This window comes from Ruditapes philippinarum, unplaced genomic scaffold (genome assembly GCF_026571515.1).
Source record: "Ruditapes philippinarum isolate M1 unplaced genomic scaffold, ASM2657151v2 ctg11233_1_1_1_1, whole genome shotgun sequence".
Taxonomy (NCBI): Eukaryota; Metazoa; Mollusca; class Bivalvia; order Venerida; family Veneridae; genus Ruditapes; species Ruditapes philippinarum.
In genome coordinates this window covers 1-51,578 of record NW_026857133.1, presented here as the reverse complement: position 1 = coordinate 51,578, position 51,578 = coordinate 1, and the positions used below count along the sequence as shown (strand labels likewise).

At 32.9% G+C, this 51,578-nt stretch overlaps 2 protein-coding genes and 1 pseudogene across 2 annotated transcripts; 2 read left to right on the top strand and 1 right to left on the bottom strand.

Moving 5' to 3' along the window:
• The first annotated feature begins 9,566 nt into the window (after window positions 1-9,566).
• LOC132748875 (microfibril-associated glycoprotein 4-like) lies at window positions 9,567-14,769 on the top strand. The gene is made up of 5 exons (XM_060738536.1): window positions 9,567-9,942; window positions 12,700-12,836; window positions 13,289-13,385; window positions 13,643-13,789; window positions 14,519-14,769. The coding sequence occupies exons 1-5, from the start codon at window positions 9,624-9,626 to the stop codon at window positions 14,767-14,769; spliced, it is 951 nt and encodes a 316-aa protein (XP_060594519.1). The 5' UTR covers window positions 9,567-9,623.
• A 13,045-nt stretch (window positions 14,770-27,814) lies between these two features.
• LOC132748876 (dehydrogenase/reductase SDR family member 1-like) lies at window positions 27,815-32,996 on the bottom strand (annotated as a pseudogene).
• Window positions 32,997-38,773: 5,777 nt separating this feature from the next.
• LOC132748873 (uncharacterized) lies at window positions 38,774-42,635 on the top strand. Its single transcript, XM_060738535.1, has 4 exons — window positions 38,774-38,910; window positions 40,408-40,558; window positions 41,079-41,183; window positions 41,856-42,635. Exons 1-4 carry the CDS (start codon window positions 38,880-38,882, stop codon window positions 42,556-42,558), a joined length of 990 nt encoding a protein of 329 aa, XP_060594518.1. The 5' UTR covers window positions 38,774-38,879; the 3' UTR covers window positions 42,559-42,635.
• The last annotated feature ends 8,943 nt before the right edge of the window (window positions 42,636-51,578 follow it).

Here is a 51,578-nt window from a genome sequence, read left to right as displayed (position 1 = left end):
TAATGAAAACATGTTTTCCTGGCAATGTGTGTAAAAGCTCAATATTACAATTACTTAAAACTATTTAGATGAAGAATGACTTAGTTTGCTATAAATGCGTACATGAATTTAATGTTGCAATTATTTTAGGAATTCAGATGAAATTACGTTGTAATTAATGACTCTGTTTTCTATGAATGCGAGTAAGAAATAAATGTTGCATTATTTTGTATCTTTAGATGAAACAACGTTGGGATTAATGACATTTGTTCTATAAATGTGCGTCCAAGCTAACTATTACTATTATTTAGCAATTCAATGGGGTTTTTTAACCGGTGTAGCATGTAACAAGTATTCTATAGATTAATATGAAGAAACATGTTTGTCAATAACTTAGTTTTCTATAAATTTGTACAAGAACTAAATGTTGCAATTGTTTTAGGAAAGCAGATGAAATTACGTGATAATTAATGACTCTGTTTTCTGAATGGTTGTTTTGTGTAGAAATATGTTTCAATGAACTTTAATATTAAAATGAGATTTTGTTTAAATAAAAGAATTTTCTTCAACTGTGTACAATAACATGATAAAATCTGGTGAAATTAAAACATACATTGATATACTTCATACTTTCTATCTAGTTTGTCGTCATTTTATTCGACCAGCGTGCCATTCCGCATTCATAATTGTTCCGTGTGGCAAGTTGATGGCGTGAACCACTCTTTTGCCGCCCTTAAACTGTTTTTGCCATATCCTGGGTTATCCTGAATGGCTGTTTAAATAGAATTTGTATACTTCCATTTCATTAAGTCCTATTACTATAAAATAATTAGGTGTAACATCTGATTATAATATCTTTCTGTAAAGTATTGCCTGGCATTTTACATAGCACAAATACTATAAAGGTCATACGATTACGATTCATTTCAGAAGACAATTTTTCAATAAACTATGAATGAAATGCAAAAAATAAATTCAAATCCAAAGCATTAAACTCCAAATACCGATACGTAGCAATATTTTGTTGAACGAGCGAGGATATTCTTTGTCCTTAATTTCATGATTTTACAATCATATTCTTACCTCCATAAGTGTGTATGCCGTCAAAGAAGACATAAATGGCCTGACAACATTTATACATGAAGTAAAAAATGAATGGCATAAGTGTTCAAGAAGACGCAAAACATTAAAAGTATAGATAGTTCCAGATGTCCACAATATTTACCACCCTTGCCAAAAGTGGCAGCCATTGTCGGAGTCAATATACTATACAAAATTGAAAAACATAAAAAAAATCGATATAAACAGCTGATTCACTTGAATTGTCAAATTATTTTACACGTATGAAGCAAAATATGATAGTACCAAGATTTTTACAAAAAAAGAATACTGGACATATCAGGATACATATGTATACTTAACGATTCTGCACCTATATCAACGTTTTCAATGCAAACTATAGAGGAATATACAATATTCTAGTATTAAAATGTCAGGCATTTTACAGATCTGTCTTAACAAAGGATTTGTTTATCTTGTTAAAGAATTGTTAACATATTGTTTGCTCTTTGTTCCTTTGTTGTCTAAAAGTTGTATCCTTTTTTCCCCCTTTGAGATGGAGAAAATAATACGCTTGTTTGTGCACATTCCACTTATAGAAATTACTTTACAATACCAACTGCGTGAGTCACATCGAAGTCGAACTTTTTCTTTACTAATGAGAACAAAACAGAAAACACAGCAACTATTGTCTGTCGAAATTCGTCGAGTAAGAAAGCTTAACCACATTCTCAGACACCCTGAACCATTATTCCAAGACACCCTGAACCAGTCCTGAATATGGCACAAGCTTCAAATTACAATCGCTGATAAAACTTCTTCAGTTTTGACAACGCATTGCTCAAGCCTTAAAGATACTGTTCTGTCATTTTTTTTTCAACAACATAGATCACAGTTACATAAAAAGGATATACATATATAAAAATAACTGTTCAACAAATTAAAATATCATTTCATATAAGTAATAAATTAAATAAATTAAGTTAATGACTGAAATCAGATAAGGCATTCGATCAAATTATTAAAAATCCCAGTTCAGATTATGACTACAACAACTCAGAGACTTAATGATAAGCACAGTTATTGATAGACATAGATTTTAAGATATTATACGGGGGATAAAAAGTATCAGCGTTTATACAGGTATAGTATACACTAAAATAATAATAATAATAATAAAAATAAAATAATAATAATAAAATTTCAATACAATGGTTTCGTTAAAAGTGATTTATGGTTACAAGGATAGCCCATTAAGCTGGTGTGCTTATTTCCAATAGGGTCCTAAAAACCAAATAGATGGAAACAAGATGGAACCTGAGAGGCATTCATTTCTGAAATAAATAAAGACAATGAGATAAACTACGAAATAATCTTGGAATTTCTAGGAAGATTTTCATAACAGATTTAGTAGATGCAAGTGGAAAATATTCACTTGATTTCAGTATCTTAACACTTATATGTTAAAGTATGACAGTAGTTTTATATCGATCCGTCTCTTTGGGTTTCATAATCTAAAGGCATTTCAGAAATTCAACATGAGTCACAAGTTGTGAACCATTTTAGAAGATAATAGGATTTTTTTTACGACAGAAACTCTTTACTTATCGAACCTATCTATGCGTTCTGAAACCTACAATGAACTGCCCCCAAAAGATATTCGAACACAATTCAATTTTTTTTCACCGAAAGCCAGTCTCTTTAAGAGGTATTATTAATTCAGTTTTTTTTCCAGTTTGTTCCTATTTAAAACATCATCTTTAAGAAATCAAGAAAACCCTATAATTTGACGCAATGTATAGCTGAAATGTTTATACTTATCAAACATATTTTTAGGCTCTTTTTTAAAATTGCTTAAAAATTCAACATAGTTTTTTATTTTACACACAGTACTATATGACAGGTACATTTTGAATGTATGCTTGCGTGTACTTAGGTTAGGGAAATGAAAATTTACAATTATGTTCACTTCCACTTAAAACAGCCATAATTTCAAACCACGTGTTATGGAAGCCCATTGATGACACATATAAATTATTGTACCTAATTTGTTTCTAGTTTTAAAGAAAACAACTTATTTTGCTTTGTTTTTGAAAACAGCAAATAATGGAAAGCAAAATATATTCGCCAATAAGTCTATGATAAAAAACTGATCCCTCGGAAGCAAACTTTGAAACGTAAAGCTTCAAGGGAATTCATGTTTAACCTTCCATTTATCAAAAAGCTATGCACACGTCAAAACCATTTCTTCAATCACTAATTAGCAATTATTTATTTGTTTTCGTTGCTTTCTAATCACCTCCCGTTTTTCAAAGTTCTTTTTTAAAATACAAACGCAAATTTTTTGTCAGTTTCAGTATTACAATGAATCTAAAGTATTATACATACGGCTATAGTAAGTCTTATAATTAATACATAAGCCTCAAATGTAGTAGTCCTTAAAATTATCATGCAAATGACGTGCTTCAATAAAACTTTGATGCAGCACTCAAAATTTTCATAGTATTATAGTTTCGAAGTTGTCCCAGCATACCTATAACATTAAATGACAGGTACAGGTCTATTGCAAGTGGTGCAGGTATTTTCATAGTGTTTTTTACTGCATTCATTTATGTACCTGACATATACGGATTGCCGTTTGTGCCATCGCCTATGAATGTGTTGATCTGCAACGCGATAGTCGATAGTACGATGGTGACAACGCGAAATCACGAAACTACGATTATGAAAACGCGAAAGTACGATGATGAAAACGCGATAGTACGACGATGAAAAACGCGACAGTACGATACTACGATGATGAAAACGAGATAAACTATCGTGTTTTCACCATCCCACTGTCGCGTTTTCACCATCGTAGTTTCGTGATTTCGCGTTTTCATCATCGTACTGTCGAGTATCGCGTTTCAGATCAAACCATTCATAGGCGATGGCCCTAACGGCATTCCGGAATGCCAGGCGATACCTAAGAAAGGCTTTCACGGGTTAACAAAATTAGTTATAGTCTCTTTTTGATGACGATAATGACGATAATGATATAAAATATTTTCCATTGTCCAAATAATTTGAAATCAAAAGGAAACATTGTGCAATTTAATCATTATTCATTATTCAACATACTAGCATGAAGCTGAAATACGTTCAATAAAAACTGAAATATTATCGCAATTAAATTTTAATTTCTATTTGCTAGCAATTTTCTTCAAATGAATGAATATACAAAGATCTGGAACGATTCTAGTAAAACTAATTCTCGAGAAAAATAAACAGATGTGTGCCAGCTGTAAGGTCATTTTGCGTGACAACTGTGACATTGAAAGCAAAATCTAAATCTGTATTCACCCAGGCGTTATCAGAAAATAACCGGAGATCAAGACTGGCATCCATATTTTGTCATGAAAAAAAAAACGAAATATCATTAAATTTCCAAAAGTAAACTATCGACATATATAAGTCCTGTTTAATGTAAAGATTTTTGAGTAAAATGAGATGAAAAGGTTTAGATAGACCAATGGCCAAATCACAATGACAAACTGTTAATTGATACAAGGCTTCCTGTTTAAAACAGCGTATTCATGTTTATATAATTAACAATCGTATAATTATGTTTAAATAAAATCTTGATATATGTACTAGCTTTACAATGGCACACCTCTAAATCATTCGTCACAATTCAATTTTAAAGTTCTAAAACTTAATAAACATTTTTTTCTGTTGTTCAAAGCATGAAACGCAGACTTTACCAAATCATTGATAATACTTTCAGCTTGACAGTTCATTAAGATATTAAATTTATGAATATTTTCTTGGTAAATATGTTATTGTTAAATTGTCATAAGCACAATGTATACCCTCACAAAATGATACTTTGTTTTTATGTAACCTACCATAATTTACATTTACGCTTAAATCTCTCTTCATAATGTAATATTTCAAATGACAAACTATCGCATAGTTAAAAATAGGTAAAAATAGTATAATATTAAAGAATATAAATGACAATTGCCAAGTGAAGTGGGTAACAAAAGTTCGGTATTTGCATGACTCAGATGGTTTTGTGAAAATTTCTCGCGGAGCAATGACAATTGACATTTTGCCAATGCCCCTTATTCACAAAGCACGTAAAAATAGTTTTAATTTTCTTAAGAAGATTCTTTTAAAAATAACACTAACGCGTGTTACTTATCCTGCCTTTATTTTCAAGTATGACAAATACTTATTATATTTTACTAAACAACATTCACAATAATATTTTACTTAAAGATCCTGTAACACAATGTTTTATGGTTTTATATCATAAATATGATGCTCAAATTGAAGATTTATCAATATTGTAAGTTCCGAATAGCATAATTTATAAATAGATCACCGAATTTAACATTTCATGTAAATAAAGGGAGGTAAGAAAAAAATTATTTTCTGTAAAGTCTATGTCAAATGTTTCAATAAGAAATTAATGCATATATTTTAATGATTACATATAATATGTACAAATATTTGCAGTTCATATTTTACATATTCTTTGATGTTTGAAAATTGTTTTATAAGCATAATTATATACATATATAAAATTTCACTTAGATGTGTTAACAACCTCAATTACAACTTACACCATTCACAAATAAATTTATACATACGAAATGATAGTTTTGCCAAAGATACAAAGCTGTTTATTGTGAGAGAAAATATCAAATTATTGACATTAAACCGGGTATGAATAACATAAAAATGTCTTATTTAAAGGTATAATAACTGTTTCAAGTTTCTTCGGATGAGCGTACCGCATGCCTTTTTAACACACGTCACCAATATGTTTTAAACGGGACCATCAACTAAGACTGGAATCTCATTTTAACAGGAAGTGTCTGTTATGTATGATTGTCATAATATACTGGAAATGATGGGGATTACAACAAAAACGGTAGATTTTATAAGGTTTAATTCAGTAGTGTGTGCTACTGTGAAGTAAGTCACTAAGAAACATCGTTTTTTTTCTATAAGATGCCCTTGTTTTTTTTAATTAAATAGAGTAAACAAAGCAGAAAATCTTCAATGGCTAAATATCCACACAAAACGACATATAGAAATGTTTAATTTAAGATGCATACCACACAATATTTGAAAATATTTACTGTATGATTATAGTGGACACTGAAGACCAAGACGGCACGATTGACAGTGGTCTTCATTGGTTGCATGGTTGGATCTAGTTGCCGCTCAAAGTAGGCCAAGGGTTAAATAAAAACATGTACAAAGTATGCCACCAACTTTTTTCAGTTCTAAATGCTGTGGAAAGTAAAACAATTCGAAAATAACTACATTGTATGCGATTGTAAATAGTACACCTCTGTATCAATGATTGTTTCTATTAGTCTTTTATACTAAAATACTCTGCAAAGGACTGTACAATATATGTATTTGTTGAAAGAGCATCACTAAGACAGGGCATTATACGCCCAATGAAAAGTGTTTGATAATCAAAAATAAACTGTCAGTTAGGAAGAGGTCCATTCATGAAACTTGACCGATAAATGTTTTATCTTAATTATCATTCAGTGTGGGAGCATTTTTGATCCTAGGTGCATGATTCATAAAGCTTTTGTATTGGTCTACCTGGCAATGCTACATGCCAAATATATAAGCTCTGAGTATAGTGTTTCACAAAAAGATAAGATGTGTTTATATACCATTCTTCAAAGGCATGTGACCTTCAGGGTAGGGCCAAGTTTGACCTCAGGGTCATGGTTTGTATGACTCTTGTGGAAGACTATAATTTTATGCTTCATGCCAAATATCTTAGAGCTGGGCCTTTATAGTTTAGGTTTTAAAGCTATGTTATTATATTAGTAAACAATAGTGTGATGTAATTTTTTACCCCTGAACCATGATTTATGTATCTTTTGTAGAGGTCAACTTAGCAACACTACATGCCAAGTATCTAAGCTCTTGACATTGAAGTGTCATACGATATGACTAACATGATGTTCCAATCGTTTTAAAATATGAGCCGCGTCACGACAAAACCAACATAATGGGTTTGCGACCAGCATGGATCCAGACCAGCCTGCGCATCCGCACAGTCTGATCAGGATCCATGCTGTTCGTTTACCAACCCTATTACAAGTACAGAAACTGTTAGCGAACAGCATGGATCCTGATCAGACTACGCGGATGCGCAGGCTGGTCTGGATCCATGCTGGTCGCAAACGCACTATGTTGGTTTTGTCGTGACGCGGCTCATATAGTTCTTGTTTCATTTAATAAAGGGCAAACATGAGCTTTATAACATTAAAATAATGGTTTTAGAGCATGTTAGATGCTTATTACACGAAGAAAGTAAAGCTTAATGTGAAACTTAATGTGATAAAACTATATAAAAAAAGATGTAAACACAGTCGTAGTTTGACTTCCATAAAAATACTTAATTAAATTAGCGTGTCATTTATATCACAAATGTAAATATATTTTTTTACGACCGTTCATGCTCCGATAATGTACGCGCGATGGGGAAAAGGGGGACAGGAAGCCGTTGGACAAACCGCCACTATTTACCAAGGTGTCCATGAAGACTCGGTGTAGTATATGGACGGCGTCTCGAATGAATATATCAAGATTGACATTGCTGTTACAGAAAGACTACCTAGCGTGGATTCCTCGCGCAAAGAAAGTCAGTCACTTATGACCTGTTTACAGACTTATGACCTGTTTGCGTATGATAATCTGTTACACCCAGCAACAAAAACAGCCGATGGAAAGTATGTGCCAGATTTCAACTTTCGCTACATAAGAGAGGATGATTCCTATGGAATGATAGTGTCACGTCAAATAGCCGATTTCGTTGGAGTGGAAACACCAGTAATTGACGAAATAGTTTTGTGCGCGCAAGAAAAGCTAGTTAAAAAATCCTTATTCATAGAAAGCTATGTAAACTTGACCGGATCTACGATAGAATTCTAATGACCTATGGTATGCACGATCTAGGAATTTCTAAACGTCTTTTTTTCAAATATCAATATATAAAGTTCAGTATAGGTCCCTAACACATCACTTGGTCTGTTTTAATTTTTTTCTTTAGAATACTGAATATTTATATATATTGTTAACGACAAAGTATTTAAAACATTGTGAAAGCTGCAACCAGTTACTATCACAAGTATTTGAAGTATCAGAGAAATGTTAAATAGTGTTAATGACACTGACAAATACCACATGAATATGTGCTTTATTTTCTGCTAAGGTAACTAGATAACCACGTAGACTATAATACGTAGATTATCGCGTAGAAATTACTTCTTAACCTGAGATTATCGGCAGGCGTTTACCATTTATTTTGTTGATAGTGTATTCTTAAAAAAGAGATCTTATAATTACTATTACCCAATTGTTGTACATATTGTACTCACAACTGGAGAATTTAGTAAAAAACGCTATAGCTTTTAATGTTGACATTTCCATAATACATTAACCTTTTTATTTATATAACAATGTAATGACAATGATCTGGCGTATTTCTTCAAAAACATTTGACAATTGTTTTGTAATTCATTTTTATCATCAAACTCTATAAATCGTGTCATCCTAGTTTCAGATCATAGTTTTTCTAACTTTCGTATTGTTATGAAAAATCCACGTGATCGGAGAAAGCTCTAGGTATTTATTATTCTTATAAATATAAAAAGACAGAACTGTTGACAATATACGTACATCGGTGCATCATTTATAAACAATTCATATAATGTGTTATAACGTAACTTGACGTTTGAGCTGGAGACGTGTGACATACAAAAGGACTGATGATGCAAATAATTGCATTAACCGTTGGTATATTTGTTTCGTATGTTAGAAAGCCCATGAAGACTGTTCTACATTCAAAGCAAGGCAAATCAACGCATTTTACACTTGCTACTGGACTCTCCGTACTATTTGTTCTATAGTAAATCAGTCAAATTTGAGGCTTAATTCTGGATTCCACTGTTCTTGATGAATTATATACTGTCTTCAACTTTAATCATTAACACTATCTAAGTGAATGAGGCCCAAAATATAATAGGTTAGCCATCTACTTTTTTCAGAAATATCTTCATTCTGTTGTAACACTGTTTAAATTCACCACTTTAAAAACTCCTGACAGCTGGTGGGTAGTACATCTTTAATCCATCCGCCAACAAATGAGTTCCTGGAGAATACACAAAAAACAACTTTTAAAGTCATCATATAACACACAAAAACTACACACATGCAATAAATACACTTTAATTATGACCAATCTAACTAGAGATGACTTAAATTGGGCCATTTCAAAATTTTAAAGAACTACTTTCTACAATGGGTTGGGTCTTATTCCGTACCGGGTTGAGACCTACTGGAGTTTTTCAGCTTAAAGGTATTTCCTGATATTTCCGGTATATATGTATAATTTACAATCTTTGTCTAGACATGAGGACATCAAAGTTGAAAGCTAATTGTACAGCAGGACATATGAATAATTCAATTGTTTTCCCTCTGCAGATTCTAGGTTCCGTGCCATTGTATCATTAGTTGTTAAACTGTTCGTATCTTTTCTTCAGAAAATAATTTTAAAAACTATGGATTTTAGACAAAATATCATTTTGATTTCTTCTTTGACTTGCCTTGTACTTCAGATTATATCATCGAATGTTGTTCACTGGACAAAATACAACTATATGACTAATATACTTACATGCAAACCGAGCAAAATTCTTTTCTCTACAGAAAACGTTCATGATCCTTCAGAATGCACCAAGATGTGCTTTTTTCAACACAACTGCCTCGTTGTCACCTTCATACCGGAGCTTAATAAATGTGTTGGATGCCAAGAGTATAGGCACGCAGGAATATATCAGACGTCTGCAGAGATACAATATTCCATCAGACCAGCTCATGGTAGGTTAAGTTCTTTTGAAAATAATTGAGCTTTTTATGACAGATATAATTGGAAAAAAATAGTGTGTATTCTTTCTGTCTGTTACTTAAATTATTATTGTTTGTGCAAATTTTCCATTTTATACAATGTTAAATTTGATAATTATGAATTAGATCGGAAATCAATATTTTATATACCTTTATAAGTGAAATTATGCCCGTTTTTGGCTGTAAAGTTGAATTGAATTAGCTATGTATTTCAAAAGGTTGACTTGACAGAAAATTTTATTACAACAGATTTTAAGGGTGAAATACAAAAACTGTCTAAACAGTAAACAGTAATATACGTTCAACCAATTTTATCATTTGAACATTTCGCATACATACCGAAGGCTATTTCAGAAATTTCCGTAGGGCAAAGTCCAAAGTTTTTTACAATTATACTCACAATGGCCATAATGTTAAACAAATTATATCCGAAGTTTTTAATACAAATTTTTAATGCGCTAAGTTAAAAAAACACATCACAAACATCTTTTAAATAACAATCTGTAATCTTGCAACTTAAGAACATTTTTGGTCCTTTTATTTGTTTCTAATATTTCCTTTCATTTCCTTTCTTCAATGACTTTTCGCACAACTTTTTGGTATCCATTTTTTTAAGTAACACACTTTCCTTTTTATGATTTTTTGTTTAAGGATAGTGTACCCCTTGAGTAGTCCTATTTATACACATTTTCAACTTTAACATAAGCGTATATTATTGATTAGAGTTTCTGAAATATAAAAATCAAGTGTACAGAATACAGTGGGTTTTGCCATCTGAATGCCAGGTGAACTTACATTTATATGTGTTTTTAATTATCCAAATATCAAAAAGCTATATTTTTCAGTCATACCCTTTATTTTTTGTCCATATTTTGTGGCCATCCTTTCTATCATTCTTTTTGTCTAACTGTACACCTAAACAAGTATTGACATAACCTCTTAATATATTTTCTCTTTTTTCATTTACTAATAGTTCTTATAGTTACTATTATACGTGTTCATTTCACAAACTAAATTACAATAAATATCCCATAAACAATTTCTGCATATGTTACGTTATCAAACGTGCTTGGAATTAAGAACCATACGACGACACTTTTATTAGCATTTCCACTGGAAAAAAAACCTCCAACCTAATCTAAAGTCCATTTAAGCTTTTGTTTTGTGTTTACGTGTGATTTGTAAGAGACATATATCATACTTTTGTAAATTTAGCCACTTGAATACTTGTTTTCTTTTTAAATAATTTCCCAAACCTCTAATATCAGAAGTGCAAATTTCCATACTCATTTCAATGCAATGTGTAGGTTACGTACAAAATCGGTAGATGACCTGATATAAAATAACTTAAGAGAAAAAACATATTGTTGAATTCACAGATAATGATCCATCATGTTCAAAGAATATTTTTGCACAAACCAAACTTACAATCCAATGCATATACATGTATGTATATATTTATATGTGTATGTATTTAAGTAGAAAGTTTTACATTACATTAAGCACAAATTAAAAAAGAACAGTCTTTCTTCAAGGTACACAGTGAATAAAATTTACAGTCTTTACATTTTTCAGGATCTTATATGAACTATTTTAGGGAATGCCATCTACTGGTTGGATGTAAGGAAAATGATTATGTAATCATCCTTTATGTACTGATTTTTATGATCCGAATGTTTGTATATTATGATTGAATAATAAGAGAGAATAATAATTCATACAAATTCTACCTGTTACCTTGTGACTTTTTGTTGTTCACAAGGCTAAATGAAATCATGACAGGACGCCTGTTCGAATCTCTTTGCGCTTTTCCAACATCTTCTTCGTATATATTTGGTGGGCCGTTGTAAAAAAATCGGTTGAGGCAGATAGATCATAATTGAAATGGCTTAAATAAAGAAAATTGTAACATCATGAACATAACTTTAAAATACCCCATGCAATTCTAGACTACGAACATAATAAATGGTGCTCCTATGTGTTGAGTTTACACCGGAGTATGTTTTGTGAGACGCTACAAAATTAATCATGTACGGGGACAGGGAATAGCTTCGTCAGAAGATATTAAAAAATGTTAGCTATTTTAATATAATCAGACTTTGTTTCGAATAACATGCAACTATATACATGATATATGTAATACATTGCAAATTTCAACAGTTGTTTACATAACTGGACCCCTTTTGCAATGAAAGGTAAAAATGCTCTAACAATTTGAATGTAAACAATTCACGGTGAAAATTTTATTCATGAATCAATGAATAAATACAAAATTCATGTTCAAAGATTTAGTGATTGGAATTATCAAATTTATTAAGGTTGCATTTTGAATCAAGTGATAAAAAGTTTTGAAAGCAAGTCGTTTAGAATTTCTTTTCCTGATTACATGACCGGTGCAAGGAGCCTGAGATCGTAATAATAATAAAATGTAAACATCGTTACAAGATTGGGGAAATCCAGGTTAAAGAATGCCAGAAAGTCTAGAATCGGGATCTAATTCAACAAAAAACAGTTTTATTATGTCTCATAAAGTTTGATGTAATGAGATTTATAAGACAATGATAATATCTTGCAAGTAATATATGAAATTTACTTTACTTTACTCCACTTCATATATCCTAAGTTATTGACTAATATGTTTATTCACTTTCATATTGCAATTAATGCTAGACAAATAATATATGTAGTAAATGATAATTGTTTTTTTTCTATTTTTCCCGTATATACAAGACTATCACTTTAGTTGTAAGGAAGTATTGGAAGAAAACAGACAAGCAAAAAGTGGAGTTTATATAATTACACCAAACTTTACTGAGACCTCGGTAGATGCGTTCTGTGATATGACAACAGATGGAGGTGGCTGGACGGTATGTTAACTGAGTCGTGCCATGACAAAACCAACATAATGGGTTTGCGACCAGCATGCAGACCAGCCTGCGCATCCAGGCAGTCCAGGATCCTGCTGTTCGCTTACCAACCCTATTACAAGTAGAGAAACTGATAGCGAACAGCATGGATCATGATCAGACTGCGCGGATGCGCAGTCTGGTCTGGATCCATGCTGGTCGCAAACGCACTATGTTGGTTTTGTCATGGCACGGCTCAATTAAAATTTCAGTAAAAGACTTACTTTAATGTCGAATAGCTATGGCTAAACGATTACGATAAGGTGTTTAAGGTGTTACACTCACTTTTTGCTTATTATTAGACTCTTCTTAAAACACCTTTATTATGAGCAACAATATTTGCGACACCTATTAATGTAATCAAGGACTTTGAAGCAAGTTGTTTATAATTAATTATGTTCTTAATATTGAAGGTATTTCAAAACCGGTTTGATGGTTCTGTTGATTTTGTAAGAAATCTTACAGACTATGAAAATGGCTTTGGCAACTTGGAAGGTGAATTTTGGCTCGGTAAGCAAAATTGATGACATAAATAATGTAAATAATAAAGAAAACAAATTGATAAAATAAATAATTGTTGTTACCTTGATTTATAATATTTTACTTTAAAACGTTTATAGAGCATTATCATTATGATTTTTTTTCTATTTTAATCCAATCCAATACAAAACTTTAATTATTAAGATAATTCACTTATCTACATTTTCTTCTGTCTCCTCAAATTATATAACTGTGAATCATGAACTATCACAGTTTCTGTATTATAGGACTAAACATTATCAGAAGATTGTTGAAAAATGTAACAAACATTAGGTATGAAATGACATCAGTTGATGGGACGACCTCATACGAAGTATATGGCGGTTATCTTGAAGAAAATGACGTTCTAGTATCGATAGGTTATCTTGAAACAGGTAACTTGAGAAATTCATGTATGTTTTAACATTCTACAACGTCGTCTTTTATTCTCTTGTAAATAATGCCATTAAATTTGCTTTAAACATGATAATGTATTTTACCTAGGTTAAGGTAATCCTTGCTAATCAGGTCATGCAAGATCTTATCCTGGATGATAAATCGATCTTTTAAAACGTTTTTATAGGCGCGACAGGGCTCCGATTTACAATTCTCAATGTCTTAGCAGTTTTTATTTTTCGATTAGCGATGGTTACCTTACTTTTAATATTTTGTTTAAATACATTGTAATTTTACTATTTGATTTTAGTCTTAGACTTACTGTATAAGTCTTGAATATGTTTATCATTGATATAATGTCTCTTGAAATTCTTAAATAGAATGGTCGTATGCAGATTTTATGTGAATATGTGTAAATATGTATAAAAATGTATGTATACGAATGAGACAAAAATAAAGTATGAATATATATGTATGTTGTTTGTATTAAACGTCTGGTGTTATAATTTATTTCAATCGTAAGTACTAAATTGTTTTCAAGTGTCGTAAGACTTACATGAGGCAATATTTCTGAATTATTGGCAAATAAAAATGATATTGAAAGTGTGAAACACAGTTATACTACCAGAAACAAAAATACTGTAATAAATATAGGAATAAAAAGTAAACAATGAATCATATATAATTGGTAGTTGGACTTACCTGCATTTAAAACTTTGAAATTACAGAATTAAACGAGACGGATAAGACAAAAGATCTTCTCTCAGTCAGCCTTGCCCCATTTTTGATATTCGACCAAGACACATTCGAGAATTGCTCTGGGATCTATGGAGGTGGCTGGTGGTATAAGGACAAAGCATGTGGGGACATCAACTTGAACGGTAAATACGGACCCGGGGGTGGATTCTACCACAGAGGTTTAAACGGCAACAAAATACTAAAATCTTCAAAAATGATGGCAAGACTTTATCTCTACTAAAATACTGCAATAAAGTTCTGAATTCCCATGAAATCATGCTACATTGAAGAGATATTTGTACATTTTAAGACATCATGAATTCAGATTAAATTACGTTGTAATCAATGACTTTATTTTTATGATTTTGTTTGAGAATCAAATGTTGAAATTATTTATTGAATTCCGATGAAATTACTAAGTTATTATTTACCCTGTTTCCTTTATCAAAATATTTTAATTATTTTATGAATTCTAAAGAAATTGTGTGCAGTGAAAGACTAAATGATTCAGATATAGTTGTATGTTAGAATGAAAGGCTCTGAAGCTGTGCATCGTCTAACTTTTCAATGATCTAAAGTGAGCATTTCTTAGACTCAATCCAACTCGCGTGTTCTTTAAGAAGAAAAACGTATCAAGTACGTATGTTTTTCTGTTTATGCTTTGACCGGATTCTGTATCATTTTGTTCTACAGATATTGTTGATAAAAACTCCGTTAATAACCCCGTATTTACGACCTATTTCTCAACTTTCACCTTATTTTGAAATGTTAAATTTCGTAAAACATAGAAATATTACTGCTAAATTACTTTCAACACACCAATTGAATATAACGGGAAAGCATATTGAATGAACTGAAATGTAACTTGTGTGAAACAATCGATACAGAAGATGAATAACATATTATGATATTATATATGTCATGTAAGGGATGCAGTATATTCCTAGATATTAGTAATACATGCCAAAGTCTGGCATAATTTATAGAACTTGTAAAATGTGGTTGTTCTTTGTAATAATATAGACTTTCAATTTTCCGTATTTAAGCTTTTAAGCAAGGCAAAAGGTGATCTTTTATTTATTAGTATTTTACTTTATTACATGCAAATAATTGTATACGTGTAATGCCGATGAACCGACATGTTAAAGTTAATTTTGATGAATTAACTTCTCTTCTGTTCTGACATATCAATGTAACTGAGTTAATAAAAGATAAGATCTGTTCTGTTCTGATTTCCTTAACTTTGTGCAATTTGTATTTTTTTTTATGAATTCAAGTGAAATATGGTATTGGGATGATAATTAAAGGTTCAGTTTTTAATAGCTGTGTAACAGAACAAAAGGTTGCAATACTTTTTTCAGAACAAACGAAATAACGTTGTAATTTTAATGATTTTTTCTATTAATGTGTGTATAATGTTGCAATTATTTTTGGAATTCAGATGAAACTGCTTGATATTGTTTTAAATTAATAAGTGTAATATCTAACCAGTGCAATTATTATTGGAATTCAGATGAACAAAAAAAAGTTATTAATAATGTGTCTATTTCAATGAAGTGTGTCTCAGAATTTACTATTGCAAGAATTTCAGGAATTCATATGAAACTTTGTCGTACATAATAACTCTATTTTCGATGAATATGTGAAAGAAATAAATGTGGCAATTAATGTATGAATTCAGATAAAAACTTAAGTATAAATGACTCTTTTCTATAACTATGTGTTAGCACTAATTGTTGCAATTATTATTGGAATTCAGATGTTGTAATATATGACTGTTTTCTATTAATATGTGTCAGAACTAACTATTGTAATTATTTTAGGAATTCAGATGAATTTCTTTCGTAATTTATGACACTTTTTTCTATAAATTTGTATGAGAACTAAATGTTGCAATAATTTTGGGAAAACAGATGAAATTACGTGTTAATCAATGACTCTGTTTTTTAAAAATGTATAAAAGGAATAAATGTTGCATTTGTTTTATGCATTCTGATGTAATATTCTGCTATATAATTAGGATTTCTATGAAGCTGTGTAAAAACTACCAATTACATTTTTTAGGAATTCAGACATAATATTTTTATTTATGAAGTTGTTTTCTGTAAATGTGTGTCAAAATTGAGTTTGTAATTATTTTCGAAATTCAACTGAAAAAACGTGTTTATTTATGTATCTCTTTTCTGTTAATGTGCAGATAAGAGCTAAATGTTACAATCCAAAACAATATGTAGAATTTATAATATGTAAATATGCCATTGCCTTGTTGACACACGTGTACGAAAAGTAATTATGACGTAAAATAATTGCCGAATTCGATTTCTAATAATCGCTGTGATACTATCACACATCATCTCTGTTTTTTCTTGTCAATTTCATGGGTCAGGCAGCGTAGGGGAATTCTCTCTCTCTCTCTCCCCTCTCTCTCTCTCTCTCTCTCTCTTTTTTTCTTTTGTTTGTTTGGGTTTTTTTTTTTTTTTTGTTTAAATTTGCCAAGCTAACTAATTCCCTACATACAGAATTCTATCCAGTGTCTCAAATTTCTATTTGAAAGATCCTGTTCTATCTTATTTTATGGAGCAAAATTGGTGTTTTATATTAAATTTATGTATGTGCGTGCATTACTTGTAACTATCCGGAAAATATGTAATATAAAAGTTAGACTTTGTGGGAAGGGCTGTTGCTAATGTTGTAATAACTTGTAACCCAACCCATTTGCACTATATACTTATATTTACATTTGTTTCTTTTTTGTGTGTTTTTCATATCTGACATGTATTATATAGTTGCAATAAAATATTATTAAACTAATGTTACAATTATTTAAAATATTCAGATGAAGAATGACTTAGTTTGCTTTAAATGCGTACATGAATTTAATGTTGCAATTATTTTAGGAATTCAGATGAAATTACGTTGTAATTAATGACTCTGTTTTCTATACATGTGAGTAAGAAAAAAACTGCTGCATTATTTTGTATGTTTAGATGTAAGAACGTTGGGATAAATGACTCTTTTTCTATAAATGTGCGTCAAGCAATTTTTGCAATTATTTTAGCAATTTTGATTAAAGTAATGTCTGACACATGACGCCTTTCTCGCTTAACGTGTCTCAGAATTGAATGTTGTAATTATTCTAAAAATTCAAATGAAGTTACGTCACTATTATTGTCTCTGTTTCAAAGCTATCTTTTGTAATTATTTTAGAAATTTTCTGATGAAATGACTTTGTTATTAATGAAACTGTTTTCTGGCAATGTGTGTAAAAGCTCAATATTACAATTATTTAAAAATATTTAGATGAAGAATGACTTAGTTTGCTATAAATGTGTACATGAATTTAATGTTGCAATTATTTTAGGAATTCAGATGAAATTACGTTGTAATTAATGACTCTGTTTTCTATACATGTGAGTAAGAAATAACTGTTGCATAATTTTGTATGTTTAGATGAAAGAACGTTGGGATAAATAACATTTTTTAAAATGTGCGTCAAAGCTAACTTTTACAATTATTTAGCAATTCAATGGGGTTTTTTTAAACCGATGTACCATGTAACAATTATTCCATAGATTAAGATGAAGAAACATGTTTGTCAATAACTGAGTTTTCTATAAATTTTTACAAGAAATGAATGTCGCAATTGTTTTAGGAATTCAGATGAAATTACGTGATAATTAATGACTCTGTTTTCTGAATGGTTGTTTTGTGTAGAAATATGTTTCAATAAACTTTAATATGAAAATGAGATTTTGTTTAAATAAAAGAATTTTCTTCAACTGTGTACAATAACATTATAAAATCTGGTGAAATTAAAACATACATTGATATACTTCATACTTTCTATCTAGTTTGTCGTCATTTTATTCGATCAGCGTGACATTCCGCATTCATAGTTGTTCCTTGTCGCAAGTTGATGGCGTGAACCACTCTTTTGCCGTCCTTAAGCGGGGTGGATTTTCGATCTCTTCTCAACCAACCGAAGAATATTGGTGCTATTAAAAATGACGACTGCAAGGGAAAAGGTTTTATGCTGCAAACACTGCTGAACACTATCGGTATGGCGAAGGCCGAAGAATGTTCTTGTTGGATTCTGCGGTGATAGATGCACTGATGTCCTCGTTGTTATTTACTGAGGTATGCCAGGCGTTATCGAGAATATGCGATACCGAAGAAAAGCTTTAACCGGTTAACAAGTTATAGTTTCTTTTTGATGACGATAATGGTATGAACTATTTTCTATTGTCCAAATAAATCAAAATGAAATCTGAAACATCGTGCAATTTAATCATTATTTTTTTCGACATACTTGCATGATGCTAAAATACGTCCAATAAAAACTGAAATATTATCGCAATTAAATCTTAATTTTTATTTGCTAGCAATTTTCTTCAAATAAATGAATATACAAAGGTCTGGAACGATTCTAGCAAAAGTAATTCTCAAGAAAAAAAAACAGATGTGTGCCAGCTTTAGCTTTTAAGTCATTTTGCGTGACAACAATGACCTTGAAAGCAAAAACTAAATCTGTTTCGCCCTGGCGTCATCAGAAAATAACCAAATATCAAGACTGGCATCCATATTTTGTCATGAAAAAAAATAATAACGAAATATCATTAAATTTCCAAAAGTAAACTATCGACATATATAAGTCCTGTTTAATGTAAATATTTTTGAGTAAAATGCGGTGAAAAGGTTTAGATAGACCAATGACCAAACGATAATGACAAACTGTTAATTGATACAAGACTTCCTGTCCAAAACAGCGTATTCATGTTTATATAATTAAAAATCGTTTAATTATGTTTTTTCAAAATCTTGATACATGTACTAGCTTCACAATGTCACACATCTAATTCTTTCGTCATAATACCATTTACTAAATAAACATTTTTTTCTGTTGTTCAAAAGCATGAAACGTAAACCTTGCCAAATCATTTATAATATGTTCAGCTTGACAATTCAAGATATTAAATTTATGAATATAATCTTGGTAAATATTTTATTGTTGAATTGTCATAAGCACAATGTATACCATCACAAAATGATATTTTGTTCTTCTGTACCCTAACATAATTTACATTTACGCTTAAATCTCTCTTCATATGCACTATTGCAAATGACAAACTATTGCATAGTTAAAAATAGGTAAAGATAGTTTTAAATACTATAATATTAATGATTATGAATGACAATGGCCAAGTGAAATTGGTAACAAAAGTTCGGTATTTGCATGACTCAAATGCTTTTGTGAATATTTAAATATTCATGGACAAAAATTATTGGTTAGAAAACCAGTTGTATCAATCATGGAATAAATACTATTGAAAGTACCCCAATGCTATATTTTTATGAATAAACATAAACATATTTATGTGTATAAACAATACTTAGATATTTTATATGTTAGGAATGGGATATGTCATTTTTAGTGCCGTTGTACATTGCTTTAAAAACGGGTAGTAATAACTATATACATAGAACTAAACGTAAATGTAAAATATGCAAAATGAAAGTTTTAAAAGATGATCTCCACTTTTTGTTCATGTGCCTATGTTAATGGACTTTAGTAAATGCAATATTCCTTTAAAATTTTGGCGTACATCTAATATACACAGCGTTTTCTACTATTGTCATTTAAAACGCGAAAATTATACCTACAAATTTTAGCTCGTTACATATTTTTTGCAGTGATATCAGAAAAAAATCGTGTCAATATAAATGTAACATACACTCAGAGGCACTGATAACCCGACACTAACATTTTTCTGTATAAATATTTTATTTGTGGACGGATTTTATTCAAATATGGACCCTAAAAATTCATCATATTATACTTACAACTTAGAATTATACTTACCATTCATCGATAACAAAATAGAAAAAATAACGAAACAAATAGGCTACTGTAAAATGAAAAATCACAGAATTACTGTTAAATCGTAACAGTCTCTGAATCCAACTTAATCTTATGTTAATCAGTTCTATCACTTTGTATATCATCCCAGTTGGCTATAACAACGTAAGTACCTCTGCCTCACAATTCTGTATTCTTAAACAAGGGCTTGCTCGAGTTCCAGTAAACTGCAAGGGGTTTCTGGTCGCTTTGTCACACGCCTGTTTAATTCAGCCGACACGTGTGATGTTTAGATCAGGTGACTTGGGATGCAGGAGTTGCTGAACTCGAGGTTGTGGAGAAATATTCCTCAAGCTTTAATGAGAAACTACGTCATTACCATGAGACAGATGTTTACACGTTGTTAAAGCCATGGGAGGGCACACAAAGTTAGAACTGGTTAACATACAGATTTAGTGGGATTCAGAGACTGTTCATTCTGTTACGATATTAACAGCCATTATGTGATTTTTCATTTTGCAGTATGCATATCTGTTTTTTTTCTTGTCAATATATTGTAAATAAACTTCTAAGTATTAAGTACGATATGTTGAATTTTGTTTGGTCCAAAGTTGAACAAAATCCGTTCACAAATAACCAATTTATATTGAAAATTTAAGTGTCGGGTTATAAGTGCCTCTGAGTGTATGTGGTACGTGTATTACATATCCACACTGTTTAACTGTATGATGTTTATGCATATTTTCACCCATTGCAGGACTAAACCTGGTGTGTTCAAAATGCGTGCAGAGGTCAACAAAATTTGACTTACCAGAATTTTCCTCAAGAAACCTTGGCTGCGTTTCATGGAGAGTCCTAAAACTTAAGTCGGTCCCTGTCTTCAGGTTACACGTCTATCTCGTTTTGTGATCGTTTAATCCCTCTATTTTTTGGAGGTTAAGTGTGTCCCAGACAAAGCTCGATCCCAAAACTTTGTTATGGCGGTAAAACAACCCCTCTAGGTGTGTATGCAGCTGAAATTGTTATTATGACTCGGCTTTTTTTGTTTACACCATTAGACGATCTGTTAATTTACTTGCCTACGACAACCTCGGCCACGCGGCATTGTTAGTTATATCAGTGTTGTACCGAGTTTGAATGATGATTGCGAAAAAGTGCACGTATTTGTGTTTTTTTATAACGGAAATCTACTGGCCAATCGATTTGATACTGGATTCGGACAATATCTTAACATTTATGTCATTGAAAAAACTTGAAAAGCACTCATAAAATATATTAACTTTAAAGTATTTAATTATATGAATTAATTTATATTTTTGAGAAATATTTCAACTAGGTTGTTTTCATAAATGTTAAGATATTGTCACGTGGGAAAGAAACAATAACTCTGTGACACCTGGTATGTTATGAAAATGACTAATCTTGTAATTTAAACTTAAGAGTTGCAGTAAACACTATTTTCTAATCAGTTAATTAGATTTTAGACATCTTTAAGCCGACTGTGTAGCAAAGGTGGTCAGGTGTCCTACTGTTAGTGTTAAGCGGACTGTTATTCATGAGCACTTTAAAAATAGATTGCAATACCGCCACTGTCGCGGTGTTCTGGTTGGCAAGCATGTCGCAGTCACATGTCCGTCGAATAATGGTCCCGTGTACAGAAAATACAGGACCTTCTTTTTCATTTTTCATGGCTTTTATTGATGCAGATTATAAATGTCTTTGGATTGATGTCGGCTCTTATAGTTCCATAAAGAAGACCTGTTTTTCCAATGTATTAAAATCGAAGAAATGTTCGACAGTTTCAACAACATACACGCACATGTGTTTAATTCTATTATTTAAGATAAGCCTTTCCGCTCATGCTCAATATTACATAGCTGGAGACAACATTCTGACTAAAATCAGCAAACTCCTCACAGTGATAACCTCCCTTGGCAGAATTGTAATCACTGCCTTCAAAGACGTCACATGATGATGAAAGTCACATGACGCAACGTCGAAATTCAAATGTAAATATCGACCGTTACATAGAAAATCTAACGTCATTTTTCTCTTTCTGTTTTATTTTTAACTTTTAGTGCCTATGTTCGACATAGTTTATCAAAAAATTATCAAAAGTGTACAAAATAACGAAAAATAAATTCAAAAGCTAAAAAATATAAAATATCAAAATATTGTCTCGGTAGAAAATATTCTCATAATTTTAAAATTATTTCTAAATATTCATATTATTTATTTATTTATTTATCCATAAACATTGTTTAATCAATGAGAAAAAACTTAACTGATAGATAAAAGCAGTAAATAAAACAATTTTTGAAAAAAAAATAGTATATCAGAAATTCTGATATATCGGGACCTTAGTGGCAGAGATCTATGCCGAAGAATTAAGGGGAGATCACTGCGTGGAGATTGTAAAATCAGTTCTGCGGTTTCTAATTTTAACCCTGGGAAAACCAATACTGAGTAGGTAATTTTTACGATTTCTAGAACAAGCATGGCGTTGTCCGTATAGCTAATAAGTAAACTGGCAAAACAATCTTGCCCCTTACAAATTGACTCTATTATTTCAAGTTAATTTGCTAAAAATTACTTCAAACCATTTTCTTTCTCACAAAAATCAACAATTTGTTTAACTTCCACTGATAACGGTATTTTGATACTTTTTATCATGCCTATCTGTAAAAAAACCGGTTTAATGGCATTGCTAAATTAACTTTCTATAACGAAGGCGACACATATACGGTCGTCATCAGATCTACAGCAAAGAAATAAGTGGATCTGAACTTTAGTCAGAATGCTTGAGACGATAAACCAAATTTTCAAAATATTTTATAACATCTAGGCCGGTGTTTCTTGCTGGTAGCATGTGTTAATACATTCCATATATAAGGTATTTTAAATATATTTTATTGCAGGCATACGATACAGATTTTGTAAATATTATTTTAAGTGATATACCTGTGTTTTCCCCTTTTAGGCATACAATGAAAAACAGTTGGCTGACTGGTGTTTATTTTTCATCTCCAGTAATTACATAGCATTCGAGCAACGTAAAGAATTTTCACAATTGAAAGGAGAAAACAAAAAGCAAGTTGTAGAAAACCGATGGCCGCCAGTGTCATATCTCAAAGAAGTGGAAGACTATAACAAGAAATATGGCGACAAATCGGTAGATAAATAATGTGTGCTCATGTGACATTTTAAGTGCATTTTGGTATCTTGTCATGTCACTCACAGTCTTGTTCCAATCACAAGATACATAAAACAGACTGATGTACATCATATCCGAATTCTATGAGACTGATCTGTGCGCATTTCAATCGCGCATTTCCGTTAATGAAGACGCACGTTCTTCCGGTTCTCACAAGCTGTCAGATAATTTACATGCTATATCCTGAACATTTTGACAATGGCGATTTCTTCACACGCAGGAACTTGATGTAATTACATGTATACCTAATGCTGCCGTCAATGTCCTACAAGCAATTTGTCTGATAATTCTGATCTTAAACTACACAAACTTGAAAATGAGAACACGTTTAATCAAGAACATATATGACATCATATTTCAAATCTACAATAAAATTATCCCATCTCCAACAGTCAAAAAACAAATCATAATTTATTAATAATTATGAGAATTTTTGCATCACATGTGCTACTTTAAGATTCTATGTAAATTGTATTGTATATAAATGTATTCATGTAGCAATGTTTTGACTGAAAGATTATGTTTTTATTTGACTTTTTTTCTGCATTAACGTCACGTTGCGTTTAGCGTATAGTTAAACGGACGTTGCGTAATTTGTTATTTTATAAACGTCATTTTAGAAGACAAAAAGTTGAAAACTAAAGAAAAGCGTTTGTTATCATTGAACAAATTAACTAATAATATATCTCCAATAGACAGGCATTAAAAAGATACAATTCATTCCGTTGAAGCCCAAAATATACTGTCGTAAGAGACTCAAACAACACATTTCGTCTCTCTGCCAAAAATACCTGCAATACCTTTGTGGCAAAAGTGATTGAAGAAGGTTTCATTTATTCAAAGGAACAAAGAAAAATGTGGAAAAAATTGGTAATTTGTTGATACCAGTTTCATGTTTTACAATCAACAAGTCTTTTCTTAAAATAATACAAAAATTCATTAATATCACCAATAGTACTGTATATTGTTATTTACCCCCATGCAATTGCCAACGATATGAATTTTGAGCCAAAAGTAGAAATATACAATAAAACCGTCAATGCTGTTGGTGTCAAGCAAAGGGCCTGCCTTACAAGCTGTCATTTGTATTAGGGGCTCACGCACCCTAGTACCCTATCCTCGTCGAATCTGCCTACTTTGTAGGGCCACTCCCTTCGACTTTAGTCAGGACACCAGGAGCATACAAATCCTAAACCATATCGGTATAACAAATTTCTAATGGAAGATGCCCAGTTTATTCTTCCTAAGCTATATCCTGCTGTTTCAACGTTAAATAACAATTTCTTGGATTTCTATTTTTAGACAATCATATGCAAGAGATTGAACCATTACTTTATACATTTAATATGATGACGAATACATAGTGGATGTTAACCACATTCTGCAAAAGCTACACAATCATTTACAGAAGGGTCAACTCCAAGGAAATCTTTACAATATTGAATATGAACTTGTTCTGAAATACCCGAGTATTTTGTATCATATATCTCATCCCCAACGTAAAAAATAGGATTCACCACAGTATCAAATAACATGTAAAAATAAGCAAATGTTATATGGAAAGATTTTATCACAAATATAGAATCGTGCAGCAAGCTCTGCTTCCATTCCCCTTCCCTGGATCAAGGAAGTTGTGACGTGAATAAAAGTCCAATACATTTGTAACAAGGTGTTATATATAAAGGCAAATAATTATACATGTATAATCAACGTTCATACGTTCGTAACGGATCGCCGTTTCTATGCTTAATGAGGGTCCATCCGCTCGTTAAGACACAAAATGCAGCTTTCGCTGTCGAGAACGGACCACGGACATATCACAAGTTACTCCCTTAAATGTCTAATTTTGAAGCACAAAGTGGTGATAATTTTGAGCCAAAAGTAAGTGAATGAGAACCCAAATGTACAGTAACCTGAGACAATAATGAAAGGAGGTAGCCCTTAAAAGGGCTGTTGGTGTAAAGCAAAGGGCCTGCCTTACAAGCTGTCATTTGTACTAGGGGCTCACGCACCCTAGTACCCTATCATCGTCGAATCTGCCTACTTTGTTGGGCCACTCTCTTTGGCTTTAGTCAGGACACCAGGAGTTAACTTCATGCAAGCTTAGTCGTGCCGCCTTAAACGTACCTCCGAGGAAACATGCGAAGTTGCCGTCTTACGCGTATCATTGGTTCTTAAATTATCTCTCGATGCCCTGTCTTCTCAACGACGTACACGTACCTAGAAGAAAAGAGAAGGCACACGATTATTTTGTTTTCGACTCATTTATAGCCATGCCTGTATCACCGCAAATTTTAACTGCATTTATAACTCAACTTCTGTTTCAGCACAATTTGCGAAAGAGGATGCCTCGGTGGGGTTTTTGTTCCTAGAAAGCGAGATAACTCATTAATATACAAATCAATTAGTATCGTACTAGTTACGTCCCCTTGACTTGTGTGACTCGTTTTCTTGACATAGGTGTACATAAACTATTGAACAATTTATGGTGCAAAAGTCTATCATAAGCTTTTTTAAATCAACATATAAATAATAAAATCTACCATCAGGTTTACTAATGTATTTTATATCGTATTGTATACATATCCTTATGGGCTTTTGGTCGAAAATAAACATATGTTTTCTAAACTTATCAATAAACGTGCGATAGCAAATGTCATAGAAATGACAATTTCGGCCAAGTTAATCACACATGTGACAAATGTTATCCGTGGCAAATGTGCTTCTATAAACCTTTAAAAAGGCTAAAATCGCCAACTGCATGGAAAAGGCATGAAATGTGCAAGCGTCTGACAGTTTGGTTGCTAGGCATAAGAACGATTTTTCAAGGTACAAATATAGTTCGAATCCATGCTGGGTTCTATTGTTTTCATTTTCTGTTTCAAATACAAAATATAACAGTAAAATTTGTATACATATCGCAACGATTTAATTTAATGGTATACATTTCAATTATACATATAAGCTACATACATTATTAACAATTATTTTCAATCAAGATACGAGTATTACACAAAACAATTCTTTTGTACCGATATGCATAACTTATGACAACTATTATTTTACAATAGACGTCTGAAAAATAAACATATTTATAATATACTTATAAACGAAATACAGTCAACTCCTTTCGACATTTGAAATCTGTTCCTTATATCCGGAGTTCCTTGTAAGCATATAGCGAATTTGTTCCTTGTATAAGGAGTTTTTAAAGCGAACAGATTTGCATATAACGAACTGATTGTTTACCATCTTCCTCCATTTTGAAAAGCATTTATTTAGAAAAATTAGTCACTTTTTAGACACAATACCCGGGAGCGTCCCGTTTTTGAATTTAAAAATCCTTTGTTATTTCAGTTTTAGTTTTACTTATAAGAGATATAGATTTCTTTTCATTTCAATCAATCGTACTTTGTGTGATTATTTTGAAAACCGATTATAAATGATCATAATTATTTTACTTGAGCAAAACTATTTAAGAAAAGAAATAATAGAATAAAGGGAATAACCGTTTTTTTCCTTGGTTACAAGAACTCGTGCTAAAATATCCTAAATAGAAAACTATTACGTACTGCTATAAAAATTCATTTTTACAGCTGTATAGAAGTACATACAACAATAAACGGTACATCTGGCCGAGTTTTTATCCGTGCCATTATGAAAACGAAAGTTGAAAATGCGGGATCTATTTACGGATAGCAGATATGTTAGAGTTCGTTATAAAAGTGTAATTTTCTGTACTTTTAACTAAATTGGGACTAAGAAATGAGTTCCTTATAAGCGATAATTCCTTATAACCGTGTTCGCTGTAACCGTATATTTTTATATTAAATAAAGAAGGGCAAAATTCGGGCCGAAAAAAATGTTCCTTATAACCGGAAGTTCGCTATAACCGTGTTCGCTATAAGTGAAGTTTACTGTATTAAGAAATATTCATGAAATAAAATGCGTATTTTCATTTACCATATTTTCACTGCATAAATTAATTTGTCACAGCAGTGAAACATATTTTCCTGACTACTTTCTTTTAAAGTCAGCAAACACACAAAATTTAAGGAAAATGCTTCTAAATTGTAATGTCAAAAGAAAGGAAGAGAAGAATGTATATGAAAAACAAAAAAAAAATGAAATTTTTCTATAAATGCAGGATTTATTTTCATCTTGTGGTATAACAATTATCATTCTCATACCACTTGATGAAAATTTATCCTGTATTTTTAGAAAAAAAAACTTGAATATCTTCTATTTATCTTGTGTAGGCATGATCATTTTAAAGTTAATGACCAGCAAATGACATCATCCACGTGGGGATTTTAACAAAGTCTGGAATAAACCAGCCAATCCATGATATCCACGGAGGTGTAAATTTCAGCAGACAATTAATTCGTCTTATATTAATAGGTTTGTGACCGTCGTCGTCACGGAAACCATAAAGGTCACCAAGGTCAGATGTTATTAACACTTTACCGGATCTCTTCATTATATTTCGGTCAAGGGCTATGCTGACAACACATTTTCCGACATATTCGGTTGACTCTCCGAACTTATAATTTTCTCGAATAATCTTTTCATCGATTCCGGCTTCTAATGACATTAACGCACATATTTTAGGGTCATTAAGTGCAATCAACGCGCCTTCAGTTTTGACTACACACGGCCACAAGGAGACGAACGCCACGTTGTGTGGTCTCAGGTCTCTAGCACAATCAACTGAACTGCAATCCTGTCACAACCTTCTTTACCTATTCCGTACGGGACATTGAGAGTGTACGTCATTCCACCATGCCGGGATATGTTAATTATAAGCCCTGACATTCGCGGCACCATTAACTTCGCGGCAAGCACTGAACATAGGTAATGGTTTCTCAATCCAACTTGATTCAGTTGATCGTAAGCATCATCGGGTAACTCCCAGTAAGGTACTCGTATGTTTGTTGTGCATAAATGGTATGCCGAGAAAGCATTATTTACTAGTACGTCTAACCTGCCATCTTGTTCACGAGAAACCCGTGCAAATAACTTCTTGACGTCATCATCTTTGGAGTGGTCACACTGAACGGCAATGCACTTTCCTCCACGATCTTCAATTTCTCGTGCAGTAATTTCCAAAGAGCCGGGTAAAGCTGCGTCTTTTTCAGCTTTCATAGTTCTCCCTAGGGTAAACATTACAAGAATCAGTCATGCTAGCAAATTCAACCAATGTTAAATAAGATAAAAGAATTCCGAAAAGCACAAAACAAATTTACGAATCTATAAAGGTTAAGTCAATCAAATCGACAGAAACTTTAAAATCCCTAAGTAAACGGTAACTTTTTCCCTAAGTAAACGGTAACTGTTTTTAACCTTACGAAGGATTGCCTCTTGGGCGACGCCTTGTAAGATGAATAACAGAGAAAATATAATCAAAGCACAGCAGGCGCTGAATTTGTTTGGGTCTCCGAATGTCAGAAAGGTGAAGGATGTGAGATTATAAAACAATTTGTTTTGTATAGTGCCACCAATGCTTTCCAGCGTTTTTAATTGTAGTAGATTGGTTATAAGACTAATTGCAACCCAATGTTTATTTGACTTAAACAATTTGAAAAAGAAATGAGTTGCCTTAACTGGGATTTGAACTCTAGACCTCTCGCTTCCTAAGCGAGCGCGCAAACTCCTTGACCACGGTGACTTTATATGTTAACGGCCTGAAGAAAACCATATTATTCTAAATTAGGGTTTTGTAACGTAGCTAACTGCTGTTTAACACTTGTGTAAATAATCATGGCGCTTACTATAAGCATGTATATCTATAAAGAATAAAACAATATTAGAAATCTTCGACCATTCGGGAATTATTTTGCTTGAAAATTAATGCGCCTGTCATGTGAACATATTTACGCAGTGATCTCCCCTGAATTTTTCGGCCTTTGTGTTACATTTAAAGGGAAGTAACCGCTTAAAAAAAGCGGACTACTTTCGGCATTTGCAATTAACAGCATTAGAGTCTGAAATTTCGCTACCATTATTTGTTTGGTCTGACGACCCAAACAAATAAAAACAAGAACGTATTTGGTAAGTACATATGTCCCCGGTCCTGATTCTTGTCGGTTACCAATTTTCCAGAAGCATTTGTAAACCCCTTCATTTGGTTTTGGTAAGGAAGGGATGACTGCTGACTTAAAATTGTTATATGAATTAACAGAGCCTCGTCAATGGAAATGTAAACTGCCATGTCATTTCTATTTGATGAAGTTCACAAATACTTTAAGAACCACCCAAGATAACTGCCTACCATTTATGGAAGATATCGATCAAATATTAAAGAAATTGGCTGTATGACCACCGGTTATCTTGAGCTAGTGAGTAGTGACCACAAAATCCACCTGCTATAGATTTGTTCCTACAAAATATACGAGACATCGGTCAAGAGAATTGGCCGTTTAAGAAAAGGTAATAAATGAATTTTTAGCATCATAAACCTAAACTTCTCCACTCAAAAGTATATTACCATTCTTAGTTTTAGCATCAGCTAGTGATCTGGAAGATATCGGGTCAAGAAGGAAGAGTTATGTAACTTGCTTACCTGGTTATATCATGGATATTGTATTGGTGAGTAATAAGCATGTAAGTTAAGATAAGATATATCCAACTTGCAGTTTTAACTTAATCTCGAATGGACTGATGGATGTGCCGAAATTTGGGATTATGGGATTTCTTCTCTTTGATCTTTATGTGGCTTTTTTTTTCATAAACCAGTGAAAATGTACATTTAAATCAACGGTATACCTATATAACCGTAAAGACTATCGACGGAATAAAATTTAAAAACCATTAGGTGCTGGCCAAGACAGGCGTACGATTCATTTACTATATGCCTCAAGAATAAAAATAAAATTTTACTTCCAGAGAGATTTTTTTTTCTATTCTCATAAACACTATGTTCATAAATATATATATTACAGGATTATTTTATTGAAATCCCCTTACTAACTGGCTGTTTAAATGCATTATAAATGGTCTCCTCTTAAAATTTTAATTAAGATTTGCAAGAGTCGAAATATATTAACAATAAAAATCAAATTAAAAAAAATGAAGTACCTGTAATATAAACCGTGGCTCCGTGTTCACCCAACTTCAAAGCAATGCCCTTTCCAATGCCTCGACTTGTTCCTGTCACAATACATACCTTGCCCGACAACGACATGTTGTACTTTTGACCTAGGCGTATAAAAAGATATTTTCGAAGTGAAATGCATGTGCATTTTATCAATAACCTGACTTCAATAACTGAATATGTAATTTTTTATGATTTTAAACGTTTACATATACTGAGAACATGTCTAGCAGTGCTATAACTACTATATAGTAAATGTTTTTCCGAGTCTCAACTGGTTGTAGAATTAAGAAGTACAGCACCAATTAAAACTCAATAATAAAGTTAAGTCATAATAAAAAATACTAAAAAAACATAACAAAATCTTTGGTCCAAACTAAAAACAAGTAAAAATTAAACACAATTTAATCATGGATGTAAGTTCACAATTTCTTAAAACATGAAAAACCTTACATAGGCATTATTTTATTTTATTTTATACAGTAATAGAGTGCTTACAGGAGTATATAAAACCTGAACTTCAGGCTAATGCCTGAAAACTTGTACCCATGTTAAATACATGTACAGTTAAATATTTTTTTTGTTTTATAACATGTACAAGTGTAGGCTGCTATTTCTTTTATTTCTTAAACTGAATAAATTCTAGATTTACAAGGCAGGACCTGCACATGATTAATTTTGCAATTCTTCTTGTAAAAATCTACCAGATTTCTAGAACAATTAGGATTGAAATATAAGCATAGCAGTAACGTGAAGTATATATAAGATGTTGAAAAACTGATTTGGAGTATAATTTGTGGGATGTTCGAATCCAAAATTACTCAAGAAAAGATTGAAAACTGACATTTTTTTTATTAAAGTTGGAATTTCCTTGCCATGAATACAAAGACATATCTTCACGGTACAACCAAAATACAGAAGCTCAGTTTACTTCATTAATCCATAGATGGATGATAATTTCCTTAACAACAACGGCCGATCTTGTAGTTGGATAATGCCAACGATTACAATATTTACACGTATAATCTACTATAAATCCTGCAAAAGATTCACTTCACAGTGAAACATGATTATATATATATAATACAGAATTATAGTCTGAAATACAAGTATTGTATTGCTCGTATGTATCTTAACTATAGCTGGTGTAGTATACAGTAAGTCTCATCTCTACCTTATCATAAAACAACAACACAGTTGTGCATTTCGAGAATTGATTATTGAGAGAAACAGCATGAAGAAGGCTGACATAAGCAAATTATATGCATGATACAAACAAACATATATACATAATATCATGATATATAAACAAATACTTGTAAATGCTCCATTATATTTGACAAACGTTGAGTTTTATCAAACTAAATTATATCACTTTTTCCACAGTTACAATCATGAAAAACATGCCAGACAATCACACTATGCAGACAAACCAGGTTAACCGCGAGCGGGCTGCGCAACCCTTATGGAAGAATTACATATTGTATAAAAATACAACAAACCAGCAGGGACGTAGGAGGACCCATGCTCTGTCCGGTCATAAAGTCGCCTTCGCTTTGTGAAAACATTGCAACATGCATAGAAGTTTTACGAACATCAACAAAATTAATAATGCTTTAAGAACCATGTTCATGATGCTATTACAAAGTCATCAATATTTCGAAAGGCTAAATTTGAATTTGTGAAAGATAATAGCTGTTCTCTGTGAGATACTCGATAGAAACTGATTACTAGTCACGCCCTGTGACTATATATACTCCGACGCAGTCAAGCAAAAAACTGACCAATCCAGTTTTATTAACACGGTAAGGACAAGACAACAATTATCCGCTATACGATGTAACGCGGATAATTTGAAACTAACTCCTACTGTCTGTTTAATTAAGTCTACCTCATAAAAATTTAGTCCAAGCTACGCGCCCCGTGGACGCGACGGTGTTATACAAGATACATGTAGATCTTCTTTAAAGATAACGATGATCGCTTCCCCCGTGTTCTCTTCTCTACTATTTCGACAAATAGTAATTTATTATTAATTATTACAGTAATGTTGTAATTTATTGATGTCCTATTTCTTGACCTCAAAGTAATAGGCTAAATCTGAATGCTGAGTAATTTTCAGTTTTCTTGTCACGTCTAGAAAGAATGAGCAAAAATCAAAGACAAAACTTGTAAACAAAATTGCACGTAAATAAAGTCTTGACTTAAACATATCTGAAACAGAGTTTAAAATGAAATAAAATGTATGATTTTTACCTGATCGGTTATAGTATCCGGTTATTAGAAAGGGGCAGTACTAATTTAAGTTTCCACGATTACCTCCCTTGTTAAGTAAGGTACATAGATAATACTCATATGTATCGTCTACTTGCTAAAAAATCATAGATGGTTTTGTTGTCATCTATGACAACAAATAAATAGATAAATAAATACTATCAATACAATTTATTAAAGACCTTCAAAAAATAGACCAGTTAGAAGATGTATTTGAGATAATGGCACTGCTAAGATAACGGTCTACGCAGATACGTAAAGATGCGATATTTCGAAAGTACCTTACTTTTTAATACCTTTTGATTTCATTTATTTGTAAATTTAATTTTAAAAGTTTTAACATACTTCTAATGTATAATTCGACAACTATTTTTTTAAATTGTTTTCACTAAATAGTTGCCTAGCTTCCATAAATAATCTCTGCATACATTTTATAGGGTTTTTCGCCAACGTTTGTGGACATTTATCGTCTTTAGAAGTTCTTCATTTCAGAATATGTTATATTGTAACTTACACCAAACACGTGGAAGTATATCTTTGGAACATGTGTGAATACACAATTTTGTTAAGTTTTCACAAACAAATAAGAATAATCTAACATCAAAGAGTAGATCTGCAGGGATAAATAAATTTGCATTGTAGCAACGCTCTCATGAAATCTCAAGAAACGATAAATAACTGTAGACGCAATATAAAATACTTAAATATTTTTTAATTTCTATGAGAAACTAGACCTGTAACTAAAAAGTTACTTTCGTTATTAAGCCAGTCTTGCTCTTGATATTGTTGCTAAAATATTCATTCAAAAATATATGATATATATAAATGTGAGACAATCTTGTTCGAAAACGAAAGTTAACAAGAGACTTCAACTAGAAAAAACATTTCCTATTGTAGATTTTCAGCAAATTATGAAATCCTGTAACTCAAAATTTTTATGTTTTTATAAGAAAAATATGATGCTCAAATGAAAATTTATCAATATTGTAATTTCCAATAATCATTATTTGTAAAGATATTACCGAATTTACATTTCATGTTCATAAAGGGAGGTAATTAGAAATTTATTTTCTATTTTTTTCAATAAGAAATGAATGCATATATTTTAATGATGACATATTATCTGGACAAATATTTGCAGTACATGTTTTACATATTCTTAAATGTTTGAAAATTGTTTTAGAAGCATAATTATATACATATATAAAATTTCACTTAATTGTGGTAACAACCTTAATTACAACATACAGGATTATTAATCCTAAGTTGTTTACTGATTCTAATTTTGTAATTATTTTTCAAATAGTTCAATCTTTAAATTTTCAGAAACCAGAACACATCTTCCCAAACAGATAAAGTTTACATGTATTTGCTTGTTAATTTGTAAAGTGCTCCGGAAAAATATTATTTAAGAAAGGATAATCATAGGTCAGATTTTTTTAACTGAATATTTGTGTGGTAAGTAATAGAAAGAGCACCGAAACACGAGGCTATCTGATTTGTACGAGGGGGCGTAGCCCTCGAGTATAAATCAGATTGCCGAGTGTTTTGGTGTTCTTTCTCTTTTGTATCATAGTCAAACATGACAGCACGTTCCCTTTTGTCATAATATGAAACCCCAGAAAAAATTAACCAATGAACGAGCATTTGAATATGATAGTTCTGCCCCTTTCCCTTTCTCTGCCGTCACAATATGTAAACCCCGGCAAAAATGAACCAATCCACGGGCATTATCTGGAGTGCGGGTAACTGATACCCGCACTCCAGTTACCGCACTGTGCATGTATATGTATACGATTTAACTCTGACACTTTTTCAACAGAAAGGTCCCCAAACTATGATACAAGTAATAGAAAGAGCACCGAAACACGAGGCTATCTGATTTGTACGAGGGGGCGTAGCCCCCGAGTATAAATCAGATTGCCGAGTGTTTTGGTGTTCTTTCTCTTTTGTATCATAGTCAAACATGACAGCACGTTCCCTGTTGTCATAATATGAAACCCCAGAAAAAATTAACCAATGAACGAGCATTTGAATATGATAGTTCTGCCCCTTTCCCTTTCTCTGCCGTCACAATATGTAAACCCCGGCAAAAATGAACCAATCCACGGGCATTATCTGGAGTGCGGGTAACTGATACCCGCACTCCAGTTACCGCACTGTGCATGTATATGTATACGATTTAACTCTGACACTTTTTCAACAGAAAGGTCCCCAAACTATGATACAAGTAATAGAAAGAGCACCGAAACACGAGGCTATCTGATTTGTACGAGTGGGCGTAGCCCCCGAGTACTAATCAAATTGCCGAGTGTTTTGGTGTTCTTTCTCTTTTGTATCATAGTCAAACATAAAAACACGTTCCCTGTTGTCACAATATGAAACCCCGGCAAAAATGAACCAATGAACGAACATCTGAATATGATATTTCTGTCGCTTTCCCTTTCTCTGCCGTCACAATATGTAAACCCCAGCAAAAATGAGCCAATCAATGGGCATGCTCTGGAGTGCGGGTAACTAATACCCGCACTCCAGTTAACGCACTGTGCATGTATATTTATATGATTTAACCCTGACACATTTTCAACAGAAATGTCACCAAACTATGATACAATTTCATTTGGAGTACTTTTGATCTTTGTGAACTATTCCTATAAATGTATATAGAGAAATTTGCAAATACATATAATTATATCTTTATTAATCAGGAATTTGTGCTTGAAGCAAAAACCTTAAATCTTGTTTTTAATCTAACCTCTCGATAAAGTCCACAATTCTTCTTGTAATAAACAAAAGTTTTCTCGTAATATACAAAAGTTGGTAACCATTTAACCTAATTGGAATAGTACAAATCGGACATTTCATTAAAAAGTTATTTCAATTATTATATAATTTATTTTTATAAATATATGTCTTTAGGATATGCAACCTTTTAGTGTCATTTTTCAATTAAGCTTAACTTGCCGAAGGTGTGAAATTCAAATGTACAAAAAAAACTTTAAAAAAGTATCAGATTTGGGGACGAAAAGGTGAAAAAGTTAGTGAGCCAACAGTATAGGGCTTTATCAGATTGCACCAAATTACAAGTTTGGCTGGTTAAAGCTACTCACATTAGGTTCTACTAGGGAAAAATGAAATCTTCACTTTAAAAGTAAGCAATAGCAGACCTACCTGAGCATATAATTATGCCCCCATTTCGAAGAAAAGGGGGTATATTGCTTTGCACTTGTCGGTCCGTCGGTCCGTTGGTCCGTCGGTCCGTAGACCAAATGGTTTCCGAGTGATAACTAAAGAACCCTTAGGCCTAGGAACTTCAAACTTGGTATGGTGATTGGTCATGACCAGTAGATGACCCCTATTGATTTTGGGGTCAAGGGGTCAAAAGTCAAGGTCACATTGACCTTGTAAGCAGAAACGGTTTCCGATCAATAACTAAAGAACCTTAAGGCCTAGGAACTTCAAACTTGGTATGGTGATTGGTCATGACCAGTAGATGACCCCTATTGATTTTGGGGTCATGGGGTCAAAGGTCAAGGTCACATTGACCTTGTAAGCAAAAACGGTTTCCGATCAATAACTAAAGAAACTTAAGGCCTAGGAACTTCAAACTTGGTATGGTGATTGGTCATGACCAGTAGATGACCCCTATTGATTTTGGGGTCAAGGGGTCAAAGGTCAAGGTCACATTGACCTTGTAAGCAAAAACGGTTTCCGATCAATAACTAAAGAACTAAGGCCTAGGAACTTCAAACTTGGTATGGTGATTGGTCATGATCAGTAGATGACCCCTATTGATTTTGGGGTCAAGGGGTCAAAGGTCAAGGTCACATTGACCTTGTAAGCAATAACGGTTTCCGATCAATAACTAAAGAACTTTAAGGCCTAGGAACTTCAAACTTGGTATGGTGATTGGTCATGATCAGTAGATGACCCCTATTGATTTTGGGGTCAAGGGGTCAAAGGTCAAGGTCACATTGACCTCTTTGGTAAAAACGGTTTCTGATCAATAACAAAAGAACCCTTAGGCCTAGGAACTTCAAACTTGGTATGGTGATTGGTCATGACCAGCAGATGACCCCTATTGATTTTGGGGTTAAGGGGTCAAAGGTCAAGGTCACATTGACCTTGAAGGTAAAAACGATTTCCGATCAATAACAAAAGAACCAAAGAACCCTTAGGCCTAGGAACTTCAAACTTAGTATGGTGATTGGTCATGACCAGCAGATGACCCCTATTGATTTTGGGGTAAAGGGGTCAAAGGTGAAGGTCACATTGACTTTGTAGGTAAAAACGGTTTCCGATCAATTACGAATGAACCCTTAGGCCTAGGGACTTCAAACTTGATATTGTGATTGGTCATGATCAGTAGATGGCCCCTATTGATTTTGGGGTCAAGGGGTCAAAGGTCAAGGTCACATTGACCTCTTAGGTAAAAACGGTTTCCGATCAATAACTAAAGAACCCTTTGGCCTTGGAACTTCAAACATGGTATGATGATTGGTCATGACCAGCAGATGACCTATTGATTTTGGGGTCAAGGGGTCAAAGGTCAAGGTCACATTGACCTTGTATGTTAAAACGGTTTCCGATCAATTAACTTAAAAAGCTTAGGCCTAGGAACTTCAATCTTTGTATGATGATTGGTCGTGACCAGCAGATGACCCCTATTGGATTTTGGGGTTAAGGGGTCAAAGGTTAAGGTCATGACCAGTTATACTTGATAACCCTTATTAATTGTTTGATCACTGGGTCAGAAGTCATGCATAATAACCTTATCACATGACTCATTGGCTGCTGATAGGGGGCATACATGTTTTACAAACATATCTTGTTCAATTAGAGACACTACAATGCATATAAGATGGAATGTAGTCTAGATTTTATGATACGCCATAATAGTAATACATATACGTTGTATCGTTTTTCCTTCTTTATGCCGTTACGATACATAATTTGCAATAAGGTTGTCAGAATGGTCTATGAATTATTATATACATGTATTGAGTATGCAAGCATATGATTACTTTTTTTAATTTTAGTTTAAGTTATACTTCTTTAATATGCAAAAAGTTGTAAATGAAATAAAGGTGTACATGAAGCAACACTTGAATTATCTTATTGTTTGTTATAGTAAGTAAATCTTAATCTGTTAGGTATGGTGGCATATTTCTGCCACCAGATAATCATATAACTAACTAGTTAATTGATTGGTTAACTAGTTACGTAACTAGTTAACCTCTTAATCAACTAGTTAGGTATCAGGTTAACTAGTTACGTAACTAGTTAACCTCTTAATTAACTAGTTAGGTATCAGGTTAACTATTTACGTAACTAGTTAACCTCTTAATTAACTAGTTAGGTATCAGGTTAACTAGTTACGTAACTAGTTAACCTCTTAATTTACAGGCTAGTTATCAGGTTATCTGGTGGCAGAAATATGCCACCATAGTTAGGCAATGAAATATAATAAACTTTAGAATAAAAAAAACATCTGGTTTTCAATTTTTCTCTTACATTTTATCAGACCTATTAATGGTAATATCATGTTTTTAAATTTAAATTGGTAGTTTAATACTGCGGTAGTCTTTCAGGAGAAAATATATCAAAAAACAAATACAACAGAATACACACAAAACTCACAAAAAAAGAAAGAAAGAAACTGGAAAAACAACAAAGTACGTGTACATGTATTATTCACACGTGAACAAAAGGTTGACCAAAGTTGAAAACGACCCTGTTATACAAGAAATTTGCCTACAGGAAATATTCCAGCGGATAGTAAGTAAACTATTTAAGATTGCTTGTCATTTAATTAAAATAATAATTAAAAATGAATACATTGTTGTTTATTGTAAAATTTGTCATTACAAAGTTGAATTCCAACTGTATCTGATGCGTTAAACACATTGAAATATGAATTTTTCAGCTGCCTGTTTAATTCTTGGTAAGTGTTCATAATACTTAATACTTTATACTGTTTTAAATCAGAAGATATTAACTAAAGTATTAAAGTATCTTTAGATGAAATTGTAACATAATATATTTTGCAACTATATCTGCTTATCTTAGTTCCAAACTAACTCCGTGGCCGAGTCCACTGGGTACTGAACGCAAAAGGTCGAATCCTGTCAAGGACTTTGTTTCGTGTATAACAGCCATTCGACACATGTTAATTCTGTCGAATAAATTATTTTGTTAGAATAAAACGTTATTAATTAAATACTGTTTGACATGAAAATGTGTGTGTGATATATTTGTAATGTTTAGATTATAAAATAGTTATACAAATATGGAGCATTACGCATTTAGTGTTTTTATATTTTCACTACAAATGATTGCCATTTTTTATGAATCTCTGTCGTCCGTGCTATTTTTAGGAATCCCTGTAGTGACTGTTATTTTTAGGAATCTCTGTGGTGACTGTTATTTTTAGGAATCTCTGTGGTGACTGTTTTTTTTAGGAATTTCTATCGTGACTGTTATTTTTAGAAATCTCTGTAGTGACTGTTATTTTTAGGAATCTCTGTAGTGACTGTTATTTTTAGGAATCTCTGTCGTGACTGTTATTTTTAGGAATCTCTGTCGTGACTGTTATTTTTAGGAATCTCTGTAGTGACTGTTATTTTCAGAAATCTCTGTAGTGACTGTTATTTTTAGGAATCTCTGTATAGTGACTGTTATATTTAGGAATCTCTGTAGTGACTGTTATTTTAAGAAATCTCTGTAGCGACTGTTATTTTTAGGAATCTCTGTATAGTGACTGTTATTTTTAGGGATCTATGTAGTGACTGTTATTTTTAGGAATCTCTGTCGTGACTGTTATTTTTAGGAATCTCTGTAGTGACTGTTATTTTTAGGAATCGCTGTCGTGACTGTTATATTTAGGAATCTCTGTAGTGACTGTTATTTTAAGGAATCTCAGTATTGATTGTTATTTTAAGAAATCTCTGTAGTGACTGTTATTTTAAGGAATCTCAGTATTAATTGTTATTTTAAGAAATCTCTGTAGTGACTGTTATTTTTAGGAATCTCTGTATAGTGACTGTTATTTTTAGGAATCTCTGTATAGTGACTGTTATTTTTAGGAATCTCTGTCGTGACTGTTATTTTTAGGAATCTCTGTGGTGATTATTATTTTTAGGAATCTCTGTGGTGATTGTTATTTTTAGGAATCTCTGTAGTGACTGTTTTTCTTATGGAATCTCTGTAGTGACTTTTATTTTTAGGAATCTCTGTCATGACTGCTATTTTTAGGATCTCTGTAGTTACTGCTATTTTTAGGAACCTCTGGAACTGCTATTTTTAGAAATCTCCGTCGTGATTGCTTTTTTTGGAATCTCTATGAGGATTGCTATGAAAATGTTTTGATACGAATTAATTGTTTCTGCAAATTTAATGTTTCTTATTTTACAACTAAGTTTTACAATGTTATCATTAACAGTACTTGTTGTAAAGCTGTCATGCGTAGCAACAATGAAAGAAGATATTAAGAACTGGACAGTTGAGATTTTCCAGAATGGCAAAATTGTTTGTGCTGGTGTCCTTCTCAACAGAAATTTTTTCCTGACTCTTGGGAAATGTATTGATAAGAGGTAAGATTTTATTAAATTTTTTTCAGACAATAAACGGTAAAAAGATTATTTCTTACTGACTTTAGTATGAACAACATCAGCAATTGTGTCAGAAATATATAAGTACACGTTTTTCCTTGATTAAACATACGATGTGAAAACAACAAATTAAATAGCCTTTATAAGGAGTTTGGGAGCATTGATTGTTTACAAGGTATATGTCTTCAATCAATATTAAAATTCAATATTCCGTGTTTCATAAATAAATTTTAAAATTACGTGAACATTCCATGGGGAATCAAGCAATACTGGCATGGTTGCATATCAGGAAAAAAAGTACAACAATCTTTCAGCATATTTTTCAGCATCAATTTGAATAGACTAACAAATTTCTGAATTGTTCATACATGTATTTGAATTGATTCACTTTTTTCCCTTGAAAAATCGTGTCCGACCATGTCTTTATATAGCTTATTCTCTTTCTTTTTTTATACAAAGTTTGAAAGGCGTACACTTACTTTTTTATTTTATTTTAAACTAGGAAACTGGATCAGTACAAAGTTACTATTGGCGGTGGAATATTGCGGAAAATTGATATAGTGCTAGAGGTAATAATCTATATTAACTTATTAATGTCCAAGAAAGGGTATTTTTAATTTTTTATGTGACAATAACACGTATGTAAGCCATTGTTATATTTATTGCATTTATTCATTCTTATGTGATATTTTCCCTGGCATTCTCATGCTAAAAGATTGTAGGAACGTTAGTTACAACATAACGTTGGTTTACTCACATTCTTTTTTTCTCTTTAAAAAATATACCGAAAATTAAAAAAGGAAAAAAAAAACCTTTGTACGACATTGCTACTTTTATGACGTGTGTACTCAGTAGAATATATTGTGAGAGAGTAATGTGCAAAACTCTAACATCCTTTTTGGTGAAAACAGCGTGCATCTTTATATAAAAAAATATAGTAATTTTCATGAATTTCATATAATCCCTAGTATGCTAATGTTTCTAAACTATTTAGACATTAACTTATTACTAGTACTTCGTTTTCACATTTTCACATGGCATCACCAACAAAAAGACGTGTTTTGAAAGGAAAATGCAATTAAAATCAGTATAAAACTTATAATTGTTAGGGGAGATAAAATTCAGATGAAAACATTTTATGTAATGTTTAACATTTATTAGCATGGATTTTCACGAACTAAAGTGTTCCCTTTGTGAATTCTTCGTCTGCTCGTTTTTTCACCAACAAACGCTGAGAATGGTCGATTTGTATGTTTGAAAGATCTTTTTTTTATTTTAGAAACTTATCAAATTATACTACAAGTTTCAACCAAGTGATTAAAAAAATCAAAAATAAGGATGGTAAAGTAGAAGTTGAGACTGAAGGTGGGACAAAATACGAAGCAGATGATGTCATTGTTACTTTTAGTCTGGGGGTTTTGCAATCAAGACAGGTCTCATTTAAGCCATCACTATCGAAAGAAAAGATGCTGGCCATCGATAAGTTCGGATTTGGTGAATATACGATTGCGTACTTTGAATTTTCCGATGCCTTTTGGGATAACGTATCCTCTTTAGTGTATGCTCCAGCAAGACATGGTGAAAACAGTATCTGGTACAACATGAACACAATCTATCCAGGATGTAACATACTACAGCTAGTTTTGATGGGGTTTGAAGCAAATGCAGCAAGTCATATGAATGACAATGAAGTTAAAGAAAGTGGATTGGCTGCTTTGGCTGCCATGTATCCTCAGATCAGTATACCTAAACCAGACGCTTTTGTCAGATCAGACTGGCTTACGAATCCTCTCACAAAAGGATCATTTAGCTACTGGACGCCTGCTTTTAGACCAGAAGATATGAAAGATCTTGGGAAATCAGAGGGTAATATACACTTTGCAGGGGAGCACCTCGGCTTAAAAAGTCATGCGTACTTACACAGTGCTTATAATTCTGGAAAAGACACAGCACAACGCCTCGCTAGAAGCGTGAGAGATTAAAAATATAAGCTTATAAAAAACAATCTATTACAACAATATTTTTTTCTGATAAGAGAATTACCGACATCGAAAATAAAACATTACAGTGAAATCATTTTTTATTGAGTTTTATTTCGCACAAGCACAGTAAAAGTCATATGGTGACTTTCCAGCTTTACTGGTGGAGGAAGACCTCAGGTGGTCCTACGTGTATTATTTCGGGGCACGAACGGTAACCTGAGTAGAACAACCGACGTTCCGTAAGCTAGCTGGATAGCTTCCTCACATGTAAGAATCCAAGTTCCCTTGCGGGATTTGAACCCATAGCGATGAGTTGCAAGTGGTTTGAACAACTCAGGCATTGACGCCCCCATCATATTTCTTTACAACCTTTTCAATCGACACTTTTAATCCCTTTCCGGCTTGCTGATGTGCTGGTATTGAATTAATGCTGCTCAAACATTCAATGAAATACCGGTACTCGAAACATTTGCCGAAATGCTGCCTTAGACATTATTAATTATTTGAAGAATTCCGTGAAGAATCACTAACTACTGACAATTGACATTTTTGCCTATGCCCCTTTCATTTCAAAAACACCGTAAAACTAGTTTTATTTTTCTTTAAGTGAGATCTTTTGAAGAATAACATTAACGCGTATTATCCTGCCTTTATTTTTCAAATATGACAAATACTTATAATATTTTACTAAATGATATTCAAAATAATATTTTACCTAAAGATCCTGTAACACATTTATCATAAATATAATGCTAAAATTAAGATTTATCAATATTGTTAGTTCCCAATAGCATAATTTATAAAGAAATTACAGAACTTAACATTATTATTTTCATGTAAATAAAAGGAGATAATAAAAATTATTTCTGTAAAGTCTAAGTCAATTTTTTCAAAAAGAAATGAATGCATATATTTTAATGATAACATATAATTCGTGCCAATATTTGTAGTACATATTTTGCATATTTTTTGATGTTAGAAAATTGTTTCATAGGCATAATTATATACATATATAATATTTCACCTCGGTGTGGTAAAAACCTCAATTACAACTTACACCATTCACAAATAAATTTGTGCAAACAAAATGATAGTCTTGCCTAAGATACAAAGCTGTTAAATGTGAGAAGAAAATATCAAATTATTGATATTATACAGGGTATGAATAACATGAAAATGTTTTATTTCAATGAAAATATTGAAACGGTGTATATAATAACTGTTTCAAGTTTCTCCGGACCACATGCCTTTAAACACACGTCACCAATATGTTTAAAACGGGCCGATCAACTAAGACTGGAGGAAGTGTCTGTTATGCATGATTGACATAATATATTGGAAATGATGGGAATTACAGCAAAAACGGTAGATTTTATAAGGTTTATTTCAGTAGTTTGTGCTACTGTGAAGTAAGTCGTGCACGATCTACTAAAAACTTATGTTTACCACCCATTTCGACAGAAACGTTGTTTCTTTCTGTAAGATGCGCACATTTGTTGGTTTTTTTTGTTCTTAAAAATAAATAGAGTAAACAAAGCAGAAAATCTTCCATGGCTAAATATATACAGATAATGACATTTACAAATGTTTATTTTAATATGCACACCACACAATTTTGAAAATATGCACTGCATGGTTATAGTGGTCATTGAAGAGCAAGATGGCATGATTGATGCGACTGACAGTGGTCTTCGTTGGTTGCATGGGTGGATTTAGTTGCCGCTCAAAGTAGGCAAAGGGTTAATAAAGGATGCCACCACTTTTTTTTCAGTACTAAATGCTGTTGAAAGAAAGACAATTTGAAAATAACTACATTGTTTGCGATTGTAAATAGTACATGTTTGTATCAATGAGTGTTTCTGTTAGTAGAAACCTCTGCCAATGACTGTACATTACATGACATTGTATTTGTTGAAAGTGCATCACTAAGGCAGGGCATTATACGCCCCATGAAAAGTATTTGATAATCAAAAATAATCTTTTAGTTAAGGAAGAGGCCCATTTCATTCATGAAACTTGACTGATAAATGTTTTATCTTAATTATCCTTCAGTGTGGGAACATTTTTGATGTTATATGCATGAATCAAAAAGCTTTTGTAGAGGTCTACCTGGCAATGCTACATGCCAAATATATAAGCTCTGAGAATTGTAGTGTTTCACAAAAAGATTAGATGTGTTTATACACCAGTCTACAAAAGACACGTGACCTTCAGGGCAGGGACAAGTTTGACCTCAGGGTCATGGTTATTATAACTCTTGTGGAAGACCATCGTCGGATACCCACGATTGATAAACATGTCACATAGCATGCAATCAACCGTGGGTAAAATGTATGTAGTTAAAGCTTAATGAGGGTCCATCCGCCCTTTCGGACACAAAATGCAGCTTGCGCTGTCGAGTACGGACCCCGGACTTTTCACCAGTCATGTCCTTAAAATTTACCTCCATGCAATTTCCACGGAGCATTAGTCAAAGATATGAATTTTGAGCCGAAAAGTAGGTCACTGTACGGCGGTCAATGAGAACCTAAATGTACAGTAACCTGTGACAATAGGAAAGGTGTTTTAGCCCTGAAATGGGCTGTTGGTGCCAGCTATAGGCCTGCCTTACAAGCCGTCTATCTGTACTAGGGGCTCACGCACCCTAGCACACCATCCTCGTCGTCTCAGCCTACTTTGTTGGGCCACTCCCCTCGGCATTAGTCAGGACATCGGCAGCTGGCCCGCAGAAGTGACGAAGTAGGAGTTCCGTAGTTACCGCCCACGGTTGAAGGCAAAATTTAAGTTGTCTACCAGCCAAGTTGTAAATCTTCTGCCGATGCCCTGTGCCTTCTCAGCGACGTGCACGCTCCGAGGGGAAGTGTGAAGTGCCGTGGGTAAAATAAATCGATTTGCGTCGATATACAGCAACAGGTGCGTAAAATATCTACCAATGACATCGCGTTTAACAAATCTATATTCTTCAACAGCGGAGGTAAAAAACAATAAGAAACAAAGTGGCAGCGCCCACGATTAAAAACTGTTGTACGTGTCTTGCTAAAATCAATGGCAAAAACTATCGCCAAATCAGTTCTTCTGCAAGCAGATATCAATCAGAAAGGAGAACATCACGCTGTAAAAGTTAATTATCTATACTTTCTTGCTGGAAATCGTTTAATTTTTCGATGTTGAACTTTTCACGTCTATGGTTGTCGCAATAGTGGCTGTAATACCGAACGTCGTACCGAACGAGCGTTTTGATTGGTTTTAATCCCCTCATGAAATCGTGAGGCAGCCAATGAAATAGCTGCCTTTGACACACCTCTATTCGACCGAATATCGGCAAAAAATCCCACGGCTGATGGTATCCGACGATGGTGGAAGACTACAAATGTATGCTTCATACCAAATATCTAAGAGCTGGGCTTTTAAAGTTTATGTATTTAAGCTATGTTATTATATTAGTAAAAATAAGTGTGATGCAAATTTTTACCCCTGAACCATGATTTATGTATATTTTGCAGAGGTCAACTTAGTAACGCTACATGCCAAGTATCTAAGCTCTTGACATTGAAGTGTCATACCATATGACGTTTGCGACCAGCATGGATTCAGACAAGCCTGCACATCCGCGCAGTCTGATCAGGATCCATGCTGTTCGCTATCATTTTCTCTACTTGTAATAGAGTTGGAAAGCGAACAGCATGGATCCTGATCAGACTGCGCGGATGCGCAGGCTGGTCTGGATCCATGCTGGTCGCAAACGCACTATGTTGGTTTTGTCGGGACGCGGCACATACAGTTCTTGTTTCATTTAATAAAGGGCAAACATGAGCTTTATAACATTAAAACAATGATGGTTTCAGAGCATGTTAGATGCTTATTACACGAAGAAAGTTAAGCTTCACGTGAAACTTAATGTGATAAAACTATATAAAAAAAAGATGTAAACAAAGTCGTAGTTTGACTTCAATAAAAAATTAGCGTGTCATTTATATCACAAATGTAAATATATTTTTTTACGACCGTTCATGCTCAAATAATGTACGCGCGATGGGGAAAAGGGGGACAGGAAGCCGTTGGACAAACCGCCACTATTTACCAAAATGTCAATGAAGACTCGGTGAAGTATATGGACGGCGTCTCGGATGAATACGAGTATATCAAGATTGTCATTGCTGTTACAGAAAGATTACCTAGCGTGGATTCCTCGCGAGTTTTATCGATGCAAGAAAGTCAGTCACTTATGACCTGTTTACAGACTTATGACCTGTTTACAGACAAACAAAGCGTATGATAATCTGTTACACCCAGCAACAAAAACAGCCGATGGAAAGTATGTGCCAGATTTCAACTTTCGCTACATAAGAGAGGATGATTCCTATGGAATGATAGTGTCACGCCAAATAGCCGATTTCGTTGGAGTGGAAACACCAGTAATTGACGAAATAGTTTTGTGCGCGCAAGAAAAGCTAGTTAAAAAAATCCTTATTCATAGAAAGCTATGTAAACTTGACCGGATCTACGATAGAATTCTAATGATCTATGGTATGCAATATCTAGGAATTTCTAAACGTCTTTTTTTCAAATATCAATATACAAAGTTCAGTATAGGTCACTTACACATCACTTGGTCTGTCATAATTTTTTTCTTTAGAATGTTGAATATTTATATTATATTGTTAACGTTCAAAGTATTAAAACATTGTGAAAGCTGCAACCAGTTACTATCAGAAGTTTTTGAAGTATCTTAGAAATATTAAATAGTGTTAATGACATTGACAAATGTCACATGAATATATTTGCTTAATTTTTTGCTAAGGTAACTGGTTTATCATTACCAAGTAGATTATCGAGTGAATTACGTAGGTTATCGCGTAGAAATTCCTGTTTAAATCCAAAATCAACCTTGAGATTATCGGCAGGCGTTATCAATTAATTTTGTTGAAAGTATATGCTTATAAAAGAGATCTTATAATTACTATTACCCAATTCTTACTCACAACTGGAGAAACTAGTAATAAACGCTATAGCTTTTTATGTTGACATTTTATTCATATTACAATGTGATGACAATGATTTGGCGTATTTCTTCAAAAACATTTGACAATTGTTTTGTCATTTATTTTTTTATCATCAAACTCTATAAATCGTGTCATCCTAGTTTCAGATCATAATTATCCTAACTTTGGTATTTTTATGAAAAATCCACGTGATAAGAGAAAGCGCTAGGTATTTATTATTCTTATAAGTAAAAAAAGACAGAACTGTTGACAATATACGAACATATGTGCATCATTTATAAAATTATCCTATAACGTAGCTTGACGTGACATACACCAGGACGGATGATGCAAATTATTGCTACTGGACGCCTGCTTTTAGACCAGAAGATATGATCAGAGGGTAATATACACTTTGCAGGGGAGCACCTCGGCTTAAAAAGTCATGCGTACTTACACAGTGCTTATAATTCTGGAAAAGACACAGCACAACGCCTCGCTAGAAGCGTGAGAGATTAAAAATATAAGCTTATAAAAAACAATCTATTACAAAAATATTTTTTTCTGATAAGAGAATTACCGACATCGAAAATAAAACATTACAGTGAAATCATTTTTTATTGAGTTTTATTTCGCACAAGCACAGTAAAAGTCATATGGTGACTTTCCAGCTTTACTGGTGGAGGAAGACCTCAGGTGGTCCTACGTGTATTATTTCGGGGCACAAACGGTAACCTGAGTAGAACAACCGACGTTCCGTAAGCTAGCTGGATAGCTTCCTCACATGTAAGAATCCAAGTTCCCTTGCGGGATTTGAACCCATAGCGATGAGTTGCAAGTGGTTTGAACAACTCAGGCATTGACGCCCCCATCATATTTCTTTACAACCTTTTCAATCGCCACTTTTAATCCCTTTCCGGCTTGCTGATGTGCTGGTATTGAATTAATCTGCTCAAACATTCAATGAAATACCGGTACTCGAAACATCCGCCGAAATGCTGCCTTAGACATTATTAATTATTTGAAGAATTCCGTGAAGAATCACTAACTACTGACAATTGACATTTTTGCCTATGCCCCTTTCATTTCAAAAACACCGTAAAACTAGTTTTATTTTTCTTTAAGTGAGATCTTTTGAAGAATAACATTAACGCGTATTATACTGCCTTTATTTTTCAAATATGACAAATACTTATAATATTTTACTAAATGATATTCAAAATAATATTTTACCTAAAGATCCTGTAACACATTTATCATAAATATAATGCTAAAATTAAGATTTATCAATATTGTTAGTTCCTAATAGCATAATTTATAAAGAAATTACAGAACTTAACATTTCATGTAAATAAAAGGAGGTTATAAAAATTATTTCTGTAAAGCCTAAGTCAAAATTTTCAAAAAGAAATGAATGCATATATTTTAATGATAACATATAATTCGTGCCAATATTTGTAGTACATATTTTGCATATTTTTTGATGTTAGAAAATTGTTTCATAGGCATAATTATATACATATATAATATTTCACTTCGGTGTGGTAAAAACCTCAATTACAACTTACACCATTCACAAATAAATTTGTGCAAACAAAATGATAGTCTTGCCTAAGATACAAAGCTGTTAAATGTGAGAAGAAAATATCAAATTATTGATAATATACAGGTTATGAATAACATGAAAATGTTTTATTTCAATGAAAATATTGAAACAGTGTATATAATAGCTGTTTCAAGTTTCTCTAGACCACATGCCTTTAAACACACGTCACCAATATGTTTAAAACGGGCCGATCAACTAAGACTGGAGGAAGTGTCTGTTATGCATGATTGACATAATATATTGGAAATGATGGGAATTACAGCAAAAACGGTAGATTTTATAAGGTTTATTTCAGTAGTTTGTGCTACTGTGAAGTAAGTCGTGCACGATCTACTAAAAACTTATGTTTACCACCCATTTAGACAGAAACGTTGTTTCTTTCTGTAAGATGCGCACATTTGTTGTTGTTTTTTTTTTGTTCTTAAAAATAAATAGAGTAAACAAAGCAGAAAATCTTCCATGGCTAAATAATTATATACAGATAACGACATTTAGAAATGTTTATTTTAATATGCACACCACACAATTTTGAAAATATGCACTGCATGGTTATAGGGGTCACTGAAGAGCAAGATGGTATAATTGATGCGACTGACAGTGGTCTTTGTTGGTAGCATGGGAGGATTTAGTTGCCGCTCAAAGAAGGCCGAGGGTTAATAAAGGATGGTATCAACTTTTTTTCAGTACTAAATGCTGTTGAAAGAAAGACAATTTGAAAATAATTACATTGTTTGCGATTGTAAATAGTACATGTTTGTATCAATGAGTGTTTCTGTTAGTAGAAACCTCTGCCAAGGACTGTACATTACATGACATTGTATTTGTTGAAAGTGCATCACTAAGGCAGGGCATTATACGCCCCATGAAAAGTATTTGATAATCAAAAATAATCTTTTAGTTAAGGAAGAGGCCCATTTCATTCATGAAACTTGACTGATAAATGTTTTATCTTAATTATCCTTCAGTGTGGGAACATTTTTGATGTTATATGCATGAATCAAAAAGCTTTTGTAGAGGTCTACCTGGCAATGCTACATGCCAAATATATAAGCTCTGAGAATTGTAGTGTTTCACAAAAAGATTAGATGTGTTTATACACCAGTCTACAAAAGACATGTGACCTTCAGGGCAGGGCCAAGTTTGACCTCAGGGTCATGGTTATTATAACTCTTGTGGAAGATCATCGTCGGATACCCACGATTGATAAACATGTCACATAACATGCAATCAACCGTGGGTAAAATGTATGGTATGAATTTTGAGCCGAAAAGTAGGTCACTGTACGGCGGTCAATGAGAACCTAAATGTACAGTAACCTGTGACAATAGGAAAGGTGTTTTAGCCCTGAAATGGGCTGTTGGTGCCAGCTATAGGCCTGCCTTACAAGCCGTCTATCTGTACTAGGGGCTCACGCACCCTAGCACACCATCCTCGTCGTCTCAGCCTACTTTGTTGGGCCACTCCCCTCGGCATTAGTCAGGACATCGGCAGCTGGCCCGCAGAAGTGACGAAGTAGGAGTTCCGTAGTTACCGCCCAAGGTTGAAGGCAAAATTTAAGTTGTCTACCAGCCAAGTTGTAAATCTCCTGCCGATGCCCTGTGCCTTCTCAGCGACGTGCACGCTCCGAGGGGAAGTGTGAAGTGCCGTGGTTAAAATAAATCGATTTGCGTCGATATACAGCAACAGGTGCGTAAAATATCTACCAATGACATCGCGTTTAACAAATCTATATTCTTCAACAGCAAGAGGTAAAAAAACAATAAGAAACAAAGTGGCAGCGCCCACGATTAAAAAAAATGTTGTACGTGTCTTGCTAAAATCAATGGCAAAAACTATCGCCAAAATCAGTTTCTTCTGCAAGCAGATATCAATCAGAAAGGAGAACATCACGCTGTCAAAGTTAATTATCTATACTTTCTTGCTGGAAATCGTTTAATTTTTCGATGTTGAACTTTTCACGTCTATGGTTGTCGCAATAGTGGCTGTAATACCGAACGTCGTACCGAACGAGCGTTTTGATTGGTTTTAATCGCCTCATGAAATCGTGAGGCAGCCAATGAAATAGCTGCATTTGACACACCTCTATTCGACCGAATATCGGCAAAAAATCCCACGGCTGATGGTATCCGACGATGGTGGAAGACTACAAATGTATGCTTCATACCAAATATCTAAGAGCTGGGCTTTTAAAGTTTATGTATTTAAGCTATGTTATTATATTAGTAAAAATAAGTGTGATGCAAATTTGTACCCCTGAACCATGATTTACATTTGCCAAGTATCTAAGCTCTTGACATTTGAAGTGTCATACCATATTTGACGTTTTTTTCGGACCAGCATGGATTCAGACAAAGCCCACCCTGCGCATCCGCGCAGTCTGATCAGGATCCCATGTGTTCGCTTTATTTTTTCCCATTTTTAAAATTTAAGGG

What these genes read in the sequence shown, in the direction of transcription:
- LOC132748875 (XM_060738536.1), top strand. Translation starts at nt 9,624, where the DNA reads ATGGATTTTAGACAAAATATCATTTTGATTTCTTCTTTGACTTGCCTT. An exon ending in TTCCATCAGACCAGCTCATG is followed by an intron (nt 9,943 to 12,699) that starts GTAGGTTAAGTT and finishes CGTATATACAAG; the next exon opens with ACTATCACTTTAGTTGTAAG. An exon ending in GGAAGGTGAATTTTGGCTCG is followed by an intron (nt 13,386 to 13,642) that starts GTAAGCAAAATT and finishes TCTGTATTATAG; the next exon opens with GACTAAACATTATCAGAAGA.
- LOC132748873 (XM_060738535.1), top strand. Translation starts at nt 38,880, where the DNA reads ATGAATTTTTCAGCTGCCTGTTTAATTCTTG. An exon ending in AGCTGCCTGTTTAATTCTTG is followed by an intron (nt 38,911 to 40,407) that starts GTAAGTGTTCAT and finishes TATCATTAACAG; the next exon opens with TACTTGTTGTAAAGCTGTCA. An exon ending in TTATTAATGTCCAAGAAAGG is followed by an intron (nt 41,184 to 41,855) that starts GTATTTTTAATT and finishes TTTTTATTTTAG; the next exon opens with AAACTTATCAAATTATACTA.